This window comes from Gorilla gorilla, chromosome 13 (assembly GCF_029281585.2).
Source record: "Gorilla gorilla gorilla isolate KB3781 chromosome 13, NHGRI_mGorGor1-v2.1_pri, whole genome shotgun sequence".
NCBI lineage: Eukaryota > Metazoa > Chordata > Mammalia > Primates > Hominidae > Gorilla > Gorilla gorilla.
In genome coordinates this window covers 24,384,320-24,454,095 of record NC_073237.2, presented here as the reverse complement: position 1 = coordinate 24,454,095, position 69,776 = coordinate 24,384,320, and the positions used below count along the sequence as shown (strand labels likewise).

Sequence of the window (69,776 nt, the reverse complement as noted above, 5' to 3'; positions counted from 1 at the left end):
AGACCCCAGATTCATAAGCCCACCAACAGTTCACATCCTCAGTATGGAAAAGCTACATGCACTCCACACCAGCCTAGCCCATGAGAGCAGACATGGGGGCTGAAGCCTGCAAAGCTACAGGTGCACTGCCCTAGCAGAGGTTTCCCATGAGCCTCTGCCTCTGAAGCAGACTACTCCCCCTTCCTACTACCCACCACCCTCCCACCACCCTACTGCCAACCTACTTCCCACCCTACCAACCCCTTTTCCTTCCAACCCCAACCCCCTCCTGCCATGATTAAATCACCTCCCACCAGGCCCCACCTCCAAAATTAAGGAGTACAATTCACAGGAGTTTTGGAAAAGAAACATAGCCAAACCATATTATTCTGACCCTGATACCCCAGAATCTCATGTCCTTCTCACAGAGCAAAATACATTCATGCCTTTTCAAAAGTTTCCAAAAGTCTTATCTCATTCCAGCATTAACTCAAATGTAAAAAGTTCAACATCTCATCTGAGACAAGTCTACAGTCCCTTGCACATATGAGTCCCTGAATTTAAAAGGATGTTCTTTTCTTTCAGGGTACAATGATGGTACAGGCATTGGGTAAGCTTTCTCAATTCAAAGGGAAGAAATTTCCCAGGAAAAAACCACAAATAGAACCACACACCCAGTGCAAGTCCAAAACCCAGGAGGCCAGTATCCATTCAATCTCACAGCTCCAAAATCATGAAGAGAACTCACTAGCATAAGCACAGCAATAAGGAGATGGTGTTTAATCATTTGTGAAGGATCCACCCCCCACCACCACTTTTCACCCCTCACCCCCACCATAATCCCCTCATTCTCCCTACCCCCCACCTTCCAACCCGCACTCTCCACCATGATTAAATCACCCTCCACCAGGCCCCACCTTTATTATTCTGTCCCTGGCTCCCAAATCTCATGTCCTTCTCACATTGCAAAATACAATGATGCCTTCCCTACAGTCCCCCCAAATCTTGTATCATTCCAGCATTTATACAAATGTCCAAAGCTTAAAGTCTCATCTGACACAAGGCTACAGTCCCTTAGGCACATGAGCCTCTGAACTATAAAGCAAGTTAACTGCTTCTAAGCTACAATGCTTGTGCAGGCAATGGGTAAGCATTCTCAACTGAAAGGAAGAATTTTGCCAGAAAGAACAAAACACATACAGGACTTACAGGCCCCATGAAACTCCAAACCCAGAAGGCCAGTCATTCAATCCTACAGTTCCAAAATCACCCTTTTTGAAACCTTGTCCCACATCCAGGGCACAGGGACATGAGGGCTGGGCTCTGAAGGCCTTGGGCAGCCCTGCACCTGTGGCTTTGCAGGGTTTATGCCCCACAGCTGCCCCCATGGACTAGGCGGGTGTTGAGTGCCTACAGCTTTTCCTGACTGATGGTACAAGCTGTTGGTGGGTCTTTGAATCTGGGGTCTGCATGACGGTGGCCTCCAGTGTGGGGGCTCCAACCCCATATTTTCCTTCTGCACTGCCCTAGTAGAAGTTTCTTATGAGGCTCTGAATTTTGGGATGCTTTTGTCTGGTCACCCAGGCACTTCCATACATCTTCCAAAGTCTACAAAAAGACTCCCAAGCCTCTAGTCTCATGATCCATCCACCTAGTGGCTTAACACTATGAGGAAGTTACCAAGGCTTCTAGCTTGCACCCTCTGAAGCAGTGACCCAAGCTGCATCTGTGCATTTTCAGCCATGGCTGGAGCTGGAGCTGCAGGGACGCAGGCAGCAGTGCCCTGAGGCTGCACATAGAGGGGGGTCACAGGACTGGCCCAGGAAACCATTCCTCTCTCCTAGGGCCCAGGGCTTGTGACAGCAAGGGCTGCTGCAAAGGTCTCCAAAATGCCTTCAAGGGCTTTTCCCTATTGTCTTGGCTATTAGCACTGGGCTCCTTTTCATGCAAGTTTCTGAAGCCTTCCTGAATTTTCCCCCTGAAAATCAGCTTTTCTTTTTGACCACTTGGCCAGGCTGCAAATTTTCCAAACTTTTGAGTCCTGTTTCTCATTTAATATAAGAGTTGGGACTCATTTAATATAAGAGTTGGGACTCATTTAATATAAGTCCCATCCAGAGGTCATTTTCTCAGTCACACATCAGAGCACAGGCTGTTCGATGCAGACAAGACACCTCTTGAGCTTTGCTTCCTAGAAGTTCATTCCACCAGATATGCACTGCATCATCACCCTCAAGTTTAAAGTTTCACAGATCTCCAGGGCAGGGTCACCATGCAGCCATGTTCTTTGCTACAGCAAAACAAAAGTAACCTTGGCTTCTGTTCCCAGTAAGTTCCTCATTTTTATCTGAGACCTTCCAAGTCTGGTTTTCACTGGCCATTTTCCTGTCAGCCTTCTGATCACAAGTAGTTAACAATTCTTTACAAAGATCCAAACTTTTCCTCATTTTCCTGACTTCAAAGCCCTCCAAACTCTCCTGATCTCTGTCTGCCACCCCCTTCTGAACCTGCTTCTACATTATCAGCTATCTTTGTCACAGCCTGGCAATGTGGTAAAGGAAGACAAGTCCATTTTCAGGGAGAAAATTCAAGAAGCCCTCAGATACTTGAATGAAAAGAAGCTGAGTACCGACTCCCAAGACAATAGGGAAAAGGCCTTGAAGACATTTCATACATCCACTTCCCAGTACTAATTTTCTCTGTGATCGTAAAGAACCTCATGATTCTACAGGCTGTAAGGAAACATACTGGCTTCTGAATCTGGGAGGACTCAGGAAGCCTCCCAATCATACCAGAATGTCAAGGGGCAATGAGATGATTCACGTGGCAGGAGTAGGAGCAAGACAGAGAGAGGAAAGAGGTGCCATGCCCTATTATACAAGCAGATCTCATGAGAACTCACAAGGTCAGCATCAAAAAGATGGTGCTTAACCATTGGTGAAGGATTTGCCCCCCACCCCCAACTCCCACTGTTTCCAGGCAGAAGCCTGATGCAGAGGCAGATCCTCTTGGAAAACCTCTACTAGGGAAATGTGGAAGGAAAATATGGGCTTGGAGCCCCCACGCAGATGGCCACCAACCTCCAGACCCCAGATCCATAGACCCACCAACAGCTCACAGCCTCAGTGTGAAAAAGCTATGGGTAGTCAACACCAGCCCACTCCATAAGAGCAGCCACAGGGGCTAAACCCTGTAAAGTCACAGGTGCACTGTCCTAGCAGAGGTTTTCCATGAGCCACTGCCTCTGCAGCAGGTTACTCCCCCTTCCTACTACCCACCACCCTCCCACCACCCTACAGCCAACCCATTCCTCCCCACCCTACCCACCCTTTCTCCTTCCACCCCCAACCCCCTCCCATCCATGATTAAATCCCCTCCCCTAGGCCCCCCCTTCAGCATTTGGGATTACAATTCCACATGAGTTTCACAGGGACACACAGCCAAACCATATTATTCTGACCCTGATACCCCAGAATCTCATGTTTTTCTCACAGAGCAAAATACAATCATGCCTTTTCAAAATTTTCCAAAAGTCTTAACTCATTCCAAATGTAAAAACTTCAAAGTCTCATCTGAGACAAGGCTACCTTCTCTTCTGCCTATGAGTCCCTGAATTCAAAAGGGATTTCTTTTCTTTCAAGGTGCAATGATGGTACAGGCATTGGGTAAGCTTTCTCAATCCAAAGGGAATAAATTTCCCAGAAAAATAACACAAATGCAAGTCCAAACCCAGGAGGACAGTATTCACTGAATCTTAAAGTTCCATAATCATCAAGAGAACTCACTATCATGCGGACAGCATTAAGGAGATAGTGTTTAACCATTTGTAAAGGATCCGCCCCCATCCTCATCTTTCGACCCCACCCCCAAAATAATCTCCACCATTCTCCCCACACCTGTATCTCCAACACCCATGCTTCACCATGATTAAATCACCTTCCACCAGGTCCCAACTTTCATATTCCCCATTACAATTCCACATGAGTATCGGTAGGGACACAGAAGCAAATCATATTATTCTGACCCTAGTTCCCCCAAATCTCATATCTTTGACACACTGCAAAATACAATGATGCCTTCTCTACAGTCCCCCAAAGTCTTAAGCCATTCCAGCCTTTACTGAAGTATCCAAAGCCCAAAGTCTTATCTGACACAAGGCTGCAGTCCCTTCTGCCTCTGAGCCTCTGAAATACAAAGTAAGTTAACTACTTTCAAGGTACAATGATTGTACAGGCATTGGGTATGAATTCCCAGCCAAAAGAAAAAACTTTGCCGGAAAGAAGCACAAAATACAGATGAGACTTACAGATCCGATGCAAGTCAAAAACCCAGCAGGCCAGTCATTCCATTGTACAGCTCCAAATCATCACTTTTCAATCCAAATCCCACATCCAGAACACAGGGGTGTGATGGCTGGGCTCCCAAGGCCTTGGGTAGCTCTGCACCTGTGGCTTTGCAGGGTCTTTCCCCCACAGCTGCCCTCATGGGCTGGGCTAGTGTTGAGCACTTGTAGCTTTCCACACTGAGGGTGCAAGCTGTTGGTAGGTCTATGAATCTGGGTTTGCAGAATGGTGCCTCCATGTGTGGGGGTTCCAACTGTATATGTTCCTTCTGTAATGCCCTAGAAAAGTTTTCCCATGAGGGTCTGCCTCTTGGAAAAGCTTCTGCCTGGAAACCCAGGTTTTTCTGTACATGCTCTGGGGTCTAGACAAAGGCTCCCAAGGCTCTCCTCTTTTGCTCTGTGCACCTGCTGGCTTAACACTATGTAGAAGCCACCAAGGCTTGCATCTTGTACCCCTGAAGCAGTGACCCAAGCTGTGCCTGTGCATCTTTCAGCCATGGCTGGAGCTGGAGCTGCAGGGATGCAGGCAGCAGTGTGCTGTGGCTGAGCACAGCAGTGGAGCCTTGCAGCTGGCCCAGGAGAACATTCTTCTCTCTCAGGCCTTAGGGCTTGTGACAGCAAGGGCTGCTGCAAAGGTCTCTGAAATGCCTTCAAGGCCTTTTTCCCATTGTCTTGGCTATTAGCACTGGACTCCATTTTATACAAATTTCTGAAGCTCTCTTAGATTTTCCCACTGAAAATCAGGTTTTCTTTTTGACCACTTGGCCAGGCTGCAAATTTTCCAAACTTTTAAGTTCTGCTTCTCGTTTAAATATGTTTCTACTTGAGGTCATTTATTTGGTCACACCGAAGACCACAGGCTTTTGGACACAGACAGGATACCTCTTGAGCTTTGCTGCCAAAGTTCATGCCTATGATTTAGATACACCCTATGATTTAGATACACCCTAAATCATCACCCTCAAGTTCAAAGTTTCATAGGTCTCCAGGTTAGGTGCATCATGCAGCGACGTTCTTTGCTAAGGCAAAACCAAAGTAACCTTGGCTCCTCTTTTCAGTAAATTCCTCATTTTCATCTAAGACCATGTAAGCCTGGCCTTCACTGTCCATCCTTCTGTCACCCTTTTAATTATAACTATTTAATGAGTCTCTACAATGGTCCAGACTTCCCTTCATCTTCCTGACTTCTTCCAAGGCCTCCAAACTCTCCGACCTCTGGCTGTTAGCCACTTCTGAACCTGCTTTTATATTTTCAGCTACCTTTGTCACAGCCTGGCAATGTAGAAGGAAAAAAAGTCCATTTTCAGGGGTAAACCTCAAGAAGGCCTCAGATATTTGCATTAAAAGGAAGACCAGTATTAATAGCCAATGTGATGGGGAAAAGTCATTGAAGACATTTCATAGCTTCAATTCGCAGTACTAATTTTCTGTAAGATCATAACAAAAAGGGGTTTAATTGGCTTATAGTTCTGCAGTAGGCTGTAAAGAAAGCATAGTAACTTCTGCTTCTGGGAGGACTCAGGAAGCCTCTCAATTATACCAGAAGGACAAGCAGCAATAAAATGTTGCATATGGCCAGAGTAGGAGCAAGACAGAGAGAGGAAAGAGGTGTCACAGCCTGTTATACAACCAGATCTCATGAGAACTCGGTATCACAAGGTCAGCATCAAGAAGATGGTGCTTAACCATTGGTGAAAGATCCACCCCCCAACACACTTCCACCCCCCACTGTTGCCAGGCAGAAGCCTGCTGCAGAGGCAGAGCCTCTTGGAAAACCTCTACCAGGGCAGTGCAGAAGGAAAATATGGGCTTGGAGCCCCTATGCAGGAGGCCACCATCCTCCAGACCCCAGATTCATAGACCCAACAACAGCTCATACTCTCAGTATGGAAAAGGTACAGGCACTAAACAACAGCCCAGCCCATGAGAGCAGCCACGGGGCTAAAGCCTGCAAAGCCACAGGTGCGCTGTCCTAGTAGAGGTTTTCCTTGAGCCTCTGCCTCTGCAGCAGGCTACTCCCCCTTCCTACTACCCACCACCCTATGGCCAGCCTACTCCTCCCCACCCTCCCCGCCCCTTTTTCCTTACACCCCCACCCTCCTCCCATCCAGGATTAAATCATCTCCCACCAGGCTTCACCTCCAAAATTCAGGATTACACTTCCACATGAGTTTTTCTAGGGAAACAACCAAACCATAGTATTCCAAACTTGACCCTTCCAAATCTCATGTCCTCACAGGTTAAAATACAATCATGCCTTTTCAAAAGTTTCCAAAATCCTTAACTCATTCCAGCATTAACTCAAATATAAAAAGTTCAAAGTCTCATCCGAGACGAGGCTACAGTCTCTTATGCCTATGAGTCTCTGAAGTTAAAATGGAGTTCATTTCTTTAAAGGTACAATGATGACACAGGTATTGGGTAAGCTGTCTTAATCCAAGGGGAAGAAATTTCCCAGAAAAATAACACAAATGGGACCACAGGCCCAATGCACATCCAAAACCCAGCAGAACAGTATTCATTCAATCTCACCACCACAAAATCATGAAGAGAACTATCACAAGGACAGTATTAAGGAGATAGTGTTTAACCATTCGTGAAGGATCTGCCCCCCACCAGCCTTTCACCCCTAACCCCACCATAATTTTCCCCAATTCGCCCCACCACCCCCACCTTCCAACCTCCACTCCCCACCATGATTAAATCACCTTCCACCCGCCCCCCACCTTTAACATTTCCCATTACAATTCCACATCAGTGGGACACAGAGCCAGATCATATTCTTCTGTCCCTGCCCCTGCAAATCTGTCTTTCTCACATTGCAAAATACAATGATGCCTCTCCTACAGTCCCCCAAATCTTAACTCATTCCAGCATTTACTCAAATGTGTAAAGCCCAAAGTTTCATCTGAGACAAGGATACAGTCCCTTCCGCCCATGAGTCTCCGAATTATAAAGCAAGTTAACTACTTCCAAGGTACAATGATTGTACAGGCAATGGGTAAGCATTTCCAGCCAACAGAAGAAAAATTGTCAGAAACAAAAACAAAACACCGATGGGACTCACAGGATACATGAACGTCCAAAACCCAGTAGGCCATTCATTCAATCCTACAACTCCAAAATCATCCTTTTGGAATCCTTGTCCCACATCCATGGCACAGGAGTGTGAGGGCTGGGCTCCAAAGGCTTTGGGCAGATCTCCACCTGTGGGTTTGCAGTGATCAGTCCCCGCAGCAGCCCTCATGGATGGGGCTGGTGTTGAGTGTCTGTAGCTTTCCCATATTGAGGGGGCAAGCTGTTGGTGGGTCTATGAATCTGAGGTTTGAAGGATGGTGCCTCCCTGTGTGAGGGCTTCAACCTGATACATCCCTTCTTTCCTGCCCTAGTAAAGGTTTCCCATAAGGCTCTGCCTCTTGGAAAGGCTTCTGCCTGGGCACCCAGGCTTTTCTGTACATCCTCTGGAGTCTAGACAGAGGTTCCCAAGCCTCTAGTCTCTTGCTCTGTGCACCTCCTGGCTTAACACTATGTGGAAGCCATCAAGGCTTGGAGCCACCTCTGAAGCAGTGACCCAAGCTGTACCTGTGCATCTTTCAGCCATGGCTGGAGCCGGATCTGCAGGGATGCAGGCAGCAGTGTCCTGAGGATGCACACAGCAGCCAGGCCATGGAGCTGGCCCAGGAAACAATTCTCTCCTTGTCCCCAGGGCCTATGACAGCAAGGGCTGCTGCAAATGTCTCTGAAATGCCTTCAAGGCCTTTTCCCCATAGTCTTGGCTATTTGCACTGGGCTCTTTTTTTATGCAAATACTTTAAGTGCTCTTGAATTTTCCCCCTGAAAATCAGATTTCCTTTTTGACCACTTGGCTAGGCTGCAAACTTTTCAAATTTTTGAGCTCTACTTCTCATTTAAATAGAAGTTGCAACTTGAGGTAATTTCTTAGGTCACACATAAGAACACAGGCTGTTGGATGTAGAGAGGACACCTCTTGAGCTATGCTGCCTAGATGCTCATTCCACCAGATACATCATAAATCATTACCCCCATGTTCACAGTTTCAGAGATCTCCAGGGCTAAGGCCAATCAAATGTAACCTTGGCTCCTGTTCACAAGATGTTCCTCATTTTCATCTGAGACCTTTTAATTCTGGCCTTCACTGTCCATCTTTCTGTCAGCCTTCTGATCACAAGTATTTAACAATTATTTTCAGTGGTCCAAATTTTTCCTCATCATGCTGTCTTCTAAGTGTTCCCAACTCTCCTGACCTCTCTTTTTTACTCACTTCTGAACCTGCTTTTACATTCTCAGATATCTTTGTCACAGCCTGGTAATGTGGTAAAAGAAGAAAAGTCCATTTTCAGGGGGAAAATTCACAAAGGCTTCAGATATCTTCATGAAAAGAAGCTGAGTACTGGTTACCAACACAATGGGGAAAAGGCCTTGAAGGCATTTCACAGCTCCACTTCACAGCACTAATTTTGTGTACAATCATAAAGAAAGAGGTGTAACTGGCTCAAGGTTCTGCAGGCTGTAAAGGAAGCATAGTGGCTTCTGCTTCTGGGAGGACTCAGGAAGCCTCCCAATCATACCAGAAGGCCAAGGGGCAAGGAAATGCTTCATGTGGCAGCAGTAGAAGCAAGACTGAGAGAGGAAAGAGGTGCCCACCCTGTTATACAACCAGATCTCATGAGAACTCAGTATCACAAGGTCAGCATCAAGAAGATGGTGCTTAACCACTGGTGAAGGATCTGCCCCCGCAACCCCCACCTCCACCTCCCACTGTTTCCAGGCAGAAGCCTGCTGCAGAGGCAGAGCCAGATTCATAGACCCACCAACAGCTTGCACCCCCACTGTGGAAAAGCTACAGGCACTCAACAGTAGCCCAGTCCATGAGAGCAGCTGTGGGGGCTAAAACTTGCAAAGCCACAGGTGCACTGCCCTAATAGAGGTTGTCCATGAGGCTGTGCCTCTGCAACAGGCGACTCCCCACTCCCACTACACCCCACCCTTCCACCACCCTACAGCCAGCCTACTCCTCCCCACCCTGCCCACCTCTTTTTCCTTCCACCCCACCCGCCTCCCATCCGTGATTAAATCACTCCCACCAGGCCCTCATCTTTTTGTCATTTTCCAATCCCTGCAAACCCTCCCAATCTTTGTTTGTTACCCACTTCTGAACCTGCTTCTACTTTTTCAGGTATCTCTATAGCAGGTTGGCTATGTAGTAATAACACAAAACCCGATTTAAGGGGGAACATTCAAGAAGACTTCAGAAATTTGCATATAAAGAAGCCCTGTGCTAATGGCCAAGACAAATGGAAAAAGGCCTTGAAGACATTTCACAGCTCCTCTCTGCAGTTCTAATTTTCTGTATTATCCTAAATAAAAGAGGTTTCATTGACTCAGGGTTCTGCAGGCTGTGAAGGAAGCATAGTGTCTTTTGTTTCTGGGAGGAGTCAGGGAGCCTCCTAATTATACCAGAAGGCCAAGGGACAATCAGCTGTCTCCTATGGCAGGAGTAGGAGGAAGACAGAGTGAGGAAAGAGGTTCCACAGCCTGTTAAACAACCAGATCACATGAAAACTCACTCACTATCAGGAGGACAGCATCAAGGGGATGGTGCTTTATCATTCATGGAGGATCTACCTGCACCATTTTATGACTAAATCTTTTTCCACCTAGGCACCACCTCTGATGTTAGGGAGTATAATTCCACATGGGTTTTGATAGGGATATAGAGACAAACCATATTATTCTGTCCCTGACCCCACGAATCTCTTGTCCTTTTCACATTGCAAAATACAATCATGCCTTGCCAGCATGAGTCTTAACTCATTTCAGCATTAACACAAAGTTACAAAGTCCAAAGTCTCATCTGAGTCAAGGCTGCAGCCTCTTTTGCCTATAAGCCTCTGAAATAAAATGCAAGATCATTGCTTCTAAGGTACAGTGGTGGTACAGGCAATGTGTAAGCTTTCCATATTCAAAAGGAAGACATTTTCCAGAAAGCTTCTTATTTCTATCTGAGACCTGCTCAGCCTAGCCTTCACTGTCCATGTTTCTGTCAGGATTTTGGTCACAACCATTTAACCAGTCTCTAAGATGATCCAGACTTTCTCATCTGTCTTCTTTTGAGCCCTCCAAACTCTTCCAACCTCTGTCCATTACCTAGTTCCAAAGCTGCTTCCACATTTTCAGGTATCTTTATAGCAATGCTCCAGTCCTCATTTGCCATTTTCTGTATGATTCATTATGAAAAAGAGGTTTAATTGGCTCATGGTTCTGCAGGGTGGACAGGAAGCACAGGGCTTCTGCTTCTGGGAGGCCTCAGAAATCTTTCAATCTTTGTGCATGGCAAAGAAAGAGTGAGTTGTCTCACACGGCAAGAGGAAAACATGCAGAGTAGGGAGGTGACATAGAGTTTTCAATGACCAGGTCTCATGAGAAGTCACTCATGATTGTGAGGACAGTAGCAAGGGGATGGTGCTGAACCATTCATGAGAAATTTGCCTTCAGGATTCAATCACCTTAGACCAGGATCCACCTTCAATGTTAGGAAATACAATTCAACATGAGATTTGGTGAGGACACATATTCAAATTGCATCACCAATCTTTGAATATAAAGACATCCACAGCAGGCTTTATCCAGCCAGCTTCTTTGAGACTCTTCACAGGGTTTGAGGTCTACAGCATATACACGAAAATATTCATACTTCAAAAAGCAATAAAGTAAGGGTATCATTCTTCCAAAAGTTACAATGGTAGTGTAGGAATTCATAGTGTGGTTTAGGTCATGTTTGCTACTGTTTCTATTCTATCGCCATATTAACTGTTTCCTACACAATTCTATATTCAGCCGAGTTTCAATTGAGAACAAAGCCATCCTTGTTCTACCGCCAATACCTGGCACTAGCTCTTTGCTAGTGTTATTATTCTGCTGTAGAAAGCATCCTTGAACTGGAAACAGTGCACAATCAAGTATCTAGTCATTCAACACTATCAATTCCTGGGTGACCTTTTGAAAAAATAGTATCTCTTGTTGCAAGAAATCCTGCATCTGTGAGTCCATGTTTCTCACTGGAATTGGATGGAAGTGGTGAATTTCAGCCACAGTGTCCAAAGAAATCCTGTTCCTGTGATTCTGACATCATCAGCCTCTGCACCTCTGTCTTCCCTTCTGCCACATGTTGCCTGCTCTCCATGACTTTGGTAAGAGCTTCCTTGTGTATGTGGATGATGTCCAGGATGTTGACCTGGTGTCCCTGAGACAGCACTAACAGGTCCATGACTGGGTCCAGTTCCTGGATGGGCTGATTGGCAAAGAGCTCACCGACGGTGTTGAAGGCACCTCTGGTGAAGTGATGGCCTGGTCCAGCTACAAGACCTGGCTGAGGCTGAAGAACTGGCCACCTTCTGATGCTCCTTCTTAAAACCCATCACCATAATCTGCTTGCATGTCAACTCATTGGCTGAGAAGTTGAGCTGAGTGCCCTGTGTTTCCATCTTCTTGGTGAAGCACTCGAAGCCGTCAATTTTGCTCTCCCACTCTTAAAGGTTGAGGGCCTCCTTGGGGGTGGGCTCAGGGTCAGGAAGAAGCTGGAATTCACCACCTCATTCTTCTCAGCCTTCCTCTTGCCCTGTCTTCAGGCTGTCTCTTCAGTGCTGGTGTGACACATCAGGAAGTGATGGAAGATGTGGCACTGTGCCTGCACCTAAAAGCTGGCTGTGTGGTTCATCCACCAGATTGGGCCCTTTCTGCACTTGAACATGGAGTCCTTCTCAAGATGGCCTGTGGTCGGCCTCTTGGCACCCAAGAAGCCCACAGTTCTGTAGGAGCCCTCATGCATGGACTGGAGCCCCAAAGGCAGTGCACACCCTGCTCCTGAGCCTGCTGTTCATTTCCTCTATGTGGCTCCATCTGCAGCACAGTGGTTGCATTGAGGCTTGTGCATGCCAGGCAAGGCCAAGCTGGCTCAAAGAGCAACCAGCCACCTCTGCAAGGGTGTGCCAGGAGCAGGTGGACCAGCCACCAACCTCACTCGCTGCCAGTCAGGGTAAATCAGTTATTCTGCCCTGGAGGTAGGGCCCCAGTGCCATCTGCTTTTCCTCAGGCCTCCACTCCATCAGCCGTCAAGTGGCAGTCCCTCAGGCTGTGGGAACCTGGCCACCCCTGATTCCTTGAGTGGGTGAGGCTGGTGGCTGGTCCATCTGCTCCAGGCACACCCTTGCAGAGGTGGCTGGTTGCTCTTTGAGCCAGCTTGGCCTTGCTTGGCATGCACAGGTCCTGGGTACTGACACCCTGCTCTGAGTGAGCTTGTCCTGTCTTGGGCCAAATTCTAACTCTGGCCAGGGTCACAGAAGGCTGAGTCCCCTGGGTGGTAATGCTGACTGCTGCTGGGGGGCCCATAGTGCCCCTCCCCTCCCAGGGCCCAGGATGAGGCCTGACTGGGCCAGGACCCTTTAGGTATGGATCTCGTTCCCAAGCAGGGGGCCTCTGTCCCACAGGTTGGATGAGAAGATGCTGCTGGCTGCCAGGGTTGTTCAGATGTCACGTTCACCCTTCCCTCCAGGGACATCAAAGTTTCCAGCTTCCCCTTTGAGAATGACTTCCCAAGGCCCAGGTGCCATCTGGGGCTGCAGGGCAGCTGGCTGCATGCTGCCCTGGCTTCTTCCATGTTGGGCTGGTCACTACCCACCAAGGGGGGTCAGATGCAGGCACCAAGTAGGGCGGTTGTCTCTGGACCTGCATCTTGGTTATCATGGAGCCAGACTGGGCCTGGTGACAGGGCCATGATGGGGTTGTCCTGGTGGTCCTGGGGGTGTCCAGAGGAGATGCAGAATGGAATTGCTGCAAGGATGAATGAGATGACTGTCAGCACAGAACAGGCACCCAATGAGTGCTCAGGGATTACCCTCAGTAGCTGCCCAGAGGCCAAAACCACCCACTTGATAGTGACTGTCCCCAAGCCAGGAGGAAGAGAAGAGAGCAGGTCCCACTCGCCTGAGTCTGATCAGTCAGCTGTGTTGAGATGTGCGTCTCACCTAGAAAACAATCCTTCACGCAGAGCCACTCACAGAGACTGCTGTGTGTCTCTAACTGCTCCAAAACACAGAGGCGATGGGGACTCAGCAAGAGTGACATCGTGGGATGACACAACTCACCACAACAGGAGCCTGCTTGGGTCAAGAGGGCCCAGAGTGAGTGTCCTCTATCCCCTGAACTGACAAGTGTGCATGCATTGTGTTTGTGTATGCGTGTGTGTGTGTGTGTGTGTGTGTACATATGGGTGTGTTTGTCTTGCTTCTCTGGCCAGGCCTAGCTGCTCCACTCACAGGTGCACCCAGTTCCTCATTACTGTCACCACCAGGGCCCAGGGCCAGGATTAGAGCCTCCCACAGGTGCTCCCCAATTTCTGCCCTCTCCACCGAGGGTGGTCCTAGGGATGCAGACAGAGGAGGGGCGCCGAGCAGAGCAGAGAGGGCTGGCACCCTCTCTAGGTGGAACCCAGGTCGTGTGTAAATTTGGAGGTCTGCCAAGCAGTGCTGAAATCAATACACCTTCTCATGTTCTCTTTCCAGGCACCCTCCAGGGTGCCCTGACTCACCTTCCCTACAGATGGAGGCAAAGAGGCTCCACAGACAAACCCCCTGCCTGAGGTCACACATCGGCTAACTGGCCAGGTTCCTACTGACCAGGTGCCCCCAACAAGGCCCCTAATGAGAACTCCTCCATTGACCAGGTCCCACTGACCAAGTCCCCACTGACCATGTCTCCGTAACCAGGCCCCCATTGGTAGGCCTCATGGACCAGACCCCACTGACCAATTTCCCACTGACCTGGTCCCCACTGACTGGGTTCCCACTGACAAGACCACAATTTACCAGGTTGCCACTCACCTCACCCCCACTGAATAATTCTCCATGGATCAGTCCCCAGCTGACTGAGCCCCCTCTGACCAGGCTCTCACTGACCAGGCTCCAAGCCACTAAGGCCCCACACTGACCAGACCCCTAATATACTGAATACACCCCACCGACCAGTTTTTTATTGTTTATGTTCCAACCGATCAGGCCCCACTAATAAGGTCACCACTGACCAGGTCTCCACTGACTAGGCTTCCGATGACTAGGTCACAAGGTACCCACTGGGTGAGGCCTTCACTGAGGAGGCCACCGCTAACCAGGTCCCTGCTGATCAGGTCCCAACTGGCCAGGTCCTGATGGCTAGGTCATCTCTGACCATGGTCCACTGACGAGGCCCTTGAGCAGCTGTGTTCAAAGTCTCATTACAATGCTGCCATCAGCCCACAGACCCTCCCTCCCTGCATGTGTGCCCAGGGGTCAGGCCCAGGGGGTTTTCTTGGGCCGCAAGGCCTCTCCTCCAAGACACAGGGAGGGAGTCAGCCTCAGGCTCCAGGTACCCAGCTTCACACTCACCCCGCAAGGCCCTCTGGGCCCATCTCAAAGGAGACAATGAGGTGGCCTGGCACTGCCTGGACATGCCATCTTCCCTATTCCTGAGTGTCAGAGTGGGAGGAAGGGAGGGACATTTGGCAGACAAGACACCCTGTGCTGCTGGGTCTCCCAGGGCCCTTCCCACAGAGCCCCGATCTAGAGACACAGCACAGAGGCTGCAGGGAGACTAATCAAGAACCCTTGAGGCTGAGCCAGGGACCACATGAGGACTGTCCCCAGACAGCTAGAAGGCCCTTTGCTAGTTTCTTGGTACCTCAGTGGATGCAGCAGCAGTTCTTCTGTTGGGGACTAGTGAGCACATGATGGGAAGAGCTCACCTGTGCTTCCTCGGTGCTGCCGTAGAGAAAATACAACATTAGTTTAGAACACCTTGTGCCAGAAAGTAAAAAAGTGCTGACAGAGTAATGGGGACAATTCAAAAAGACATAAAGTCAGCTTGAAATGTCTACCACTGGCCTAATCTTGGGGAACTGGAGCACCAGAATCATGAGCTTTCCCTTCTCCTTTATTTATTGGTTTTATTTCTCCATGTAGAACAAAGAAGAAAATAAGAAAAACAATCATCTGGCAACCATCACAGTAATACTTGTTCAAACACAAGTCATCCATGAAATGCTAAATCTAGTGGGTTTTGAGGAGTAACCAGATATTTACAGAGCTTCAAAATATCTCCACACAAAATGCTATTGAACTACAAGAAGAAAACCGTAACACTAGTATGGACAAACCTGGCAGATACTCTTTAAGTCTCCTACTATGTATGGTAATAAAAACTGTAAAATGCAAAGAAGGCTTCGATGAGCTTTACTAAAGTATCAATGATGACTTGGTTGTTTGGCTGTTTAAACAGCTGACATTCAGGCAATTCGAGTAGGCCAAACTCAATAACACTGGTGTTCATTTGCAAGATCCACTTAAAACTCAAGGAGGCTAAAAAACATCATTTAAAATAACATATAAATATACACCATATATGACATGAAAATATTCTACTTTAGTAAAGATTATGATGTTTTATATTTTATGAGAAACAATTAAAATTTCATGTAAATAGCCCAGTAATAAAGTTTTATGATCTTTTAAATCATACAACTTTTCCTTAAGATTTTATGGTTAAATAATCTCTTCATTAGATGTGGCTTACCAGTGGATTCTACAAAAGAAAGTAGACGGGAGCAAGTGCCCAACATAGCAAAACCTGGAAAGAAAAAGAAAGGATTATGTTCTTTACCTAAAACATTTCAGTTAATGAAGTGTAAGTTTAAAATGTGGAGTTGAGAACGTTATCAGAGTTAATAAGAATGAGAAATATGTACGTGCAATTACAATACAAAATTACTATTAAATCATTTACACATGGCGCTAATTCCAATTGTGGTTAAATATCACAGCTTTTTCATTCTTCATTCATGTACTCAACAGCCACATGCTAAGGTACTAGAGCCAGCACTGGAATTACAAGATGAAGATGGCATGGTCCACCTCCCAATAGTCATATGCTATAACCTAAAAGACAGGCAGGTAATGTCCATATAGAGTCATAGATACCATGACAGGTATACAGCAGGGCACTATTGGAACATACAGAAGGGACATCTATCCCACTTTTGTGTCAATATCATGGGCTTTCTGGTGGAGGGGATACATAGGTTGATGACTGAAGGATGAGGAAAATCTTGCCAGATAGAGAGAAGAGGCGAAGGCAAAGATCCTGAGGCAACAAAGAGCCCTGTGGAGTTCTATTCTGTCCACTTTGGTGCTAGAGCAAAGGGCAGAATGCAGTAAGTGGTGAGAGACAAGGCTGAGTAACCTGACAAGAATTACATTGATGTGGGTGTTTTTATTTCATGGTGAAATTTTTGGAACTTTTCCTGAGAACAGATGTAAGCCAATTGATGCCTTTGTTTTTGGAGAATCGTTTCAGTGTGCTAGCTGACAGTTCCATGAGGATGGCAAAAGTGAAGAAATTGTAGAGCTGGTAAAAAAGAGATGGATCCACTTCTTGGGAATTTTTTAAGCTATGGAACATGATGAATTAATGATGCATAAGTATACTCTTCACTGTGAAAGTTTTTGTTTTCACATCTTTCATTAGATGTGTGTAAGAAAAAGATACTGAACGTAGTATCTACTAACCCAACAATGAAAAGGAATGCCATTTGCTATTTACACTTTATTACTAAAATAAACCTAAATTTAATTAATACATTTTGGCAACATACTTTTCTTTGTTCCTGTAATTATTTGTTCTACACGGTCCAGTTCCATCTAAAATAAGTAAAAAATAATAATAATAATGTTTAAGTTAAACAAGAAATATTATCATGAGATTAATATATTACAAAATGTGGCCCTTAGTATTTTTAGTGACTAGACATAACACAAAGTTTGCTTAAATAGAAAATTAATCACATTAAGTAAAGTAAAATTTCTACTTATTCTAAGTTTAGATAATAGAGGATGTATCTGTGTAATGCTGTTTAGAGTAATCTGACAAAAATAGATAATATTGGTCTATTGTATATACATAATTTTAGAAAGGTGGTGTTTTATTTGTACAAAGGTTAAACAATGGCCGGGCACGGCAGCTCATGCCTGTAGTCCCAGCACTTTGGGAGGCAAATGTGGGCAGATCACGAAGTCAAGAGATCGAGACCATCCTGGCCAACATGATGAAACCCTATCTCTACTAAAAATACAAAAATTAGCTGGGTGTGGCGGTGCATGCCTCTAGTCCCAGCTACTCGGGAGGCTGAGGCAGGAAAATGGCTTGAACCCAGGAGGTGGAGGTTGCAGTGAGCCGAGATCGTGCCACGGCACTCCAGCCTAGTGACAGAGCAAAACTCCATCTCAAAAAAAAGAAAAAAAAAGGTTAAACAATTAAAGTCACATTTTGCAATGAATGAATGCATTGCTTTGAAATTCCCAGCAAAACTCTGTCCTTTACAAAAGTTTAATCCATTTTTTACTTAAATAAATTTTTTCTTAAAAAGAAATTTATATTCTTTACTTACTGAAAAAAATATGTACAGTAAAGTTTTCTTTTTTTTTCTAGTTTGTATTCTAAATTAAAGTGGTACCTGTGTAAGTTTCTTCCAAAAGTATATTGAGGAATGCTGAGGTTTGGAGTACAATTGAACCCATCACACAGGTAGTGAGCATAGGACCGAAGAAGCAGTTTTTCAACCCTGGCCCACTCTGTCCCTCCCCATTCTTATTTCCTGGTGTCTGTTGTTCCCATGTTTATGTCAATGGGCACCTGATGTGTAGCTCCCACATACGAGAGCAAACAAGATATTTGGTTTCTGTTTCTGCGTTAGTTTCCTTAGGATAGTGGATTCCAGCTGTATCCATGTTGCTGCAAAGGACACGATTTTATTCTTTTCATGGCTGCATAGTATTTGGTATATATGGAATTTTCCAATCTACCTTGGATTTTCAATCTACCTTGGGTGCACCTGGATTGACTCCATGTCTTTGCTATTGTGAATAGTGCTGCAATGAACATACATGTGCATGCATCTTTTTGTTACAATGATTTATATTTTCCTTTAGGTATAACCCTAGTATAGTAATGGGGTTGCTGCATGTGGGATTACAGGTGCCTGCCACCACACCTGGCTAATTTTTGTAGTTTTAGTAGAGACGGGGTTTCATCATGTTGGCCAGACTGGTATCAAACCCCTGTCCTCAGGTGATCTGCCTGCCTCGGCCTCCCAAAATGCTGGGATTACAGGCATGAGCCACCACACCTGGCCAAGCACAAAGCTTTTAACAGAAAAATGGAAATGAACCTTTCAGTGTTTTGTTCATTTAATTCATAAAATGCACTTATTTAGGGTTCTATTAAATAATAAATATCTATATGTTGTTAAGTGTTTGGTTGCCTGTCATTCACTTGTGATTATGGGTGGAAAGAGTTAAGTTGGTGCAAAGAAACTTTAAAAGTGGTATGGGCTGGGCACAGACGCTCACCCCTGTAATCCCAGCACTTTGGGAGGCTGAGGTGGGTGGATAACAAGGTCAAGAGTTCGAGACCTGCCTGGCCAATATGGTGAAATCCCATCTCTACTAAAAATACAAAAATTAGCCAGGTGTGGTGGCAGACACCTGTAGTCCCAGCTACTTGGGAGGCTGAGGCAGGAGAATCACTTGAACCCAGGAGGCAGAGGTTGCAATGAGCTGAGATCATGCCACTGCACTCTAGTCTAGGCAACAGAGCAAGACACCATCTCAAAAAAAAAAAAAAAAGTGATATGAACCACAGACAAACTACAATCAAGTAGAGTAAGACAAAGCATTTCAAAGTATACCATCAGTTATTAGGCAATAACATGCATTTTCTAAAACCTAACTTAAATGCAGCTTTTAAAGAAATTTTAAATGTGTCAGTTTAACCACATTTATTGAATAAAGTTAGCAAATGGGTATCTCTTGAAAATGAGAGCTCCAGGGAATTAAAAAATGTAAAGTTTCCATTTCCTTTCTGTGTTAACACAGCTAATTATAATCTTAACATGCGTAAGTCAACAGAACAACTCAGTATTTCATCAAATTATAAACAAGAATTATATTAGAGAAATGAAACCCAAAAGAGAAATGGTCATATGACTAACCTCAGCCAAGGAGTTCTTGCAGTTATTTGAAGGCTGTGGGTTTGAAGTAGGAATTCTTATGGCCGTTTTGGGAATATATTTTCTGTCAAGTCCTATACTATTAAGATTTTCAACACAAGGTAACTCTGGGTCTGGCCTTGTAGGAAGAGTGCTGAGAAAATATTTCATCCGCTGTTTCTCCGAAAAGAGCTTGGTGCTGATCACTGCTATTTTCTTGTCCGATCTGTAAGGAGAGCAAAGACAAATGCTTAGTATTTCATTTTTCCTTGAATGATTCTTAATGACTTGCATTTTTTAAAAAGTTGCCCTGAGAGTAAACCAAATTACCCATTAAACAGTGTTTTCACACGAAGATGTGTGAGAGCATACCTCTTGTAAGTAACGGTAATTTAAAAATCATTCTAAATAAGTATATGTGTTTCTAAGGTGATTTCTACTGAATAAGCAGTTCAAAGTGGACAGGGAAGAGAAATGGCTATCAGTGATGTACGGCTCAACTGGTAACCTAGCTGCCTTCTAAAATAGCTCTACTTATAGGATTCTAAAGATTCCTTTAGATATACTTGTATTTAAAGGGTAACTATGTGGGAAAATGATTACGTTAATTTGCTTGACTATAAGAACTACTATAAATAATTATATGAAAACATCATGTTGTACTCCTTAAATAATGTAGATTAAGAAAACTAAAATGAACAAAAATAATCTAGAAATACTTGTGTTTAGTAAACCAGTTTCAGGTTTCACCTTGTACATTTCACCCATTCTCTAAGAACACTTAAGTATTTGGCACTGAGGAATAACTCAGAGCAACAACTCCTGGGGGAGAACTAGACTGGTTGGTTGGTGATCAAAAAGAACTAAAGCATCTCTGAAGGCAATTAGCCCTCAACACTGTGACCAAGGCACTGGAGGTGGGGCTTGTTCTTTCTGCCTTCCACACAGCCCTTCAGGCTGAACAAGGTGTAATTTTTGAACCCTTGTGGATTACCCTTCTTTTCATTCCTGTGATAATTATTCCCTCTTTCACAAGGATGCCTTTATGTAACACCTTGAAAATGTTACACAAATAGTCTTTCTTGAGGCACCCCCTAGTGATAATACTAAAGATCACAATCAAAAACAGTCCCTGCCTGAGTGCCAGGATGTGCCCAGAGTAGCAGTATCACTTGACACTTTGGGTTTAGGTTGTGATCTACCAAAAAATAAATTAAACTCATTAATATTCCCATTTAGGGAAATTCTGACAAGTAATTTTATAACAAGATCACTTTATTGATCATAAAGCTTCAAAAATACTTAGTGAAAAAAACTAACAGGTCAGGTTAACTACATGAGAGACTTTTCAGGGGAAAAAAGCCACACAAAAACAAAAAAAGAGAAGAGAGACAGAAACTATCCTTGATGAACATTTTAAAGGTAGGATTATTTACTAACATTATTTTCCAAAATTACATTATCAAATTAGCATTCACTTCCTACTGATCTCCTGAAGCCATGTCACTAAAAATTATGCTTTTAAAACAAATTAATGAGCTGAATTCATTTTCTATGAGTGTATGTTTTGACTTACTTCATTTTTTTTTTGACATGGAATTGTTAGCTTTCAGTGCTGCTGCAAAGGCTTCCTTAAATTCTTCTAATTCAGTTGTAACCTCTTCATAAGCAGTTTTCATTTTGGAGAATTTACATTCCACATCTTTAAGTGTGAGTTCCTTCTTTTTTAGTGAAGCCGTATTATCCTTGTTTAACTGCTCTAATTGTTTTTCATATTGTGCTTGTTTCTAAAACAAATGAAAAGAATACACTTTTAAAACAATTATAAGTTAATTACCATAGGTTTGTTGCCTTTCATTTTGAATCAGTGATTCGAAGAGCAATTTTGAGTATGTTGAAAAGAGGCTGAAGCTTAAAATATTTATCAGCAGTATCAACAAAACTAATAACTGAATTCAGAATTGTCTGATTTAAAAAAATTTGAAATCATACTTATGTTAGTATTAATGTAATCTTGTCCTATAAAAAGTAATAGAATCCATTTATAATTTTAAAAAGTGAACAATGAACAACGTAGCTTAAGACCAATTCAAAAGTATCATATAATTTCTAAATCACAGTTTTCTCTTATGCCAACTGGTCTTAATCATCAAATTCCCCCTTTTACTCTATAGTGAGAATCATTACTTTGAAAGATTGATTTTGTTATAATAATAATGGAAATTTAAATATTTAAAAGGAAAAAAGTCACTTTTTTTCTAGAACTCTACAAAGGAAATTGCTGTAAGAGAGGCAGAGGAAACACAATATATACATATCCAAAATATAGTTTGCAGTGAAATAAATGAAAGCCCATTACAGATAAACTTACCCGATTTTAAAAACTAACCTGTAAATGGATTTCTTCTAATTTTTCTATTTCCTGCACTGCCCTTTCATCCAGCTCCGATTTATATTCTTGTAGTTTACCAAGTTCTACCATATCTTTTTCCATACGTGTCTTAAGATTTAATACTTCTTCTTCCAACATCTTTTTATCCTTCTCAAGTTTTTCACATTTCTCTTGTACTTTTATCATAGATAATAACTCCTGATGAAGAACTTCATTGTCTTTGGCCAAATTGACACATTTTGAAGACACATCTTCCTTCTCGGCCACAAGATCATTAAACTGCATTAAGAAAATAATAGAGCTTGATAATGAAGTAGGCTGAGAATAATCTAATACAAAACCAATAGCAAATTTTGAAATGCATTGACTTGAAATAAAATGTTATCTATAATGTAGTAGATTCTTCAAATGTGAACCCTTAAATTACTCAGAATTTTAAGAACAAAGTTAAAGCTACCATGAGTCACAAAAATGTGCTTTACAGTCATCATCTTTGCCACAGAACTTTTGCACTTGCTTTTACTTTTATTTTTCTGATAATTCATTTTTGTTCCTCCTTAAATGGCACTAAGTTATCTCTTAGTAAAAAGTGTCTAACCCTCTTCCCTCATCATCATTCCCCAAAATTTGTCAAAAAAACTTTCAGAGATATCATATTGAGTTATTTAGGCCAAAGTCAATAAATGGCTCTCAGAATAAGACTTTGAAAATAATATAATACTCTACGCTAGGCATGGTGGCTCATGCTTGTAATCCCAGCACTTTAGGAGGCTGTGGCAGAAAGATCACTGGAGGCCAGGAATTTGAGATCAGCCAGAGCAACATAGTGAGACCCCCATCTCTACAAAAAAACAAATTTAAAAAATTAGCCAGGCATGGTGGCTCAGGCCTGTAGACCCAGCTAGTTGGGAGACTGAGGCAAAAGGATGGCTTGTACCCAGAGTTCAGGGCTGCAGTGAATTATGACCACATCACTGCACTTCTTCCTGGACGATAGACAAAGACCATATCTCAAAAAAACACAAAATAATGAATCCCATAAATAAGGATTCTGATGCCATAAGCCTTTCCCTAAACTGCAAATGTTTCATGCTTATTTGAATTGCATTTTAAGAAGTAATGATTCTTGCGGTAAAGGCCATAGAATACAGCACCCAGAAACAAATCCACATATTTACAGCCAACTTATTTTGGAATAAGGTGCCAAGAACATACATTGGGGAAAGGACACCCTCTTCAAATGAATAGCACTGGGAAACTACCCATATGAAGAATGATACTAGCTTCCTATCTATATAGCACCATATAGCAAAATAAACTCCGAATCGATTGAAGACTGAAATGTAAGGCCCAAAATTATCAAACTATTATAAGTAAACATAGGGAAAATGCTTCAGGACATTAGTCTGCACAAAGATTTGTATAGGTAAGACATCAGAAGCATAGGCAACAAACAAATGGTACTACAACTGAGTGAAGAGAAAACCTGTAGAATGGAAGAAAACATTTTCAAGTGATTCATCCAAAATATCCAAATACACAAGACAAATATCCAAAGTACACAAGGAACTCAAACACCCTGACAGTAAACAAAAATAATCTGAGTTCAAAACTAGGCAAAAGATCCGATTAGATATTTCTCCTTTTTTTAAGAGAAAAAAAAGAAATACAAATGGCGAACAAATACATTTTAAAATGTTCAGTATCACTAATCATCAGGGAAATACAAATCAAACCTACAATGTGATATAATCTTGCTCCATTTCAATAAATGGCTATCATAGAAAACACACAAAAAAGTGCTGGTGAGGTTTCAGAGAACAGTAAACTCTCACATGCTGTTCGTGGGAAGGTAAATTAGTGCAGCTACTATAGAAAACAACATGAGGCTTTCTCAAAAAATGAACAATGCAACTGCCGAGGGATCCAGCAACCCCACTACTGGGTATTCAGGCAATAGAAAAGAAAACAATAGATCACAAGGATACTTGTCCTCATATGTTTATTGTAGCACTATTCACAACAGCTAATGTATAAAATCAACCTACATGTCCATCAACAAATGAATGGACAAAAAAATTGTGGTACACATAAACAATGGAATACTCACCATATAAAAAAATGAAATCCTCTTACTTGTAGCCACGTGGATCAGTCTGGAGGCTATTATGTTAAGTGCAGACACAGAAAGATAAATACTGCACATTCTCACTCATGTGTGGGAGCTAAAGAAAAACTAAGGGCTGGGCAACATGGCTGATGCCCGTAATTTCCTAGCACTTTGAAAGACCGAGGCAGGAGAATCACTTGAAGCCAAAAGTTCCAGAGCAGCCTGAACAACATAGAGAGACATCTCTACAAAGTAAAAAATCAGACAGGTGCAATGGTGCACGCCCATAATCCTAGCTGCTCAGGAGGGTGAGGTCGGAGGATCACATGGGCCCAAGAGGTTGAGGCTGCAGTGAGCTATGATCAAATCACTGTCTCTAGCCTGGATGACTCTACAGTTGCCCAGAGCCCAGACTACACTAGCAAGACCCTGTCTCTTAACAACAAAAAAGCTCATAGAAGTAGGAGAGGGGAGTCTGGTTAATGGATACGGAATTACAGTTAGATAAGAGGAATGAGTTCTGATGTTGTGGCATTATAGAGTGAATATGGTTAACTATGATTTATTGAATATTTTTAAAAAGCTAGAAGATTTTGAATGTTCACAGTTCAAAGAAATGAAAAATGATTGAAGTAGTAAGAAGTAGTAAATATGCTAGTTAGCTTGATCATTATGCACTATATAAATTTATCAAAATGTCACCCTATAGCCCATAATTATGTATATACATGTAAATTAAAACAAAAGAGAATCTATATTCATCCCATTAAAAGAATAGAATATGGGCCATCCTTACTGATGGCCTTCTCCTAATGAATAGAATGCAGTAAAAGGGATACCATGTAGCTTCCCTATCTCAGACTGCTTTCCCTTTGAACTCAGCCCCCAGATTGTGAGAGAGATCAGTCCACAAAGACAGCCTGGGAGTGCCAGTGTCGGTGTTCATGCTGCCTGCCCCAGCCGAGGTTCCAGCCAATGGCCAGCATCAACCATCAAACACATGGGTGAGAAAAGCTTCAGATGATTCAATTTCTCCAACTTCCTAGAGAACCTGAGGGGAGCAGAGACAAGCTGTCCTGGCCAATCTTTTTCCAAACCACAGGTTCATGAACAAAATAAATGTTTTTCTTTTAAGCCACAAAACTCTGGGTAATTGTTAGAAAAATAAGTTTTAAAAAGAGACAACAGGAAACAACTTAGGTAGCAGAAAAGAGTCTCCTTTAAAGTAGGATCTAATAAATGTTGAGATTAATTTGTTGATGACAAACATTATTGAGAAGCAGCAGATAACCAGGAGAGAGATATAAGCTGCTGAGGAGGAACTTTTCCTAAAACCCCCTTCAATTATGAACTCCGATAATAAGGCAAGGGTGTCTCCTTACAATTTCCCCTCAAGTTAGGAAATAAGACTGCAAAGCAAGAAGACATATGATTTGAAAAACAACTGGAAATACTTGGTTACATAACCAAAATCAGACATTTACCTGATTTCAATTAATGAAAATTCTAAAAGAAGAAGCTCTGAGTATTTATTAATCAATCTAGTATTCGATTTTCATTTTCCTTTTTCTCAATGAGGAAATAAGGAGAAAATTATGGAATGACTTTTACTCTTCACAGAAGTAAAATAAACACAGCATACTTTGAGTGTTAAGACATCAAATGCAATTTCTCCTTTACCTTACTTCACCTTTGTTTGCATGGAGAAATTAAGACCATCCCATCTCTGTATTACACCACAATGCTTCTCTATAGCACACAACTTGGCTCTGAAATTTCAAAAGTCAAAATACTAATCTACTATTTGTCTCTGATAAATTGCCTGAATATTACCTGATTTTTAAGTGCTGCACTCCTAAAACTTTTTCTTGGAATGAGTTAAACTTTTTATTCCAAGAATCCTCTACTGAGCCAGAAAGCAGAGCTGTGCATCTCTGTTTCAGTAAAAGGAGGTCAATACAGAAACCGTGGTTTCTGAGAATGCAAGATCTGCACCAAGAAAAGGATTAGCCACAGTGTTACACAACAGAACAAGATGCCAGGTGGAAAGAGGATCTGTGAACTGAAAGATGATGACTTCACTTGATTTCCACTGAGGAAAGCTGGCAGCTCAGACTTAAACTCCTCCTTCCTGGATGGTAAACATCTATGGATGATTCTATGAATTATAATGAGTTAGTAAAACATAAGGCACTAAATAGTAGACTATTTCAGCAGATACTGCAACCAAAATTTACTGAAAATGAAACTATAGAGGGAGGCACTGGATAAGAGACTAAAGGTTTAAATGGAGAAAAAAAGAAACAGTGTGTCTTGTAAGCCTGACTTGCCATCATGTCTTAGAGTAAGTAAGGTATAAGCTGGCCACAGACTCCTTTGAGACACAAAAGGTGAAGTTAAAGATATTCTACTACATTTAATTTTTATTATGACATAAGAACTGGTAATATGCAACATGATTGAAAAAATTTTCTCAGTAAATTCAATTCGGTCCTCGTATAAGAATAGACATAAACTAAGAATAGACATAAACTAAGAATTGATAATCTAAAAATAAACCTGCACATTTACAGTCAATTGATTTTATACAAGGTAACAAAAAAACAGAATGGGAAAAGAATAGTCTTTTCAATAAACGATATTGGAACAACTGGGTATCCATGTGCAAAAAAAATTATAAAGTTGGACTCTCACCTAATACCATATTTAAAAATTAACTCAAAACAGTTAACTGTAACAGCTAAAACTATAAAACTCTCAGAAGAAAACCCTGGCATAAATCTTTGTGACTGCATTTGGCAGTGTTTTCTTAGCTATGACTCCAAAGGAAAAATGGATTCAATGGACCTCAAAATTGAAAACTGCTGGGCCTGAGAAGACAGTATCGAGAAGCGAAAAGGCAAGACACTGAGTAGAAGAAAGTATTTGAAAAGCGTATATCTGATAAGGGACTTCCATATATAGGATATATAAAGAACCCTTGCCATTCATAAATAACAAGATAACCCAATTTAACAAATGGGCAAAGAATTTGAAGAGATATTTCTGCAAAGAAGATATAAAGATGGATAATAAGCACATTAATAGATGCTCAATGTAATTAGTCATTAGGAAAATGTAAATCAAAACCACCTTCTGGTATCACTTCACACCACAGGACCAAATCTTTGTTCAATAAAAAAGAGAAAATAAGTGTTAGGAAAAATGTAAAGAAATTAAAGCCCTTATCCAATGCTGCTGGGGATGTAAAGTGGTGCAGCCACTTTGGAAAACAAACTGTCAGCTCCTCAAAAGGTTAAGCATGAAGTTACCGTATGACCCAGAAATTCCAGTCATAAGTATATACTCCAGAAAAATAAAAACCTATGCAAGCACAAAAACTCATACATAAATGTTTACAGAGGCATTATTACTATTTTTTTTTGAGACGGAGTCTTGTTCCATAGCCCAGGCTGGAGTGCAGTGGCGTGATCTCAGCTCACTGCAACCTCTGCCTCCTGGGTCCGGGTTCAAGCAATTCTCCTGCCTCAGTCTCCTGAGTAGCTGGGATTACAGGCACACACCACCATGCCCAGCTAATTTTTGTATTTTTAGTAGAGACAGGGTTTCACCATGTTGGCCAGGATGCTCTTGAACTCCTGACCTCATGATTCACCTGCCTTGGCCTCCCAAAGTGCTGGGATTACAGGTGTGAGCCAACACACCTGGCCTACAGCAGCATTATTAATGAGTCAAAAAGTGGAAAGAACCCAAAGGTCCATCACCCCATGAATGGTTACATAAAATGTTTGATGTATCCATACAATGGAATATTACTCAGCAATAGGAAGAAATTTAGTACTGATACTGATAGAAGCAGGAGACAGCAAAATGCCTAGGCAGATATGGAAGGGTCCCCAGAGAATCTCCAAGCCCACAAGTGTCTACACCAGATAAAACATCTGGTGCAGATAAGGGAACCTGCACAGGGGCTTGCCTGGACATGCCAGCAGCAGACTGGAGGCCCACATGCACTGGGGGGTTGGGGTGGAGCCACCAGGAATTCACGCCTTATGCAGAGGAGGAGCCTGGCCTCTTCAGCTCATGTGTGCTGGTCCTGGTATTCAATTGTGAGGTGGAAATCTGTTTGCAGGACCCCTCTCTTTGCTGAGAGCTTCCCTTTCACTTAATAAATTCTGTCCTTCTCACCCTTCAATGGGTCCACATGGCTAATTTTTCCTGGTCATGAGAGAAGAACCCAGATTTAGCTGAACTAAGGAGCGAAAGCCCTGCATCAATACCTGCTACAGCACAGATGCAGCATGAAAAATTATGCTAAGTGAAACAAGCCAGTCCCAGTAGACCACTTGCTTTTTATTTCAGAGGCTTATATGCAAATCTATACAAAGAAAGTGGGTGGTTCCCTAGGGCTGAGGGAGGAAGGGAAAACTAGTGAAGATAGCTAAATGATGTGGGGTTTGTTTTTAGGGTGATGAAAGTGTTCTAAAATTGATGTAATGATGATTACATAACTCTGAAAATACTAAAATTGAATGACTTGTATATTTTAAATGAGTGAATTGCATGGTGTGTTAATTACTTCTCAATAAACCTGTTACACCCAAAAATTTATTTGGTACTAGTGATCTGGAGACATGGGCTGCTTCGTTTCAGATCACTGGCCAGGGTTCAAGACATGAGAATCAACAGCACATCTTTTGTAAGGAAAAATATATACATACATATATTTTAAAGTATCTTTTTATTAGTATCAAGTCTGTAAAATTAAATGAAAAATCTTTCACTGCTTAAAGCACTGAGAGATTTATATTGAGGAGCAAGACCTTGTATTCTTTTGCCCCAAATTCTATCTAAAGGGTCTGGGAATCACACCCTTCAAACAATCAAATCTCATCAGATGGGTTTTATTAACTCTTATAATGTGGTTTACTTTCTAAACTGATTCTGGTACAGCATCACAGAGAGAAGAAGCTGAAAAAAATCAAAGTTATTTTACCCCCAAATATATATATTTTGACATATTTTGAAATGGCTGTTGCAGGGCCAAGAGATTGAAATGGCAGTACAAAGCTGCCTTCTGTGGGGGAATTTGCATCTGTAAGAAGTCTTCATTAATGTAGCCCAATCTCTCCCCTTCTAGGTCTTCCCAGATCTAGGGAAGATTAACTAAGATCCTGATGCATTTCAAGTCTGAAAAGATATATTTACCCTCTATTTTCTCTGAGGGCTGCCAGCTGGGAGGCTTCATCTACATAATAAGAACCTTAACCTCCATAATGACCATATCTTAATTAAGGCCTTCCTTTATACCTATTTCCAGTTTTAGACAACAGATTTTCTTTATCATTTGTCACCTAAAGAATCCTTAAAACCCACCTATGACTTGTTAGCCCCTCCTTTTTGATGTCCCACTTTTAGGCTGAGCCAATGTATGTCTTCCTCATATTGATTTATGATTTTCCCTACAACTCTGTCTTCTGGAAATGTACAAAACCAAACTGTAATGTGACTGTCTCATGAAGCATTCTCAAGAGCTCTTGAGATTGGGTAATCCAGGGCCACAGTCACCATACTGGCTCAGAATCAACCTCCTTAGATGTATTTTGGCTGAATTTGGGTTTATCCATCATTAATATTTCTCCAAATTACATAATTTTAATCCCCAAACTGATTTAAAATTACCTTATGTTTAAATATAAATTATTGTATTATAAAGATACATGTATTTGTATGTTCATTGCAGCACTATTCACAATAGCAAAGACATGGAATCAACCCAGATGTCCATCAATGATAGACAGGATAAAAAAATGTGGTGTATATACATCATGGAATACTATGGAGCCATACAAATGAATGAGATCATGCTTTTTGCAGGGACATGGATGAACTCAGAGCTGTTATCCTCAGCAAACTAACGCAGGAACAAAAAACCAAACACTGCATCTTCTCACTTATAAGTGGGAGCTGAATGATGAGAACACATGGACTCAGGGAAGGGAACAACAAACACTGGGGCTTGTTGGGGTCAGGAGGGAGAGCATCAAGATTAATAGCTAATGCCTACGGGGCTTAATACCTAGGTGATGGATTGATACGTGCAGCAAACCGTCATGGCACACATTTACCTATGTAACAAACCTGTACCTCTCACACATGTAATCTAGACCTTAAGATAAAATAATAATTTTTTAAAATTACCTTCTGTTTTAGCTTCTTAAACAGAATATCCATTTTCAGTTGGTCTGTATTTAAGTCTCCATGGCAACCGAAGTCTTCATTTGCAAATGCACTTAACATATTTATTGTCATTTCTAGGCATTTCTTATATCTACAGAAATGTAAGAACTAGTAAGTCAAGTATTTTTAAGAGTAAATATTTAATAATTGTTTAAACAGATATTATGTTATGGTATATCAAAGAAACAAATCTGTAAACTATGATCCTCTCAGTTTCAACTGAACATAGTTTGAAAGCATTCTATATGAAATTATAATCTTATATAAATAATATGAAGAACAACTTTATGGTATATATAGCAGGTAAAGTGATAATAGCCATACAGTTTTTTTTGTTTGTTTGTTTGTTTGTTTTTTGAGATGGAACTTCACTCTTGTTGCTCAGGCTGAAGTGTGATGGCGTGATCACGGCTCACTGCAACTTCTGCTTCCTGGGTTCAAGTGATTCTCCTGCCTCAGCCTCCCAAGTAAGCTGGGATTACAGGCATGTGCCACCATGCCTGGCTAATTTTGTATTTTTAGTAGAGATGGGGTTCACCATGTTGGTCAGGCTGGTTTTGAACTCCTGACCTCAAATGATCCACCTGCCTTGGCCTCCCAAATTGCTGGGATTACAGGCATGAGCCACCACACCTGGCCTAACCATACAGTTTTTTATAAATAAACTATTCATATCCATTTTGGTATGCTAAGATGAAATAACATATTAGTAAATATAAGGCATAACCAAGAGATGAGTAACCAAGATTTTTAAAAAGTAAAACACATATATGTTTGAAAAAGACACAAAAATACATTTTGATATCCGTTGACCACAGTCTATAAGAAGAAAAAAAAGTACACCCAAAAAGCACAAGGACATTATTCAATGTAGAAAAAGAGAAGAAAACATCTTTAATGTCTGAATTGAGGAGAAAAAGAAAACAGGCAGTTTTAGAAAAAAGGAAAGGTGGAGAGAGATATGTGATGATTTAAAGACTTTGAAGAAGAGATCTAGAGATCTTTACTGACATAATGTCAACAAAATGAAAGATACAAAACCATGTAGAGAAAGACAATGGCAGAAAAATGTTGATTAGAATCAGAAAACCAACTTAAGTGCTCAGTAAATACATGGAAAAGTAGCTGTGTTCAGGGCTTCATAGACACATTCCATTTTTTTTAAAAAAGTCTGTGATCAAAACATGAATGCTCATTTTACTCTTTTTCTTTAGGTTATACTTTTTTATATATAAAATTTATTTCTGTAAAACAGAAGTTTAATAAGATGTATACTTCATGTATACAATGGAGGTACCCATGTAAAATGAGTAAATTTCCATGATATGTGTTATATCTAAAAGAAAAACAAAGAAGCAGAAACAAAATACAAGCTATATATCAAGATAAATTTTGATGTTAAAGAAGGACACAAATAGGTCTTTAAAAAATTTGAATGCAGCAGAGAAGAATATTACAAAAGGAAGAAAAGATGACCAAATACAGCAAAAATATCTTCAGAAATAAAAATTCAAACTAGATAATGAAAAGTGCACTTGACATTACATGTCCAAAGCATTGTCATTATTGTTTTCAAAATCATTAAAGAATATGTTGCTAAGCGCAGTGGCTCATGCCAACTTTGGGAGGCTGAGGCAGGTGGATCATGAGGTCAGGAGTATGAGACCAGCCTGACCAACACAGTGAAACCCCATCTCTACTAAAAATACAAAAATACAGGTGTGCAGGGTGGTGCACACCTGTAATCATAGCTACTCAGGAGGCTGAGGCAAGAGAATCACTTGAACCCAGGTGGCAGAGGTTTCAGTGAGCCGAGATCGCGTCATTGCACTCCAGCCTGGGTGACAGAGCCAGACTCTGTCTCAAAAGATAAATATATAAATAAATAAATAAATAAAAATAGGCGTAATGTTTTCGCATTCAAAAAAATTTCAGATTGTGTTGTTTCTTTTTTCACATATTTTTAATATAAATTTTTTCATCCCAACCTCGCCCCAGCAGCTCAGCTGACTCCCACCCTGTTTCTCCCCTTCCATTGGACTCTATGACACATGGTCGCATCCAGAGATCTATTTTTCATCACTTATTGTGTTTTTATACTGAAATTTGATTTTTTTAATAATTCCAACAAAAAAGTCCAAGGGTCATGGACTCCTGCTCACATGCCTATAAAGTTGTGTTGTGAGTTTCTGAAATACATTTTAAGACAGAATTCATTTAATTATGAAAATTAAGACATAAAATGAATTTGTATCAAAGTTTTAGTCAAGTAAAGTTAGAGTTAAATCAATTACTAACTGGTTAAAATGTTCTACAATATGAAAACCATACCCAGTTGCCTCTTCTTCTAATTCATGATTTTTCTTTCTTATTTGATCAGCAGTATAGTTCAGTAATGATATTAATTCAAAAAGTTTTCTGAATTCTTCATGTTTTTCTTCAGGCTTGAAAAAAAGTGTTTAAAATTATTTTTGTAAAATCTATAGACCCTCTTCTATCTTAAAAATATTATTTCTCATAAGTTGATGAATAATATGTATTTAGGCGGTTGTATAAAGTGGATTTTACAAAACTGATGCCAATAACGAGATTTCAAAACTAGTCATTTTCTTAAAACAGCTAAAAAAGATTCACACTTTCATCATTACCTTTTCTGAAATTTAAACTGCCAAAAATGTTTGTTAAAAATGAGAGTTTTTACACATAAAGTACTAAGGGTTAGTAAGATACATTAAGAGTAGTTATATTTACATTTTAGTTTTTAAAGATGCTCTAGAAACACTGTCATTAATAGTTTAAGATATTCCAAGTTAAATTACATCTTACTAAGATGATTTTTAGAAAACTCTTAACTAGTTCCCATTACATTTTTGATCCTCATCTATCTTCAGGCTGAGCTAAATACTGTCATTCTCGGTAAGTATTCACCTGTAGGTTTCAGTTTTTCCCTATTAACCATTTCTCTTTAAACAAAGTTTATTTTTTCTATAATACACAAATAATAACTTTTGTCTACTTTTTGTGGCTTTTCTATTATCCGGTTTCTCCCCTTCCATTGGACTCTATGACACAGGGTCTCATCCAGAGATCTATTTTTCATCACTTATTGTGTTTTTATATTGAAACTTGAGATAAACCAGTGCATGGCTCTTTAGAGCAAAACCTAGGTAACAGACATCTGGGTTGCTTGGCAAAGGTCATGTGTGATCCTAAGTTATGAACCTGTCACAATTTAATTAATTGTTCTGCCTCTGTATCCGTGCTTTCACACCACTGTAATTGTAAGCCTGCTTCAAGCTAGCCCACCCCATTTTTGAAGTGTGTATAAAAGTCAAGTGCTGTCTTTGTTCTGGGCCCAGTTTGTCAGATGTTGAGTCCGCTGGGTCTGAGGACACTCGATAAAGATATCCTCCTGTGTACACCCCAAGGTCTCTCTCTGGTCCTCCTGATTCTGCAACACCACCTCACCCAGCTAATTGTTTGTATTTTTAGCAGAGATGGTGTTTCACAATGTTGGCCACGCTGGTATCGAACTCCTTACCACATGATCTGCCCTCCTCGGCCTCCCAAAGTGCTGGAATTACAGGCGTGAGCCACCATGCCTGGCTGCTACTCCTCTTTTTAAATTCTCTCAGAACTCCTAATATCTCAAAACAGTAACCTGGATTCCCTAATATAAATATCCAGCTCTGACCTTTTTACTGAGGCCTCTTCCCTCTAGTACACATATTATAGACAATATTCTCAACCACACACTTATACATTTGCTACCTGGTGCAGATTACTTTTGTAGATAGTGAATCTTGTCTATTTTATGTTGATTCTTATGGATGTTACTTTGAGTACACTGTTATTTTCTAATCTTGAAGGGGGGCTGTCTCACCCTTAGGATATTCACCAGTACACTTTGCTTTGTCCTTTCTTTTTCTCTCTTTCTTTCTTTTTCCTTCTTTCTTTCTCTCTTTCTTTCTCTCTCTCCTCTCTCTTTCTTCTTTTTTGGACCAGTATATTTTGTCCGTTTTTTCTTTTTCTTTTTCTTATTTATTTATTTATTTTTGAGATGGAGTCACACTCTGTCATCCAGGCTAGAGTGCAGTGGTGCCATGTCGGCTCACTGCAACTTCCACCTCCTGGGTTCAAGTGATTCTCCTGCCTCAGCCTCCCAAATAGCTGGGGCTACAGTTGCACACCACCAGCTAATTTTTGTATTTTTAGTAGAGACAGGGTTTCACCATGTTGGCCAGGCTCTTCTTGTACTTCTGACCTCAGGTAATCCACCCACCTCAGCCTCCCAAAGTGTTGGGATTACAGATGTGAGCCACGGCGCCCAGCCCTTTTTTCTTTTATAATGAAAACTTTCCCATGAGAAACAGATTATCAATTGTTTGCCTTTGTTTTCTTTTAAAGAATTTCCTTTTCCATAGAGATATGGCATGATGAACATCTTGTTCTAAAGTTTCTTTTGGGGGACACTCAACTATGTCATTGGGAAGCTCCAGTCAAGTAGAGATCTCCCTTCCTTCCTGATCGAGATTCTTCATCTCAGAATGGTGTCCACCAAATGTCTTAATCCAGGTAGTCTCCTGCTTAGGAATTCATGAAATAAGAACCTTCTGGAGAAGTTAGAGGCTATTGATTGAGATGGTTTAAAGCTGCCCCTTATTATATGTTTTACTCCCAAGGTAGACATCAAAGTGGCTAATAATTCTATGCCTGATGTCTAACTAAATTCTATGGGAATCTATACAAAACGTTTTATTTATGAGACAGAGCTTGCTCTGTTACCCAGGCTGGAGTGCAGTGGCTTGATCACCGCTCACTGCAGCCTTGATATTCTGAGCTCAAGCAACCCTCCTACCACATCCTCCAACGTAGCTGGGATTACAGGCATGCACCACCATGCCCCAGCTGTTTAATTTTTTTTTTTTTTTTGGTAGAGTCAGGGTCTCACTTATATTGCTCTGGCTGGTCTCAAATTCCTGGGCTCAAGCACTGTTCTTGCCTAAGCTTCCCCAAGTGCTAGAATTACTGGCATGAGCCACCTCACCAACCAGGTGTTCCATGGAATGATTTGAGAGGCAGTTCTACACAGAAGCCAGAAGGGCTGGGTCTGAATCCCAGATCTACCAGATACCAGCCGTGCAACCTTGAACAAATTAATTTTCTGTGTCTCTGGTTCTTTATCTATGAAATGGAGAGAATAATACCATCTACTTCACTGGGATGTTGGGAAGCTTAAACCAGGGAGTGACACGAAGCACTTAGAAGAGTATGTGGTGCATGGTGAGCTACAGGTAAGATTTGCTTAGAAGCACTTAGAAGAGTACATGTACATAGTGAGCTACAGACAATATTTGCTATTAGCATGATAATTTTCACTGTTTTTTATCTCTTGACCATTGTATGTGTTAGGGAGGTGGCATTCCAATGGAAGTGGCCTCCTATAGATGCACTGAATCATTCTTCACACCACTGAAAGTGGCAGCAAATGGGGAGTGTATCATTTATAGCTTACTCTTCTCTCTGTGTGACTCAGTGGGCAACAGTCACGTATGTACTACAATGGAAACAGCACCTCCTGGATTGAGTAGTACATAACCGACATGACCAGCAGAGACAGGCTGAGCCACGGAGCTGAAAACCCTGGACTCTATTGCTAAATCAAGTCTTCTGAATCAATTCCCTCCCAGCAGCTGTTGCTGTGGCACTGCCTTCACGAGTACTCTGCTGAGTGCTCGGATTAAGGAGCTGTGCTGTCCTTCATCAGACAAGCTGCAGCCAGAACTATTCAGCTGACAAACTGGCAACCATCCAGAAATACAGTTTTGGCTACATAGTGAAGGAAGGCAAATTTAGATTCTTTTTTCATACTGAGAAAAACATGAGCATTTGATTGAACAATTCTCCTCTATTAGACTAATTGGTTTTAATTTCATATTTAATTGCTAAAAATACACTTAGAATAAAAGATTTACTGTGTTAATGTCTCAAAGAACTAATTGGTAGGGTATATTTTGTTCTATGCTGAAAGTTGCCAAGCTAATATTTTCAATTTATACAAGGATAGGTGACATTCATGTCATATATTATTTTCCCTTTAAGCAAATTTATGTTAAGACAAAATTGTCTTCCATTAAAAATTAAAAGCCATGTCAAATTAAGGGCTAAGTTGTTCTGCAGACTGGGCAATAAGTGCTGAGATGTAAGGTCAGTGAGAGAACAGTCAGAGAAAGCTTCAAGAAGAGGAAATTGCCTGCCAGGTCTGAATGAATGAGGCTAGATGAGCAGGAACTGAGAAGGCAGGAAAGACAGCATGGGTAAAACTGGTGCTGACATCTGCCCAATTAACTCTGAGGATAGAGTCCAATGGCAGGGAAATAAAAGCATATGTCCATACAATAACCTGTAAATGAATGTTCGCAACAGCTGTTTTCATAATAGCCAAAAAGTGGAGACAACCTAAAGGTCCATCAGCTGATGAATGAATGGAAAACTGGTGTAGCTATGAAATAGACTATTATTTGACAATAAGAAGGAATAAACTACCGATATGTGCTATGACATGGATAAAATTCTGAAAACATTCTGTTAAGTGAAAGAGTCAGTCAGAAAGGACTTCATATTGTATGACTCTATGTGTTTAAATATGCAGACCATGCAAATCTGTGGTGACAAAAGTGGATGGTGGTTGCCTACAACTGGGGTAGGTGGAGAGACATGGAGTGGGGTTGCAGTCATGGCTAAGAGATGTAGGGTTGCTTTTCAGAGTGGTGAAAATGTTCTAGCATTGATTATGCTGATGACCACACAGCACTGTGACACTGACACAACTAACAGACACTGAGTTGTACATTTTAAATGGTTGAACTGTCTAACATGTGAATTATCTCTCAGAGAAACTGTTTTTAAAATCCCATGGTAGGATCCAGATAATTTTCTGAGCTCTCTATTTTGGATGTACATACTCTATTAGATCTGAGTATTTCTATGCCATTACAGTATATTTTAAATGAAAGGAAGATGAAGGCAATGCCTAACTTTTCAAGTAGTTTGTAAATTAACCTAAAACATGTGCATTTCAAAGAACAGTATGATGGCCTTTCTGTACAAGTTAACCTAGAATCCATGAAATGAATACACACAGCTGCTGTGTCCATTCACAAAAGTGAAGAAATAAGACAACTTGCTGGAATATTCCATTAAACATTCTCTTCTGACTTAATCTGGCTTGCCTCACCAAGGAATTAAGGAAATTATCTAAAAATAGTTTAACAGGAAAAAAGTCAATTTTCTATGAGGAATGATGTATTATTCTCAACTTTCCCAAGAGTAGATATTATAAGAGAAAACATATGCAACTATTATTTCAAAATGGCAGAACAAGAGCCAGAGTTGAAGAAGTAAGTACGTTATAAAGATAATAAAATGGTAATGATCAATTATAATGAAAATACAAAATCAAGCTGTCCACTGAAATTAGTATCCTAAGACACTTTATATTATTCAACCAGCTACAGATTAACTGTCTACATGTTAAATTCCATACATACTTGAATTTCTACTTGAAATAATTTCTTCTTTGAAGTCCATGTCTCATCCAAATTAATATGACAATGTGATGTACCTTCCAGTGGAGACTCTGATATTGAAAATTTTTTAAGGTGATCGACCAGTTCTTCTTGAAATTCTCTCACAATCACCTGACAAAATATTTTTGTTACCAATTTTATAAAGTGCCTTATTATTAAATTATGTTAATATTTAACTCTAGCATACATACTTTGAAAATTATTACCACATACACAGATTCACTTTCTTTTCCTCATATGTACACTTTCTTCTTTATTACTGAATTCAGTGAGGGACATAGAAGGTGTTATATTCCTGCCAAATTGGTATTCTCTTACATGACAGATTGATCCAGCCCGCTATTCATTCACCTTAGACCCTCAACTCGACCTGAGTTCCTCACATATTCAGTCGCCTGTTGAAATCCTTCCAACGGATTCCTACCACAGAATAAAAGTAAAATTCCAACAGCCTTCAAGGCCCTAGGTAACATGGCCTCTACCTCCCTCCCTGACCTCAGCTCCTACAACTCTGTCCCATACAAACTTCAATCCCACTCTCCGTGAACTCTGCCACCCCTCATTAGTCTGAAAATGGGGATTCAATGTCAAACTCATAAATCACAGACAGCTAAAAGTATCTTTGTACTGGAAAGAATTATATCCAAATGATAGTCATTGAGACTTAAAATGTAAATTATGAGCTAATTACTCATAAAAATATTCACAGTAAATTATAAATACCTGCCAGTGGAAACATTACATCAAATTTTTTTTGCTAAAATTTACCACATTTATTCCAAATTGTGATTTTATAACAAGCAGAAGTCTTTAAAATACTTAGTGGTCAGAAAAATACATAATGTGAGACTGACATATTTTCAGACTTAAGTCACATTGGTATGAATCAAAACAAAGTTATACCAACTAAAATACATAAAAGAGAGAGCCACTGAAGGAAAAGCATCACAAGACACAGCAACACACTTCAGTTCATCTGGAAAATCTAGAATGAAGTGTCAAAGCGGCTCACTTAATTGAATGTGAATTTCAAAATATGCATTTCAGGTACAAGCATTTCTACTTACCTGCTTCATTATGCTCTTAAAATGCGGCAACATGAAGACGTTACATTTCTTATTTCAGTAGTCTAAGACTACACACCTTATCAGCATTGCTCTGCATCTACTAACATTTCATAGGTGACATAATGTCTTTACTCAAAGGAAAGCATCTGTCAGCTCTACCTTTTATCTCCTGGAGACAAAGTATGTTTCCAAGCTGATACAGTAAACACTTTTTTGGTTTATTAAAACAGCTTCGTTGAAATATGATTTTTATTCAAACAGCTTTGTTGAAATATGATTTATAGAATTTATCTGTTTTAACAAACAGTTCAAAGATTTTTAGTAAATTTACTGTGTTGTGCAACCATCTCTACAATCCAACTTTAGAACATTTTCATCACTCCAGGACAATCCCTAATGCCCATTAGCAGTCACGACCTGCTTCCAGCCCCAGGCCTACACAAACATTAATCATCTTTCTGTCCCTATACATGTATTTCCTGGATGATTCATGTAAATGGAATTATACAGAATGGTAAACACATTTTCATCTATTTATTTTTATATTGAACTAGGTTCAACATATAGCCACAATGAAATGTTTAAATTTTCTTTCCAGAAGGTTATAGTTTTCTTCATACTTACTTCTCTTTCTGCTTTTTCTTTTTCATACTGAAGGAGTTTTTCTTTTAAATAATTATATTCATTCATTAATTCCTTATTTCTTTCTTCTAGAAGATCTTCCTTTCCATTCTCAAGACAGTCTCTGTGGATATTAATGACTATCTCTTTATTATTGCCTTCCTTACGAGCATCCTCTAGTTGTCGTTCAAGCAAGACATTTTCAAGTTCTTGTTGACGTATTCTCTCCTCTAAAGAGTTCTGCTTTCCAATGGATTGACTTTCTTTAGCTTCCCCATTTGGATGCATCTGCTTCATTTCCTTTATTCGATGCTGCGCTTGCTTTAGGTCCAGCTGTACACTTCCTAAAGCCAATGTCTTTTCCCTGAGAGCATCTCTTGTCTCACGGAGCTTACCTTTTAAGGTATTTGAACTTCACCCGAGCTTTATGGACCTGTTCAGTAAGCAACTCATTCTTATCTGTTAGTTGAGAAATATTAGAATCCATTTTTTCATGTCTAGAAACATCATCTGCTCTCCATAAAACTAGTTCTAGGTCTTTTCTTTCCACAATTTCATTGTACTGATTTATAGCAGTGGCCAGGCTAGAATGGAGGGATTCAACTTCAGCTTCTAGTCTTTCTTTGTTGTGTTTTTCCTTCTCCAATTCTGAATTCAGCCTTGCATTCTCAGCTTTCAGATCATTAAGCTGTTGCGAATACCGGGCCACTTTTTTTGTTATCATTTCTTCATTGAGTCTTACACTCTTTTCAAAGTTAGCATTTATTTCTGTAATGCTTTTAATTTCCTGAATATATTTCTTTTCCTTTCTGAGACTGTCATTTTTTATTGCATATAATTCCTCTTTGAGCCTGGCAATGTCTCTCTTCAACATAAAATTTCCATACATCGCATCCTTCTTTTTTCCATAACTTTGAGAATCCTAAATAAAACAAAACAAATTTTTAGTTAGCACTCAATAAAATAATCTATGATGGTTATTTCTGAAGTGAAAAGCAACCTATACATTCATGCAATTAAAAGTTGCTGTAAGTGGATATCCAACTGGAGAAAAAGTTGGAGCAAAACATTGAACCTTAGAGAACATACATTTCAAAAATTCAAAAATGTATTTGAAGTCAATGAATCCATAAAATACACACACACACACACTCTAGAGAATTTTTAAGAATATCAGAATTGGAAAAGCCTTTCTCTGAATTACAACAAACTCAAAGCATAAAGTTGTTAAAAAATTTGACTAAATTAAAATCTTGGAAAAAGGAAATTGCATTAATACTCTGATATCTAACCCAGACACCACCCTATAGTAAGAGCTTTACCTCCACATCTATTTGGACAGATAAAATCTCTCAAAGTTTTAAAAGTTCTGTTTCCCTGATCATATTCTATTGTGATTTGACTCAACATTTTTTAGTTGTAAGAATTCCATTTACTAAATCATAAATCTAGACATTGTACTAAGCACTTCTACATACATACATTGATGAACTTATTTAGTTATCACAATCCTTAAAAAAGACAGGTTAAAAATATAAGCAAGCTGCAGGATTTTCCTCAGGGCTTCTGACTCTACTTCTAGTTCTCCATCAGATCACAGTTACCTCTGTGGTGTAAATATATCAACACAAAAACAGAAACAAAAAGACACAGGCATAAAATGTGTCTTCTGCCTTTGTCACCTGGATTCTCCACGAAATAGCCAGATTGAGAGGATGTGACCTTGTGGGGCTTCAGAAACAGAAAAGAAGCTTTCCCTTTCTGCACTAAGATATTCTTTTCCCCACTGCCTTTTCTCCTTATTTTTTCATTTGGTTCCTGGGATATCAAAAAAGTGAAGGTGCTCACTGAAATAGAGGAACCAAAGTTTGCCACAACACAAGGAGCCGAGTGAAACTGCTGAGTTTCTAGTGTGGAATCCTGGAAAATGAGATGTTCCTCAAATGTACATTCAATCACCACAGAAGTTTATAGCTGGAAGATACACAGTACAGCTGTCCACTCTAGCCCCATTATCTACTTGATAATGGAAGTAAAACCAAGAAATATTAAGTAACTCGCCCAAAGCTCCTAAGGTGGCATTGCCTAGCATTTCATGGCACCAAAAGGGAAGATACAGTTACATATTGCAGAATTACATCAATTACCAGATAAATACATCAAATTCGTCAAATAAATTAAAAGTGTGACTATGGCAAAACAATTTAATGGCTCAGAGGGTGGTGGGAGGCCTCATCTGCTTTTACTTTGAAAGAAGAAAATCTCTAGATTTTTGTCTATCTTTAGAACATAATGTACAGGACTCAGCCTTCTACTATAGAGTCAAATGCTAAATTTTTGGCTGAGGAGTTATGCTACTTATATGATAAAATCATACATGTCAAAACCTACCATATTTTATTAAACAACATCATGTAAAAGTCTGATTCAGCAGAAACATTGGAGAGTGGTGATTTTCTTAAATATGTGAAAGTATGTGTATTTGTTTCCAAAAACATTTAAAGTGGCCATGATGGAATTATAAGTTTAAACAGTTTGAGTCAAACAGATAAACTTGCATGCATGGAAGCACATTAAACAGACTGGTTTGGCTGGGAATATTGGTTGCAACTCTCAAGGTCAGATACATTTTCATGTCCCTTCTCAGCCATTGCTTTCCTCCCACTGTATTACCATTTTATCATTTAAATAAATGTAATCCATCTTTAAATGAATATAGAAAAAAGAATCTAGACATTATTTCTTTAGCAATTTCCCTTATGCTTATCCGGTTCAGAAGGTCACATGGTATATGGCTAAATAATTTTCCCAGCCCATATGCCACTTGGAAAACTCACAGTGAGACTTAGGTTGATGAATGAACAAAGATTATCAGAATGTTTTCCAGAACCGTCATTTAGACAGCAGCACTAATCTACTTTGACACATAATTACACATTTAGATAACCCCACTGTAACTATACACATGAGATTTTCTTGAGTAGAAAACCAGAACGGATCAGATAACTTATAATAAGAGAAGCAGCAAGGGAACCTCTTTTATAGTTGAACATTTTTTCTTCAAAGCCAGGAACTCTACTTGTAACAAGCCTGTCTCATTCTTAAGCCTTTGCATATCTTGCTGTAAGTCTTCTTCTAGATATGCTTTTGATGTTCTGTCACTATGTGGTGGAGAATAACTCACATTTTCTAATTCAGGTTTCATGCTTTTATAGATATTAGCAGTGGGACTGTCATATGTGGGTCCCTGAAACACACTTGCCAAACACCTTCTAAGCTTTAGAAGAGCTTCTAAGTTCCATATGGCTTGTGGAACAAGCGCTGTATTGGTTTTCGGCTTTGTAAGTGTCTGCAATAGCAGAAATACTGCAGCTTTCTATTTGTATCACATGCTTCCATTCTTTGGAGTGAGCAAACCACAAATCAAAAAGACTTTTTGGACCTACAGACTGAGGCCAATGTCTAATGACTAATTTCCAATCTGTGGTATTTTGGGTTATATTTTCTCGTATTTGCATATCAAACTCTTGGTCTTTTTTCATTTCAGCCATAACTACTGGGTTCCTTAATTTTTCAATTTCTGTATCATTACAACAATTCTCTTTCTTCTTCATCTCTGTGAGAAACAGGCTACATGTCTGCTTTGTTATAATTTTTACAGTCTGATCTATTTTCATTTGAATAAAGCTTAGAAAATGACTGGCAAGGGTGTTGGAGGGACCCAGAGTATAAATGCAATGACAAGACCTGAGTGAGATGGGCTCCTTCTGTTCAGCCAATGCCTGGAATAGCACAGAGTTAGACACTCCAGGTGCATCTGCTTCCTCACCATCAGGGATAGGATTCATCAGATTACGGGGCACTCCCTTTAAGTTTGTCCCTCTTTAGAGTGACAATGTAAGAGCTCTTCCTCAGGACAAACAGTAATTCTGGATTTTTCAAAACTTTCACCAATCTTCAGTTGAACTTTTTTGTAATGAAATTTTTTTTTTTTTTTCAGATAGACTTTCACTCTTGTTGCCCAGGCTGGAGTGCAATGGCATGATCTTGGCTCAACACAACCTCTGCCTCCCAGGTTCAAGCAACTCTCCTGCCTCAGCCTCCCGAGTAGCTGGGATTACAGGCATGCACCACCACACCCAGCTAATTTTGTATTTTTAGTAGAGACGGGGTTTCTCCATGTTGGTCAGGCTGGTCTCGAACTCCTGACCTCAGATGATCCGCCTGCCTCAGCCTCCCAAAGTGCTGGGATTACAGGTGTGAGCCACCACGCCCAGAATTGTAATGAATTTTAAAGGAAGTCCTGAATATACAGATATCTCCTCTTTATTACAATTCTTACTCAGTTCTGGTTCTTGATACATTTTTTTGCAGGTGCAAAAGTGGAAAATTAATTTGCTTCTTTTGTTTCTCAGATGTCTTTTCTGACCGGGTGCGTGTTTTAAAATTAACTTATTCTAAATTAAGTATGAACAAATAAAAAATAGAAAATAATTAAAACTGAACTGTGAAACTTAATCTATGTTTTACTACTCCTAAGTTGCTGGATTATAACTAAGAAGTAAAAATAATTTCCCTTGGCTTAATATAGGGGAAAAACGTGAACCAGGAAGCTTAACTCTCACTGTTTCTTTGGAGTAAACTTAATTCATTATCAATTAAATCTGACAGAAATAGGTTCACAGATGATATGTAGTATCTAAAGGCTTTCTCTCTTGAAAAGATTTTTACCTCAGCATACCCTAAATAGTGAACCCCTACAGTGAATTCATATTTCTAGGATTAATTAAAGAGTAGGCAAATGCTAAATTATTAGAAGCCAAAATGAATACCAATCAGAAAGGGAAGAAAACTTTTAGATTCTACTTCAAATGCTATACTGTAATATGATAGTGTTATCTAGATAGGTTATCTGCTTATATCCAGGTCTGATATATTCTAAGCTCCACTAGTGACAGCGCTTTACAAATTTTCATAGCATTTTCTACTTATGTTAAAACAAGAAAGTTATTGTTTGCACCCTGACACCAAAGTCCCATTCTGGAAAGCATAATTCTCTCAATAGGCAGTTGGATTGCTTTTATGACCCCATCTTCTCCCTGAACATAGACACTGAAGGCAACCAGAAACCAAAAAACAGAAGAAGTCTTTAACCTCAGCACTGGTGACTGGCAACATAAAATTGCAGTTTGAAGCACTGGGAATGATGACTCCTTTCACATGAGGTGAAATCAGTGGCCATCACCGTTCAATTGCTCAGCATTTCTCTTGCTTAGCAATACAACTCAATTTTTGATGTTACCTTCTTTATCATGAAGAAGATTATAAAAATAAAAGAGCAAAGAGAGTTCTGGAAATTTCTGGCCTCAATTCCAAGGGTACAGATAGCTATGAGTTACTATAGACTATAAGAATATTTTACATTTTATAACAGGCTAAAATATTTTAAAATTCAACATGAAATTATGCTCTGTTGGATTCTAAAAGGATAGTCTAAAAGGTCACTTCATTTGGACTATGCTATGTTATTAAAGAAAAATAAACAAACAAACCAATATTAAACCAGAAATTTAAATTGTTACATACCTGTGGCTGTTTATTTTCACTTCTTTCGAGCCTTTCTTGCTTTTCCTTTGAAGCCACTTTTAGGTTGTGTTCTGCTGACAAATCCGTATGTTTAGTTAAAATGAATGACTTAAAGACTATAATCTTTATAAAAATTGATACAGAACAACACACACTTTTCTTTTATAAATTGAGAGTTTAAATGAAGCTTAATGTTTACTGGAATATTTACATTTTTAAGAAACATTTCTAATTATCTAAAACTTTAACAAACCACTTGGGGAAACACTAGATATCAGCAGGTTCAAGCCATGCAAAAGTCTCAGGGTCACCCAAAAATTATTCCACCCAATATAAAAAAAGAACTGCTGGAAACAAAACAAAATTTAAAAATACAGTAAAAACATATAAAGTAACACTTTACTATTCTCTGCTTCATAATAGTATCTTTTTAACAACATGCTAAGCATGTTATTTACTAATAATTTGCAAAATTTTTGTTACTGTTATACCTTTATAGTGTACACCCTGTTTTTTACATCTGAAATATTTTCCTCTACAATTCTGAGGAATTTATTTTTGTGTTTTAAGACTCAGAATGTAGGCTGGGCACGTAGCTCACACCTGTAATCCCAGCACTTTGGAAGGCCCAGGTGGGATAACTGCTTGAAGCCAGGAGTTTAAGACCAGCCCAGAGACCATAGTGAAACCCTGACTCTATAGAAAATTTGCCAGGCATAGTGGTCTGTGCCTATAGTCCCAGGTACTCAAGAGGTTGAGGCAAGAGGATCCCTTAAGCCCAGGAGTTTCAGTTTGCAGTGAGTCTCGATCACACCATTGCACTCCACCCTGGGTGTCAGAGTAAAAACTTGTTTCCAAAAACAGAAAAAAAAAAAAGGAAAAAAGGCTCAAAATTCTATGTGAAGTCCTCCCTGAATCTGGCTATCTTCTCCACGTACACAGGTGTCTCCTTTCTTGGGGCTCCCTTAGTACTTTTTGAATTTTTCTAGTGTCACTTCACCATCTGAGCTGCACATCAGGTCTTTGCATGTCTATCCCCTTTGTTGCTAGACTGTAGCAATCATCTTTGTGCAGACAGTCTTTGTTTTACTAAATATTTATTGAGTTCCTGCTAAGTGGTAGGCACAGGTGTTTAAAGAATGAGAATAAAAGCTGTCAGGGATGGCTTTTCTAGAGATCATGCCTGAGCTGAGACTTAGACAATGAGATTCACCAGATTAAAAGAGGCAGAGGGCAGGAAAGATAGCACATGCCAGGCAGTGGCAAGAGAGGGAGAGAAGCCTCCCAGAGCGTATGTTTTTGTTTACATGAGAAGGATAGTGACAGGGGCATCACCAGCAGCTCAGTAATGCCAGAAAAAGGGGCAGACAGAGAAAGGGCTGCAGATGGAGATTTGGGCAGAAGCCAGTTTCTGAAAGCCTTATGTAAACCAACTATTATTGTCATTTCTTAAATTTTTTAAAAAAGCAAAACAAATTAGAAAAGCATAATTCCTCACACCAGTTAGAATGGCAATCATTAAAAAGTCAGGAAACAACAGGTGCTGGAGAGGATGTGGAGAAATAGGAACACTTTTACACTGTTGGTGGGACTGTAAACTAGTTCAACCATTGTGGAAGTCAGTGTGACGATTCCTCAGGGATCTAGAACTGGAAATACCATTTGACCCAGCCATCCCATTACTGGGTATATACCCAAAGGACTATAAATCCTGCTGCTATAAAGACACATGCACATGTATGTTTATTGTGGCATTATTCACAATAGCAAAGACTTGGAACCAACCCAAATGTCCAACAATGACAGACTGGATTAAGAAAATGTGGCACATATACACCATGGAATACTATGCAGCCATAAAAAATGATGAGTTCATGTCCTTTGTAGGGACATGGATGAAATTGGAAATCATCATTCTCAGTAAACTATTGCAAGAACAAAAAACCAAACACCGCATATTCTCACTCATAGGTGGGAATTGAACAATGAGATCACATGGACACAGGAAGGGGACACACTCTGGGGACTGTTGTGGGGTGGGGGGAGGGGGGAGGGATAGCATTGGGAGATATACCTAATGCTAGATGACGAGTTAGTGGGTGCAGTGCACCAGCATGGCACATGTATACATATGTAACTAACCTGCACATCGTGCACATGTACCCTAAAACTTAAAGTATAATAAAAAATTAAAAAAAAATTAAAAAAAAGAAAAGCATAATTCCAAGAAAAACACCAACATTTTATTTTATTGTATCTTATCTTATTTGACTTGAATTTTCTGAGAGATGGGGTCTCACTCTGCCACCCAGGCTACATTATAATGTTGCTATCACAGCTAACTGCAGGCTCAAAGTTCTAGGCTGAAGTAATTCTCCTGCTTCGGCCTCCCAGGTAGCTGGAATTACAGGTGCAGAACACCACACCCAGTTATAGTTTTTGAAAAAATAGTCACGGGGTCTGGCGATGTTGCCCAGGCTGCTGGACCTCCAAGCCTCAAGGGATGCTTCTGTCTCAGCCTCCAACACTGACTCATTACAGGCAGGAGCCACCGTCCCCAGCAACACCAATATTTTCAAATGAATAAACTGGAGCTCCATCATTTTATTTTATCATGGATGGGTGAAAACCTTGTAACAGACTGATGTACTCCATGGATTTGTGACAAGGAAACTATACCATTAACTACGGCTGAAGCTTCCCTTGTCTCCCAGTCTCTTTACATGGTTAAGAGTAGAGATACTCAAGTGTCTTACCTTTTGCACGTTCTTTTCTTTTTTTCAAATTTGCAGGCTTCATAGCTGCTGTTTCTGTCAAACATGCAAACTTGTTAGATATTCCTTCTGGAAAACATCATCCCTCTGCCTCCTTAACTGGCAAAGTTTCACTTACTCTGCATGCTTACCCTAAATCCTACCCATTTTTTTTAGAAGCTTGCACTCATCACCACAAATTTAAAAGTGAATGGCATCTAATGAACATACTAAATACACAGTAAATAATAACTATACGCTCCCAGGTGACATCTATCCTCCATCTATCCTCTACAAAATGGATCAGTACACTGCAGACCACAGGCCAAATCCTGCCTACCATATGTTTTTTCTCAATGAAGTTTTATGAGAGTACAGTCATGCCTATTCACTGACATGCTACCTATGACGGCTTTCACACTACAATGGCAGGGTTGAGTAGCTATGACAGAGACCACATGGCCTTCAGCTGCTTAAATTGTTCTTGAAAAAGAGAGAGAGAGACCACATGGCCTAAAATATTTCCTATTTGGCCCTTTACAGAGAAAGCTTGCCAATCCCAGCTTTATACCCTGAACAGAATGCCCTAAATCTCAAATTGAATCTAATGCCTCCCCTGCTTACAATTTTCCAATGAATTTCTAGAGCAAACACTGTTGGCTCCCTACCCAAGAGCAGTTCCTTGTTGTTTCTTGCTGGAGAATCACAAATCTATGTGGATATTTATTATCCCAATACCCCTCCTCATCTTCAAAACATAAGTGATTATTCTAAGCTAATCATATAACTACATTTGCTTTCCCAGTGCCTGGTTTAGGAATGAGCATGTGGTGTGACCCAGCTAATAAAGTATTACAGAAAGGGCTGAACACGGTGGCTCATCTCTGTAATCCCAGCACTCTGGGAGGCCGAGGCAGGCGGATCACGAGGTCAAGAGACTGAGACCATCCTGGCCAACATGGTAAAACCCTGTCTCTACTAAAAATACAAAAATTACCTGGGCGTGGTCGCATGTGCCTGTTGTCCCAGCTCCTCGGGAGGCTGAGGCAGGAGAATTGCTTGAACCTGGGAGGTGAAGGCTGCAGTGATCTGAGATCATGCCACTGGACTCCAGACTGGTGATAGAGCGAGACTACATCCCCCGAAGGAAAAAAAAATTTACAAAAAGTCCCCTGCATGCTTCTGAATTTTCTCCCAATTTAAAAGACACATGTGAAGAAAAGCAGCCCTTCCAGCCTTTAGATACTGTCTTGTGAGAACATGGTGTTTGGAGCTGTTGCTAAGTAGCCAGCCATGAAGGGAGACATGAACAAGACACTCCCAACACCATAACTGAAAGATGAACAAGTGGAATCCAATAATATCACTGGACAACCAAAACAAGTCTGGCTCTTATGGTTTTGGCCACTGTTAGGTCTTCCAGTATTTGCAGCCAAAAGCATTCTACCTCAGAAGTTTCCCCTGGCCTACAGGATAAGATCTACTCATTTCTATACTATTAGAAGTCTTTTATTGAACTTGTTTCTAGACACAGGTAAAACAACAACAAAGTCTTTCCTAAGCTTGCCTTCACTGACACATACTAAGTATAATAAATAATAACTATAAGCTATTTTCACCTCATCATCAAGCACTCCATATATATTTTTTGCACTAGTAAATTTGAACTGCTCATAAACTCTACAAAGTTCACTCAGGTGTCCTACCTTTTGAACTTGCTCCGTGTTTTAAAACTTTCATTCTTCATGGCTGCTGCTTCTGTCAAACATGCAAGCTTGTTAGATACTCTTTCTGCCAAGCATCACCCCTCTGCCTCCTTACCTGGCAAAGTTCCACTCACTCTGCACGCTTACCCTAAATCCTACCCACATTTTAGAAGACTGCATTCATCGCCACAAACGTAAACGTGCCTGGCACATACTGAACATGATACATATGTAATAAATAATAACTATAAACTCCCAGATGACATTGGACACACAGTAAGCACTATTTCAGGTAGTAAATAAAATAAATAATAGTGGTAATAACAATCTCCCAACTGTATTTTTTAAATGTATTTTGTAACATTGGAAAAATGCTTACTCTGTAACAGATACATGATAGTTATTATCTAAGTGGATAAGTATTTGAATGAATTACAATATTTTTCTTAAAAACTCTGTTGAAAAAACACAAATTAAATAGTCATCTATATTCTATTATGAGCACCTTAAAGACAAAAACTATGTCAATTCCATCTTTGTCTCCTGCAATTTGCCAAACCTAACTTATAGAAGTGGTTTGACAATTATGTACTAAATTAACGGTGTCTTTATACAGTTCAGATTGTACAATGCATTAGGTGTTATATTTTTGTTATTGTGAACCATTTTTATAATGGTATTATAATTTTTGGAGCCTAGAGTTTGGCTATTGGAACATTTATTATGATTATCTCTTGCCTAATGGTAACAGAGTATGGTTTTTTTTGAGATGGAATCTTGCTCTGTCACCCAGGCTGGAGTGCAGTGGTGCATTCCGGCTCACTGCAATCTCCACCTCCTGGGTTCAAGCAATTCTTCTGCCTCAGCCTCCAGAGTAGTTGGGAATACAGGTGCCCACCCCCATGCCTGGCTAATTTTTGTACTTTTAGTAGAGATAGGGTTTCACCATATTGGTCAGGCTGGTCTCAAACTCCTGACCTCAAGTGATCTGCCTTCCTTGGCCTCCCATGTGCTGGGATTACACATGAGCCACCACGCCCAGCCTGGTAACAGATTATCTTGTTCCAATAAAATTACTATTATTATGATAATTATCCAGCACATAAAAAAACACAGCTTGTTCTAAGAAGTGAATATATCTCATGAGGTTCCAACTTATGGTGAATAAATTAAAAATAGACCTTGTTTGTATAAGAATATGTAACATAACTTCTGCTTCTTGGAAAGGAATTACTTTTCTGTCTTCTGCATTCAGTAGGTATCTTCAAAAATAATCTCCTATTTGTATGGGTGCACATTAGCTCAGTTTTATGGTTCTTATTGCCATTTGTTTATGGTATCAGAAAGGGATTGTTGAATTCCTAGTTCTAAAGACAGTTACGTTCTTAGTGACACAAATTCCTGTGTAATGCAGTTGACCCTTGAACAACAAGAGTTTGAACTGCAGGGGTCTGCTTATATGCAGATTTTTCTTCCGCTTCTGCAACCCAGAGACAGCAAAACCAACCATTTTCTTCCTCCTCACCCTAATCAACCTGAAGATGATAAAGATGAAGACTTTTGGGAGGATTCGCTTACGTTTATGAATAGTAAGTGTATTTTTTTCTTTTCTATGATTTTCTTTATAACAGCTTCATTTCTCTAGCGTACTTTATTCTAAAAGCATAGTATATAATAATGCAACACATACAAATACGTGTTCACTGACTGTTCATGTTATCAGTAAAGTTTCCAGTCAATGGTAGGTTATTAGTAGTTACATTTGGAAGGAGTCAAAGTTATACTCAGATTTTCAACTCCACAGGGATCAGAGTCCCTAACCCCCACAATATTCAAGAATCAACTGGAATTAATATTTATTTACTAAATGTAAACCATTTACTATAAAAATTAAATAGAAGATCCATTTGCATAACAAGTCCAATTCGTAACAATGTAATTATAGAGGAAATTGCAACATATTAACTTAATCTAATTTCTTACTTATATTAATACAAAAATATGTAGAATTTCAAGGATCATAAGTAGGTAAATGAATTTTTTCAGACAATACTCTTTGAGATTGAGAATTAGCTACAAATTCCTAAAGAACTCTGAATTCTAAACTAAAGAAATTAAATTTAAAAAATTAATTTATATATAAACATATATATTTTAAACTGCTCTTTTATGATTAAAAATATGTAATCTCACTTTTTTTGTTTTCTTTGGAGATAGAGTCTTGCTCTTCCATCCAGGCTGGAGTGCAGTGGTGCAATCTCAGCTCACTGCAACCTCCACTTCCCGGGTTCAAGTGATTCTCCTGCCTCAGCCTCCCGAGTAGCTGGGATTACAGGCACCCGCCATGATGCCCAGCTAATTTTTGTATTTTTAGTAGACATGGGGTTTCACCATGTTAGCCAGGCTGGTCTCAAAATCCTGACCTCAGGTGATCCACCCGCCTTGGCCTCCCAAAGTGCTGGGATTATTACAGGTGTGAGCCACCATGCCTGGCCTGTAATTTTGCTTTTTAAAATCAGTAAGATCACCAAGGGAAATGAGAAATTTACTATCAGAAGTCTTACCTTGATTGTCATTTCGAAGATGATTTTTAAGCATCTTATTTTTATGTTCCAAAATTTGTTGTTGGATGCTATGCATAATAAATGTAATAAAATTAGTATTTTAATAGTGATATGAAAAATATTTGCCAAACAGATTAAATTCTTAAAGCATTTCAGACAATATCAGAGCTAATATCAGAAATCTAATGTCCAATACACTTTAAAATTTTAAGCTCTATAAACTTATTGAGCTTCTAATTAAACAAGAAAAACAGGAAGTACTCATAAACTGAGAAAAGCATAGTTCAGTAAATTAATTCTAGTTAGCTTAACAGCCTGGAAACTGTCCTGCATTCACAGTAAGTCCTCGCTCTGTAACCAATAGGTATTTTGTTTTCAGACCAGTTGCTTCTCTTAGCCTCCATGGCTTCTTCTAAAAAATAAAGGTTTTACTACTTGACTTCACTAGGTCATTAGGAGGATGCAATGAGAAAACATGTTTAAATGTTCAGAGAAATAGTAAAGCAATGGAAAAATTTATTCTTGAACTGCATTGCTGAAACCATTTTGGAATCTCAAATAAAACCTGATGAGTGTTTTTCCATAGTTTCTAATATTTGAATGTCACAGTTTTCAGAGAATGTTATTAAGTGCTAATTTTGGTTATTAGTTCTATTTATTGTGGCTTGTAGTTCAGAGCATTTTAGCTAGTTCATAACTTGTAACTAAATTTATATACAAATACATTATTATCTCATTAAAACATATACTCTAATTTTCCCCTATTACTGAACTCATCAATCACACCAAGGGCAGAAAACTAATAGGTGTCAAAACCTGGCTGGGACAACTACCATTCCTTCTCTACCTCCTCAAACTCAGAGCCAGCAGGTCTGTGTTAGAGGCTGCATCTTCTTGGTCCTCTCCAACTGACATACAAGACAAAGCCCTGCTTGTATTGTTTTTCAGTTCCATGAAAGAGATGCGAGTTGATGTTTCCTCATTTCCAAGTCATGTACTAACAACATATTTGCATGTAACATCCCGTGTGCTACTCAGCTCTGTTCTCATTTCACAGATCACCTTACATGAATACTTTTATAATGATTTTCATTATAAAAGATTATATAATACATAATTATATAGATTATATAATCTATAACTATATAATATATATAGATTATATAATCTATAACTATATAACTATATATATTCATAATAATATAAATATAAAAATATAAAATATAAACTATAAATAAAAATTTAAAATAACATAAATATAAAAATAATATAATTATATACATAATATAATAATTATATAATATATAGATTATATAATCTATATGTAATATAATATCACATAAATATAAGAGATTTTCATTATTATGAAAACACATTACTTGAGGGGCCAACTCCAAGTTGGTCCCCATTACTCTACTGAAGGATAATGTACACAGGTCAGAAAAAAGCCTCAAGGTACAGATGTGATAACAAAAGGCAAAGAGAGCTCTGTTCTCTTCCTGCAACATTATTTGAACATCCCTAGCTGTTGAGTACAATCCCAACTAATATTTGCTAGAGAAAAAATGGACACTGGTCTCAAAGGATAACATACCATGAAGGTATAGGCTAAGCCTAGCCAAAAGGTGGGCTACAAATAAGATTTTTAGTGTTGGGGGAAGGTCAATTTACTCACTATGTGTGTGGGTAGAGCCAGGAGGCCTCGCTGCCAGAGCAGGGTGCTGGGAACAATGGCCGAGCCTGTGTACATGAACTAAAAAACACTGTAGCTGTGGGCTGGGCGCGGTGGCTCACGCCTGTAATCACAGCACTTTAGGAGGCTGAGGCGGGTGGATCACAAGGTCAGGAGATCGAGACCATCCTGGCTAACATGGTGAAACCCCGTCACCACTAAAAATACAAAAAAAATTAGCCAGGGATGGTGGCGGGCGCCTGTAGTCCCAGTTACTCGGGAGGCTGAGGCAGGAGAATAGTGTGAACCCAGGAGGGGGAGCTTGCAGTGAGCCAAGATTGCACCACTGCACTCCAGCCTGGGCGACTGAGCAAGACTCCGTCTCGAAAAAAACAAAACAAAACAAAACACTGTAGCTGTGGACTCTGTGTATGAGTCACCATGAAGAGTGAGGGATCTGAATCAGTAAGGGCATCCTGGTGGCAAAGGTCAATCATTACCAGATTGCAGGACCAGTTACAATGGCAGCAATACAGCAAGTGAATCAATGGAAACAACAGAATGACTAGAATGGCCTTTTCCCCTCTTCTTCTGACTTGTAAAGCAAGATTGTTTTCCTTGGGCTTAGGGAACCCCTTAGCTTTTTGAAAAATTCAAAGGAGGAAGGCATAGGAGGTAGCCCTAGGGGATAATACAAGATTTTCTGCTAAAGTGGACATTTCAAGACCCAATAACTAATTAGAAAAGTCAGGCCAGGCATGGTGGCTAGCAGTTTGCGAGGCTGAGGCAGGAGAATCACTTGAGCTCAGGAACATGAGCAACATAGTGAGACCTTGTCTCAAAAAAAAAAAAAAGAAAAAAAGGAAGAAAGAAAGAAAAAGTAAAAGATGGACATTATTTCTATCTCACATATGAGTTATACTTGGAATAAAATGAACAACACTGAGATTCCTAGGGATAAAGGTCTTTAAAAGTCTGGAAAGAATCTTGCACTCATTGCTACTTCTAACTAGTTTAGCTTTCTGTGTGATTTCTGGCTAAAAAGTGGACTAACTTGTTGCCATTCCAAGCTACCTCAACCAAACTATGAACTGTCACCTAATGTATAAGATGCAATAGTTACTATTATTTTAAACCTTAATTTAGTATTAACCGGTCTTTTAATATAAGCACATACCTTCTCAAATCAGAACAAAAAGCATAATCCTCGGCAGTTTGGCCAAACATGTCTTGAGAAGAGATATGTATATTTTGCTGAAGCAGGAGGGTGACGATACTTGACAAGTTATGCTGTACTGCAAGTATGAGGGCTATTCTAAAATAATAAAGAAATAACAGCACTCAAGAACTTTGATGAAGATATTTAATTAGCAAATTGGATACACTTTACCAATTTCATATCTTGCCTGTCAGGATAGACATAATAACCATTTACATGTACTAGCTTATGTGTATAAGCATCTTGGGTGCTCAAGTGTTCATCTTGTTAAATTACCACCAAGGCTAAAAGGCAGGGACAACAAGCAAGCTTCGTGTCCCATTGGGACATGACGTAATACAAATTGCTAATTTATAGTCCTTTGATGGCCAAGAAACTGTGCTGAGGTCACTTATCTAAAGTGGGCAAAGATTTAGGTGAAGATTTTCCCATTGCTTTCCCATTGCTTTGAATTATATTGTAATTCAAAGTCAGCTAAGGATCAAATAAGTAAGAGCTATCTGCAGGCTGAAAACAACAGCATCAACAACAACAGCAACAACTATAATAATAATAATAATAATAATAATAATGGTAATAGTAGTAGTTGTAAACTGAAAGTTAAAGTCTACACTTCATAAAATTAATAAAATACAAACCCCTTTAGCTAATATAAGATTACAGGACCAAAAACATCAAATTACAAATAACAGTCTATAAGAGAAGATGAATCCTACTATATACGGTTTTTTGTGTTGCTTAGTCCAAATAACTTCTTTTCTACCTGATTATTCGTATTACTTTTTACTATATGCCAATAATTATAAGTTTAATCTTATTAACATTTCTGACTTGAGTGACTGTTACCGCTCTAGAACACTCAGGTTTTTAGGAAAAAAGAAAACAAAAAACAAAAACTATTGCACCTTTTGAAATTGTCAACGGCATGTATATTTGCCTGGTTCTTCAATAAAAATTCCACCATATGCTGTCTCCTGGAATTTATAGCAAACAAAAGTGGAGTGTTTCCCTCCTGTAAGAAAGCAAAAACAACTTATAATTCACAAAATTACATATTTCTCCACTGAACTAAAAATCTTCTATAAGACGCTATGAACTTAAACATGCAATATAGAGAGAAAGTAAATGCAAAGCAGTCCCGTCCCTTTCACTCCCCTGTGCTTTCCCACACAATGCCTTGAAACACCCCTCCTCTGCCTCCCCACATTAACTTCAGTCATCTCCAAAACTCACTTTATTTACCAGTCCCCAAAATCCTTACTTCTATCTCAGCATTTAGCACAGTCCATTGTAATTATTTCATTGTTTCCCACTGAAACCAAGAGATTCTCAAGGGCAAGGGCTGTATCTTTTTTCTCTATAACCCTAAAACCTAAGACACAGTAGTGAATGCTTTAAGTTTTTAAAATAAATTAATGATCTAAATTATTACCTCTAGAGAAGTGTTTCTTAAACTATATTTCAAAGAGTAGTTGTTTTACCGAAAGAACTGTACCCCAACAAAAAGATTCCACGATCATCTGCATTTGAGAAGTATTAAAAACTATGTTACATGGCCAGCAATCTAGAAATCCCTTGAACTTTGCCTAATCTCAGATTGACAATGCTTTTTGTGGCAAACATTAACATTTTAGGAACTAGAGTTTCAGGGATACAGTTGCCAGAGCTTCCCAATACAAGTGGAGGTTTCCTCTGGGGGGCACAAACTTGCTTGATTTTCTTCTATCAATGGTCTCAGGATGCCAATGTCAGGCACTCCTGATGCAAAGGGGCCACTAAGGAAATGAGGTCTGAATTAAGAGAGATTGGCTTCAAATGCACTTATTTTCCTTATTATTAAATACTCCATGGGATTTCTCCTAATGCAAGAGGATAGATTTTTATCTTAACTATTAGAAAGCTCAGTATGTTCTGTGTAAGAGAGACCGGTTAAAACTTTTTGAAACTAAATGTTAAAAAGCAAAGCTCAGTAAGAAATTCTATTCTCAATTATAATGATAATCCTGGGACGTTAATGCAACTTTACTTTTTAAATCCATATGTATTGATTTCCATTTAAATTGCTATTTAACATTATTTTTTTACTTTAGGCAAAATATAAATCAGAAATAAAAATACAATGGCTTATCAAAAAAAGTTCTAACACTGATGTATAGGGCTTGTTTCTAGCATAATAAGAGCCAATAAGTCACTTGCACTTTTTTCTTCCTTTTTTTTTTTTTTTTTTTGGAAATGGGGTCTCACACTGTCGCCCAGGCTGCAGTGCAGTGGCATGATCTCCGCTCACTGCAAGCCCCACCTCCCGAGTTCATGCCATTCTCCTGCCTCAGCCTCCCAAGTAGCTGGAACTACAGGCACCTGCCACCACACCTGGCTAACTTTTTGTATTTTTAGTAGAGTTAGGGTTTCACCCTGTTAGCCAGGATGGTCTCCATCTCCTGACCTCGTGATCTGCCCGCCTCAGCCTCCCAAAGTGCTGGGATTACAGGCGTGAGACATTGCACCCGGCCGTCACTTGTATTTTTAAGGGACATTGCTGAGAACAAAGATATAATGTCTGCAATATTCATAATCTATCCACTTCTCAGCAGGAATAACCTAAAACGGCTTCTAGGCATTCTTATGAGCAGATGACTACTTGTGGTATAGATATAAAAAAAGAGTTAAAAAAACTTCTGAATTCTAAAATTCAACTCTATAATTGAGGGATTTATATAAACTATAGACTATATATTATGAACCAATATATGCTGTCTTGAAAACCTTGAAATCTTTATGAAAATATACTATAAAAAAGGAGTTGTAAACTCAAATACTTATAAGGATGAAGGAGGTTACCTAAGTAAGTGAAGTACTCAGGTGGGCACAGTAGCAAACTGGAGAATATGTGCCTCCTACACAGGGCAACCTCTGCGCAGCAGACCAAGCAGTGATGTGGTTCTGGGGACACCAGATTTGTTTCTTAAGCCTGAGGTCCAGATTTCTCCATGAGTCCACTAAAGTTTACATGTCGACTCAATTCAAAGAGGCAAAGAACAAATCTATACACCACATTTAGACTATAGCCCTTGTGTTTTTATATTTGCTATGAATGTGTTGCTAAATGATTGTGTATAAACCAAGTATTTGCATGTGGAACTTTTTCTTTGTCTAGTATCATATGTTTAATAAAAAAACTCAGGCCCTGATATATACATAATAAAAATTGCTGTTAACACTCATAATATCCACCTCAAAAATTTCCCCAACATTTATTCATTTGCAATCTATGTGCATATAATTTTCCCAGATTGTTCACCAAATGGACAATTAGTTCATAGGAATGCTGAAACTAAATTATTAAAAGAATTCCTATTGTATTCTCACTGACTTCAAGGATTTCAGTGTTTAAAACTGACATCCTGATAATGCCAAAGCTCTATAAACTTAATAGGCATACTGAGATAGTCCCTAATACAACTGCAACTGAAAAAAAAAGGTTCAAGATTTGCTACTGATCTAATTGAGAAAATCTCACTTGTAATGAACATTTGCTGACACATAATCACTTGAATGGTGACAAAGGAACATGAAATTGTGAAAGGGTCAGTCTCTACTTATTGAAAGATTACCCACAAGTAAATTGCTAAAGACTGTCTGAATGGCAGTGAGTGATTCATGGTGGGAAGCAAAAAGTGTTATTCTGTAAGCTGAGTGATATTGCCAATGATATTCCCTTTCACTTCACAGTCACAAACGTAGAGAAAGACAGATAAGTCAGTTTAATGTTATTGGAAAAGAGAACTTTGAAGAAAGTAGCACCTATCAAATGCCAACTCTTTTAGAGATTTCTTATGTCTTTGACATACAGGAATTTATATCCTGCACTTATCTATTCTGTGCTTCTTAATCAGGAGTGTATTTGAACACTGAGGTTTTTGTTGTTGTTGTTGTTGTTGTTTTTGCTTTTGTTGTGGTAAGAGACAAGAGTCTTACTATGTATTTTTAGTAGAGACGGGGTTTCACCGTGTTAGCCAGGATGGTCTCCATCTCCTGACCTCGTGATCTGCCCACCTCAGGCTGGACTTAAACTCCTAGGCTCAAGCAATCCTCCCACCTCAGCCTCCTGAGTAGCTGGGACTACAGGAACATGCCACAGTGCATGGCTTCAAGAAAATATTTTTAACCATACATGTTCAGAACTTATTAAGATCTAGTACATCAAAATCCTCAGGGGAAAGCCTACACTTGTAGACTTTTAACAAAATTTCCCCAGGTCATTGTAATGCACAATTCTAGCTGAGAATTACTGCAGCAGACAATCACTTCAGTTTCATCTCTCACCCACATGGCCAATATCCTTTATCAGCTTGGGATGTGGCCAGAGAGGAGTATGAGATAGAGTTATGTATTAAAATTCCAGTTAATTTTCCTGGGTGTGGGTATAACAGGGACAAGTAAACTCAAAATCCCAGTTGATTTTGCTATTTATAAGCTGCTTATCTCCCACCTTCCCATCAAGATATTCTAGATTTGAAAGGAGAGTTTAGACTCTTATCTAAGTGGCTGCTTTTGCCGGGATGGGTAATAAGTCAGTTACTAATTTGTTCCACCCTTTGCTGAAGTGTTTCTCACTTCATCACCGTATATTCACTGCCAATCTGGTTTCCTCAGAGTCCTCTAAAAAATTAATCTTTAGGCAAGTTTCAGTCACTCTTTTTACCAAACCAAAAATGATTACCCCAAAGCTGAAGAGCGCTTTGTCTCAATACATAAACTGGAAAAACGACAAACTAAAAAACAAAACCTCTTCTTGGCATTTTCCCTCATTACCTAATTTCCAAGTGACCTGCATGTTTTTGATTGCTCTCCTTTTCCCTTTCTATTTTTCCCTGTTAAACCTTGCCCATGAAAGATACATCCATTTTGTTAGAAAACCGTCAGCAGTAGCAAGACTTCCATTTATTGTAAGTTGCTTTAGTTTTGAGTTTTAAGATAAAGCCTATTTCCAGGGTAATTTTTTTCCTGTGATGTTTTTACACTAATTAGAAAAAAAATACACCTGGGGTAGGAAACAAATACTTGAAAAGAAGAAGTTTTACCTTAACAAATTCACAAATACTTCCCATAAGTGCACTAAAATAGCTGTGCCCTCTAATGCTTCTTTAAAAGTATCAATATTTAAAGTAAAATTTTAGACAATTAAGTTATTTCAAAACATTTTCATTCAGGAATACTTGAGTTCCAAATATGAAAAATTGACTCTTACCTATGTCAATATTAAAACAAACATTTTGAAAAGAAAGTTGATTGATCTGTACCTTGTTTAGTGCTTCAATATTTGCATGGTGGGAAAGCAGTCTTTCTGCCAGTGAAGTCCCCTCATTATACACGGCATAATGGAGAGCAGTGTTGCCGTAGATATCCTTAATGTTTGGATTGGCGCCATGTTTCAGGAGAATAATGGCACAAGCCTCTTCCTGGCCGTGTACAGCCTATTAGTGTTAGATAAAAAACTAGGCTATAAATTCTAAGAATTCAAAATACATATTCCACAGGTTTCACCAACTAGCTATATTTAAATGAGACAAATTCATTTTAATTCTATGTATTTAAATCAAATCCATTTCATGCTGAAAGAGTTGACTACTATATACCTTCATTAAAGGTGTCCTGTTTAGTCTGTCACAGATGTCGATCTGGCATCTTCTGTGCAGCAAGAGAGTGACCACTTCCACACGGCCATGGGCACAGGCCAAATGTAGAACAGTCCTAGGAGAGCGAGAGGGGTTTTCAGGAAATGTAGTGCAATATCTCAAAACCTACAATGGTTCATGTAATTGTAAACATTGAATGGCATGTTATTCCACTGCCTTCAAAACAAATAATCTTCTTTTGAAGAAAGTACAATATTTATTAGCTCTTACTGCTCCCTACCTTAATGAAACAGCAGCCTGTTTGGACAGAATGAGCTTGGTATTTGGATTCAGCTCAACTAGGGCTTGAGTTCTACTTTGAACTCGGTCACATACCAGCTATTGCTTAGCCTTTCTGTGCCTGAATTTCCTCATTAATAAAGATGACCACAGCAGCTAGCTCACAGGACACCACTGTGATGCTTAAATGAAAATCTATGTAAAGCATTTAGAACTGTTTCCAGAACAAGCAACAACTCAATAACTGTTAGACTTTTGTTTGCTGAGACAGGGTCTTGCTCTGTTGCCCAGGCTGGAGTGCAATGGTGTATTTATACCTCACTGCAGCCTGGCACTTGTAGGCTCAAGCAAACCTCCTGCCCCAGCCTCCTGAATAGCTGGGACCACAGGAGTGCACCAGCATGATCAGCTAATTTTTAAATTTTTTTTGTAGAGTGGGAATGTCAACTTGTTGCCCAGGCTGGTCTCAAACTCCTAGCATCATGGGAACTTCCCACCTCAGCCTTCCAAAGTTCTGGAATGACAGGTGTGAGCCATGCACCCAGCCAGATGTTATAATTATATTACTAGTATTTAACAAAAATATTTTAATTAAGTAAAATGATACAATTATTGCTATTTTGCAGGATGATTTAAAGATTAGGTCACATTTTAGCATATCTGATATTGGAGTGGTATTTATAATTCATAATTTTTATATGGTAACATTTATAATTGGTAGCATTTAAAAATCATCTTATTAATATAGAAAATAGTAGGGTATCACACAATCCATGAGGTCTTACATTAAGTAGAATACTGTATACACAGCAGGTCTAGGGCAATTCTAGGAATCTAATTGACACTTAAATACATTTTAATTCCTCAAAGTACCATGGGGAAAGAGCACTGAAATAACAACATATTTTTTAAACAAATTACTTCTTACTTTGATTTTTAAAAACGTGAAGCTGGCCGGGCACGGTGGCTCACGCCTGTGATCCCAGCACTTTGGGAGGCCGAGGCAGGTGGATCTCTAGGTCAGGAGTTCAAGACCAGCCTGGCCAACATAGTGAAACTCTGTCTCTACTAAAACTACAAAAATTAGCTGGGTGCGGTGGCAGGCACCTGTAATACCAGCTACTCAGGAGGCTGAGGCAGGATAATCACTTGAACCTTGGCAGCAGAGGTTGCAGTGAGCTGAGATCATGCCACTGCACTCCAGCCTAGGCGACAGAGTGAGACTCTGTCGCAAATCGAAAAAACAAACAAACAAACAAAAAGAAACGTGAAGCTAAAGGAAACTCATGATTGAGATGAACAGGTATGGCTTATTTTAGTCAACACTTAGATTTACAGAATATATGCAAATCAGACTTTCCAATGATTAATATTAGTATTTAAGACTGATAAATTTTCAAAAGGGCAGTTAAAGGTTATCTCTTATTGTTTTCTACCTTCAGAAAGGCTTTTGTTTGAAAGGTGGGAGGAAAAGCTTCAGTGAGATTAAGTTCTACTATTCCTATTTTAAATCTCTCATCTTGCTCAGGCAGAACAGGTAAGCATAAAGTTTTTAAGTATGGAAGGGTCCTGAGAGATAGTGCAAAATGTCTGCTACATAACATATTCGAGTTATGTTTGATGAATAAATGGATTGATAGAATACAGTTGGGGAGCTCAATATTTTTAAATACAACTTCTATATACCAATATTTTTGTGATAGTAATAATATTTGCTATTTGTTATTTTGATAAGACTACAACTATAATGAAATGATTAATCTATCATTGTTTGCCTATATGTAATGAATCTATACATAAGAAAAACATATATACATAATAAAGTATATGCATAAAATCTGCAAGCACAGATAAAAAGATTCCCTTTTTACTTCTGAAGAAGCTAAAAGTTCAAACCCTCACAATAATAATGATAAAAAATAGTGAGAAATTATTTTTATCTCTTCAGGAGTCACATTTCTCTTCCCAAAATTTATTCCATTAATAATACATTTTTACTAGAAATTTTATAAATGCTCACTTCAGAAATCAAAGGTAAGAAAAAGGAACAAAAAACTTTAAAATACAAATGCTCAGAAGTTACAAATTTTACCCTATTTTGTACATAGTTTTGCCTAACACAAGACCATAGTATGTTTGTGTGTATGTGCAAGCAAACTGATTTTTTTTTTCCTCACTGGCTATAACAAAATGCATCTTCACACATCAACATACTTCTCCACCTATTGCCACCTTCAATGGCCACATATCCATTCTATGGGTTCTTGTTAACATAAATGCTGGGGAAAAAAAGTGCATGTATCTCTATTTTCTGAAGGTATTTTAATACAATGGAATTGATGGGTAAAAGGCATATACATTTTTAAAATATGGTAATTATCTCCAAATTATCCACTTGAAAAGTCATCAGCAACTTAAACTTCAAGCAGCAGTGTAAGTACCACTGCTCTTCATTCTCACAAACACTGTGGATAGAACACAGGCTCACTCCTCTTTTAACTTAAATTATCTTATGAGAAACACTAAGGATTTTTTCCTATGTACATAAGTAACCTGTGAATCTGCAAAAAGTGCTTTGCTCACTTCTAGAATTCTTTTCTTGTGGATTTGATTGGAAAGAATTCCCTGTAAAATAAAGATGTGGTTTTTATCTGTATATATATAACTGATATATATATAACATATTATATTAGTAATATATACAATTTCTTATACATATAATCAGTAATATGTATTATCTATAATAAAGAATAAATTCCCTGTAGGATGAAGATACACTTTTCATCTGAATATATATTTTTATATATTAGTAAAAATATACATAGGAAATATTTTTCAAGTGTGTTATCTTTTGTTAATTTTTTTCTGATACACAGGGGATTTTAATTTTTAGTTTGCTAAATCAACCTTCAGAATGCCTGCTTGCGAGGTCATTCTTATGAAGGCCTTTGTTAACGGAAAATATACCTGTATAAATAAGTCTTTGCGTTTTCTTCTGGTACTTTTTCTCATTTTGCATGTGTAAAAATTTCAGTCTGAATTCCATCAGGAACTCATTTTTGCGACATAAAGTTTCATTAGTTTTCTTCACACAGCAGGCATTTTATTAATAATTCATCCTTTCCTACTCATCTGAAACGTTACCATTATCCATCCCTATGTATATATCTTACATATATTTCAGTGTTTTTGGATTTCCTGTTCTGTTCCATTTATTTATCTGTGTTTTCAGCTGTTAGTGAATAATTAATTGTGGGAATTAATAGCACATTTTGATATCTAGAGGAGCAAGTCTTTTCACTCCATTATAAACATTTTTAAATGTCATCACAATGGTAAGATAGATAGCAACTTTCATGCAAAAATGATAAAACCTTGATATCTTCATTCAGTTTATGTAAAACTGATAAACATGGAAACAGTTCACATTTTGAGAAAACTGAGTCTTCCCATTCAAGGAACCCAACTCCCGCTTCCCAGTGTCCCTCTAAGAAGCCCCAGTAAAGAACCTGTCTACCTAGGTGGATTCGGATGTAAAACCGACACAGGGTTTTATCTGAGAACTCTTCGCCTACTGAAAAAGGCTCATGGTATTTTTGACAGGGGAATGAGTTCTCATTAGGCGCCTCCCTATCATGTATATGGCCCCATGTTTTAAACGTGGATATGCCTAACTTTGTGAGTTAAATCACTCAAATTCTCCACCAAGCGCGACGGACGGGGAATTGCCAGCGATGGAAAGCAGCTGAGGCTCCATTTGGCTCCGCTGCTCCGAGGGTGGCCGGCACCCTCTAAGGTCCCCGCCCCAGGGGCTGCAGGGCTGCAGGGAAGCCGGGCCTGGGGCCCCCTCCCACCGTGGGCTGAGTCCCCGAGCTACCTGTCTTTTCTGTCGTGGGCGTCCAAGTCCCGGAACCTGCGCGTCAGGCAGTGCTCCACCTCCGCGGCGTCGCCCTTGATGGCAGCCCTGTGGATCTTCCGCAGTTCCCAGTCCCGAATGTCGTAACCCGGACCCGCATACTCTTGGTCCATGGAGCTCAGGAGCGCCTGGCCCAGGCATCTCCCGAAACTGAAGAGCTTCCTCATGGTGGCGACTTCTCAGACGCCCACCACCCGCTCCTGAGCCGCGGCGGCTCCTCGTGGCCTTTCCACCCCCACTCAGCCCCAAATCCGCGATCCCCCCCAACCCGCGATCCACCCCCAAACCCAAGATCTACCCCCAAACCCGCAATGTAGCTCAGAATCCGCGATCCAGCCCGGTTCACCACAGCCTTCAGCAGCAACACTCGCAGACTCCGACCTCTCAGACAGAGCGAGCCCAGCTAAGCCGTTAGGCGCGCGCCTGAACCTCAGCGCTCCGAACTCTCAGACCGAGTGAGTCCCCGCCATGCCAGTTAGGCGCGCGCCTACAACTCAGCGCCAGCCGGGACTCCGGAAGCCGCTCCCAAGCCCTCGTGGCCGGCAGGGGGCACCTGCAGCTCGGGCGCATGCGTCGCTGGCTTGCGGGTTCTCCTGGGCTCCCGCGGGACGTCCCGGAATCCCAGGAGTGCATCCCTTCCCGCCTGAGGGCCTGCCTGACCCTTACTCCCGACCCGCTCCTCCTCCAAAGAGAGATTGGGGCCGCTGAGATGGGGGCCCTCCGCAGCCACCGGGGATGGGACTGCGGGGTCGGTTCCGTCCCGGTGCAGCCGCCGCCGGGCAGACAGCCTGGCTTGGCCGCAGCCAGGGTGACATGTAGCCCCGGTTCTGCCAGGCTGGGAGCGCCAGCCATCTTGGGAGTTGCCAGGAAGCTGTCGCCAGCAGGTAGAGGGCGCCTGCAGCTTGGGCGCCCAGGTGGTGGAGCACGGCCTAGGCGGCCTCTGGATCGCGAATGCACCTGGCCTGAGAGCCCGCCAGGCCCTGCCCCTGTTCGGCTCCTTGTCTGCTGATGCTCGGGACCTCTAGCCAGTGGCCCTCTGCAGCCACGGGGAATGGGGCTGAGAGCCAGTTCCCGCCGCAGGGCAGACCACCTAGCTCAGCCGCAGCCACAGGGACATCTGGCCCCGGTTCTGAGATGTGGGGAGTGCTGGCGGGCTCGGGGGTTGCCTGGAGGCTGCTGCCTGCACACAGAAGGCGGCTGCAGCTTGGGTGCCCAGGCGGGCTGGAGGTGCATGGCCTGGTAGGCCTCGGGATCGCCAGCGCGCCCAGCCTGAGGGTCCCCAGGCCGTGCCTCCCGCCCATTCCTCCACCGGAGGGGGATCGGGGTCGCTGACATGGGCACTTGGCAGTCACCCCGGATGGGGTTGAGCAGGGGTTCTCAGTTTTCGCGCCTGTGCAGCCGCCTCTGGGCAGAATGCCTGGCTTGGCCGAAGCCACTGCTACACCTAGCGAGTCGGGCGGGCCAAGGGGTGAAAGCGCTGGGAGGCGGGTGCCTTCTCGCCCTGTGGCGCCTCTGGGCCCCACGGCTTGTCGGCCTCCGGCGTGCAGGGCTCCCCAGCATCCTGGGCGCCGGCCCGCTGCCTGCACAGAGTCAACTCAGACAGGATGAACTTTGGTTGCCTTGTCTGGCTGGGCTGCCAGGCGGGGCAGCTGACCTGCTGATGGGGTGACTTTCTTCATCTTCTTGCTCACAGGACAGCGGGCTGGGAAGCCAGGGGCCGCAGGGACCTGGGGCTGGAAACCACATCTGCCCACAGCCACAGCCTCCTGCACCTGTCATCCTGGCGGCGCCCTGACGTCGGAGAAGCAGCAGGCGTGGAGCTCCTGCAGCAGGCACCGCTGCAGCAACCCGACCGGCGTAGGCGGCAGTGGAAGGCAGCCAGCTAGCACGGCTCCCGCGGCCCCAGGAGCAGGGGTGCGGCCAGCACCGCCCTCACTCCCCGCGTCTCGTGGATATTGCCCTCCCTGGAGGCGGCTGGACCTAAGCGAGGCTCCCAGCGATCGGCCCCGCGAAGACTCGCATGCAGGGCTCAGGATCCCGCATTCTGGCGCCGCGGCACCGCACCTTTCAGCAGCCCTGCTCCTCTTCTCGCTGGTAAACTTTTGTCACTCTGCCATGAAAAGCATCCAGGCGTCCTTGATTTCGACATTGCGTGCACGCTCAGCCGAGCTCATCAGACGGGCGGTTGTCCCCAGAGCCCGCGGGTAGCTTGTTCCCGGGCGGCGGCTCCTCCTGGATGCAGCTCCTTGTGGGCCTACCAGGCTTGGGGGAGCCAAGGCCTGCCGCGGCCAGCAGACCTGTGGAGAGGAAGAGTAAGGCGGGCTCTGCAGGGCAGTGGGCCGGGACCATGAGAGAGGCGGGTCAGTCTGGGCTCCAAGCTCAGCCTCTCGGATTCCCCGGAACCCACGGCTTATAATGCGCTTAAATCCCACGCCTCGCCCGAGAGACAGCACGTCACCGTCACCGCGTAGCGCCCCTGACCCGCTCCCACTCCGCTGCAGCGGAGGGTGTGTGAGGGAGAGAGGGACGCAGGGAGGGAAAAGCGTTGGGAGGGTGAACATCTTTTCATAAGCTTTTCCCCTTCTATATGCCATCTCTGATGGGAGCCTCTTTAGATCTTTCGTCCACTTACTAATTGGGTTGTTTGATTTCTTATTGTTGAGTTATAAGTGGTTTTTAATGGTCTGGATGCCAGACAGGTGTTTTGCAAATATTTTCTCCATCTGTGGCTTGTTTCTCCATCCTCTTATTTCCTTTCCCAGAGCAAAAGTTTTTAATTGTAACGACTTCATACCAATATCTTCTTTCATGGTAGAAATTTGTCTTTTATGTACTTTAGTGTTGTTGTATCTACAAAGTAATTGCCAAACCTAAAGTTACCTAAATATCCCTTTTGTTATTTTACAGAAGTTTTACAGCTTTTGGATTTAAATTTAGGTCTAAAAATTGAATTCATAAAAGTAGAGAGTATAATGATGCTTACCAGAGGCTGTGTTGCTGGGGAGAAAAATGGGAAGTTGTTCACAGATGCAAAGATTCAGTTAAACCGGAGAAATGCGTTTTGAAATCTATTGCACAGCAGGATGACTATAGTCAATAATAATGTACTGTATATTTAAATAACAAAAAGTAAATTTCAAATATCTAACCACAAAAAATAAAATTGAGGTGATGGGTATTTTTTATTTTATTTATTTATTTGTTTATTTATTTTTTTGAGACAGAGTCTCGCTCTTTCGCCCAGGCGGGACTGCAGTGGCAGGGTCTCGGCTCACTGCAAGCTCCGCCTCCTGGGTTCACGCCATGAGGTGATGGATATTTTATCCTCGATGTAGTCATTCCTCATTTTATACACATATCCAAGCATCACATTGTACCCCATAAATGTATGCAATTGTGGTTTGACAATTTAAAATATTATTAACTTAAAAATGTGTCGTTCGAGTTAATTTTTGAGGAGCAAGGTCTGTGTCTCAATTCTTTTTTTTTTTGCATATATGTATATATACATACACGCAATGGGTTCATCACTGTTTTTGAAAAAGCTACCCTTTCTCCCTTGAATTGCCTTTACCTTTTTGTAAAAGATCAATTGACTGTGTTTGTGCACTCTTATTTCTGAGTTCTCTATTCTGTTCCGTTGATCACTTTGCAAGTCCTTGAACTTTGTTCCTCCCCCACAATATTGTTGGCTATTCTTGTTAGTTAGTCTTTCTATATAAACTTTAGAATTAGTTTGTCAATTTCCACACAATAATTTATTCATGTTTTCACGAGAGTTGTAATGAATTTGTAAATCACATTGAAGAGAACTGACATCTTAACAACACTGGGTCTTATTTTGTGAATACAGATGTCTCTTCATTTATTTAGATCTTTAATCCCTTTCAACAGATTTTATAGTTTTTCTCACATAGACCCTGCCCATATTTTGCTAGATTGTGTCTATTTCATTTTCTTGATGCTAATGAAAATGGTATTGGGCTTTTAATTTCAAATTCTCATTGTTCATTGCTGGATGTAGGACAGCAATTGATTTTGTATATTAACCTTATACCATGCAACCTTGCTATAATCCAGAAGGGTTTTTGGCTGATGCTTTGAGATTCTCTACATAGAAAATCAAGTTATCAGCAAGCAAAGGGCATTTTAATGCTCCCTTTCCAATCTGTATACTTTTTATTTTATTTTCTTATTGCATTAACTAGGATTTTAGTATGATGTTGAATAGGAGCAGTGAGAGGGGATAACATTTCCTTGCTTCTTTTGTGTAAAACATCCCATTTTTCACATTATGTATGATATTGTCTGTAGGGTGTTCTTTTCGTATATGTTCTTTATCAGTTGAGGAATTTCCCTTCTATTTCTAATTTGCTGAGAGTTTTAACCATGAATGGGCTTTGGATTCCATAAAATGCTTTCTTGATCTATTAATATAATCAAATAACTTTTCTTCTTTAGCTAGTTATCTGAGGGATTGCCTTAACTATTTTGTGTTAAGCCAGGCTTGCATACCTGGAATAAATCTCACTTGGTCTTGGTGTGTAATTCAACAATGTATTGCTAGATTCAGCATGCTAATATTTTGTTGAGAATTTTTGATGAGAAACATTTGTCTGAACATTTTTCTTTAAATGTCTTTTTCTGCTTTTGGTATTAGAACTTCATAAAATGAGTTGGGATATGTTCCTTTTGCTTCTGTTTTCTGGTAGCAATTGTAAATAATTGGTATCTTTTCTTCCTTAAATGTCTCATACAATTCGCTAGTGAAACAATCTAGGCCTGTTGCTTTCTTTCTTGGAAGGTTGTTAATTATTCATATATTTCTATACTAGATAAAGAGTTATTTGAATTATCTATTTCTCCTTTTGTAAGTTCTATGGACTACATTTTTGTGTCTCCCCAAAATTCATGTGCCAAAACCAATCCTCAATATGATGGTATTTGAGGTCCTCTGAGAAGTGATTAGGTCATGAGGATGGAGCCCTCATAGGTGGGATTAGTGTTTTTTTCT

General features: G+C 40.2%; 2 protein-coding genes across 2 annotated transcripts; one reads left to right on the top strand and one right to left on the bottom strand.

The window, feature by feature from the left end:
- Positions 1-9,658: 9,658 nt before the first annotated feature.
- Positions 9,659-65,020, bottom strand: ANKRD18A (ankyrin repeat domain 18A). The gene is given in 26 exon segments (XM_063696225.1): positions 9,659-11,633; positions 11,734-11,870; positions 12,064-12,267; positions 12,827-13,019; positions 13,022-13,171; positions 13,657-13,760; positions 17,022-17,067; positions 19,416-19,638; positions 20,985-21,199; positions 21,802-22,083; positions 30,116-30,245; positions 32,486-32,598; positions 37,705-37,854; positions 39,435-39,839; positions 39,841-40,353; positions 45,018-45,091; positions 47,774-47,827; positions 48,768-48,902; positions 49,477-49,493; positions 49,495-49,528; positions 52,041-52,108; positions 54,890-55,027; positions 55,837-55,943; positions 60,232-60,405; positions 60,568-60,682; positions 64,724-65,020. Coding segments are annotated over 26 exon segments (4,194 nt in total). The 5' UTR covers positions 64,930-65,020; the 3' UTR covers positions 9,659-11,426.
- Positions 65,021-65,221: 201 nt separating this feature from the next.
- LOC129524732 (uncharacterized) lies at positions 65,222-69,330 on the top strand. The gene is made up of 2 exons (XM_055351523.2): positions 65,222-65,646; positions 66,456-69,330. Exons 1-2 carry the CDS (start codon positions 65,331-65,333, stop codon positions 66,968-66,970), a joined length of 831 nt encoding a protein of 276 aa, XP_055207498.1. The 5' UTR covers positions 65,222-65,330; the 3' UTR covers positions 66,971-69,330.
- Positions 69,331-69,776: the final 446 nt, after the last annotated feature.

What these genes read in the sequence shown, in the direction of transcription:
- LOC129524732 (XM_055351523.2), top strand. Translation starts at nt 65,331, where the DNA reads ATGCGTCGCTGGCTTGCGGGTTCTCCTGGGCTCCCGCGGGACGTCCCG. An exon ending in CAGGAAGCTGTCGCCAGCAG is followed by an intron (nt 65,647 to 66,455) that starts GTAGAGGGCGCC and finishes TCTTGCTCACAG; the next exon opens with GACAGCGGGCTGGGAAGCCA.